At 37.5% G+C, this 72,089-nt stretch overlaps 2 protein-coding genes across 2 annotated transcripts; one reads left to right on the top strand and one right to left on the bottom strand.

The window, feature by feature from the left end:
• The first annotated feature begins 48,607 nt into the window (after positions 1-48,607).
• On the top strand, positions 48,608-51,642 carry LOC145130420 (uncharacterized). The gene is made up of 3 exons (XM_079065227.1): positions 48,608-48,660; positions 50,240-50,313; positions 50,399-51,642. The coding sequence occupies exons 1-3, from the start codon at positions 48,608-48,610 to the stop codon at positions 51,640-51,642; spliced, it is 1,371 nt and encodes a 456-aa protein (XP_078921353.1).
• A 7,955-nt stretch (positions 51,643-59,597) lies between these two features.
• On the bottom strand, positions 59,598-61,274 carry LOC145133558 (Eukaryotic aspartyl protease family protein). The gene has a single exon (XM_079068489.1). The coding sequence runs from the start codon at positions 61,191-61,193 to the stop codon at positions 59,862-59,864; it is 1,332 nt and encodes a 443-aa protein (XP_078924615.1). The 5' UTR covers positions 61,194-61,274; the 3' UTR covers positions 59,598-59,861.
• Between the last annotated feature and the right edge of the window lie 10,815 nt (positions 61,275-72,089).

Below are 72,089 nucleotides of genomic sequence, written 5' to 3'. Positions count from 1 at the left end.
ATGGAACTGTTCTGCGATAATGAAGGAGCGGTTGCCTTGACAAAGGAACCGAGAGATCATGGTAAAACCAGACATATCGACAGAAAGTACCATTTCATCATACATAGAGTAGAAGAAGGCCATCTTGTAGTAAAGAGGGTGTCATCTGAAGATAACCCAACAGATCCCCTTACAAAGGTTCTGAGTAGGGCTAAGCATATTCAGCATGCTCGGAGCATAGGACTGAAAGATGATATTAGTTTTAGTAGTTAGATTAGTTTTGTTCTGAAACTTGTAACAAAGTAAATGTAATTGACTTTTGGTGATTAAATAATAAAGTATTGTTTATAAGTTTGGTTACTGCCTTCTGTCAATTGTTTATTATTGTGTTTCATATTTTGCATGTTTTACTTCCTGAATAATAAGATTATTCAAACTCCACAGTCGCTCGTACTTTTGGAAGTAAGTAGTGAACTAAGACTGTCATGAACTGGATTGTAGATTGTCTAAGGATAGACATGGCAATAGAATTGCTGCAACGTTCATGAGTACTCAGAAATTGAGATTTGAGTATTGGATAAACCCTCGCTCAGAGTATCACTTCATGGAATTCATCACGAGTAATACTGAGACGATAATATCTTATAATCTTGAAACGAAGATATATGAGTTGCAATTTACAAGTCGGTCATGCATTGGTGATACGAAAACGCATCAGTAACTTGGTGTTATAAAACGTATTGTCATGTATAATTTGATGAGTAAAAGACACAAGCATATGAGTCAAAGTTTATTCGTTCCTTTTGCCCTAACAGGAAAAGCGATATCTGTGGGCCCCTCGATGATTTGGTGTTGACTTATGTGCTGGGCCCAGCCAGGACTAGATTGATGTGTTCGATTAGAAGTCCTACATCATCATAAATCAGGAATCGGGAAACATAGATTCTGGACAAAGAGATTGATTATATTCCATGTCTTTTGTCTGGGGATATCCAGGAGAACGAAGGATTATATGATCACTTATCTTAGGACACGTAACTGACCGGGTCAGAGTTCGGCGGCAGCTTTTTGGAAGCTACAATTTGCTTGTCAAATTTAGAAGGCATACTAGCAATTATAGTTACAGACTTATCCAAGTGGGAGACTGTTGGATTAGGTGTCTAAGCCCATAACTATAATTGGTATGTACTTGAATTGATAGCAGCACAATCCTTTTGGGTTGCCCTCAACCTAGCAACTAGACAAGGAAATTATGAAAGGAGAGATACTAATTTATAAGATTAATAAATTAATATATAAATGATTTATTAATATGTTAGTGGATTAATATATTAATTAGAAATCATTATGTTTAATTAATAGTTAGCCAGAAATTAATCAGAATTAATTTTGGGGTTAAAAGAATTAATTATAAAGTGCAGGGACTAGTTTGCAATTAACTAATAGTTGAGTGGAAGGATCCAGAACCTCCTTGGAAGGAGGTGGACGAAATCCATAGGGGAAACCCTAGAGATTTCGTCCAAGGGGTTCTAGATAAGGCCCTTGGGCTTTGCTTAGGCCTTAAGCAAGGAGCATTAGGGTTTTCCCAAAACCCTAGATCCCTCAGCTATTTAAGGAGCCTCCTGGCTCACATTTTTGGCCACTCTGTTCTTTGGAAGAAACCCTAGGCCGAATTGCATACTCCCTCCCTCTCTCTCTTCTTCTACTTTCCTTCTTGCTAGTTCTTGGGTGTGATTCCATTAGAGGCATTACACTTGTGGTGCTAAGCTTCCAAGAAGATCAAGATCAAGATCAAGGGAATTATCAATTGTTTGCTATAACAATTGAAAGGTATGTAACTCCTAAACCCTAGTTTACTATTTTCGAAAATAGCCTCCTCCTCTAGGGTTCTTGTTTTGCAATTCAAAGTTGTATGTTCAATAGTTAAAACATAGATCCAAAGTAGGTTGCATGTGAACTTAGGAATTGTTTTCTGGTTTATTTGTTTTACCTAAAACCCATCAGTGGTATCAGAGCCATTGTTTGTTTTAAATTGAATTGCTATAATTGTTGAATTGCAAATTAGGGTTTATAGCTATTAAACCCTAAAGGCCAAATTTTCGAAATTAGGGTTTTGGATAAAAGGGTTTTCGAAAACCCTAGCCTCCAAAGAACCCTAATCGAAATTAGGGTTAGGGTTTTGAAAAACCCTAGCCTCCTCCCTTAAGAATTTCAAAATATGCCTAGTTGTTTTAGGGTCTGTCAGATCTATCTCTGAGAAGTATTGAAATCTCAACTGCTCTATGAATGCTTCCCAAGACATCCGCATGGCTTCTCCCCGTGGCATTGTATCTGCCAACAACTTCCACTAACTTAAAACTTTGGGCTTTAGTTGTCTTACTGCAAAGACGGTCTTTTGCTTATCGCTACAGTTGCAGCTTTTAAATACCATTTCCATCTCGGAGATCCAGTCCGTAATTTCCACTAGCTTTGGGCTTCTAAAAAGACTTGATGGTTTGGCACCAAAGAAGTTCTTATACATACGCTCATCCCTGTCAATCCCTCTATCCAGGTTGTTCCTCCTGACCACTAGGGGTCCAATTTGAATCACAGTACGATTGTAATTTCCCTCCTTTGACAGTTCTTCATTCAGTTCGGGCTGCACAATAGGCACAATAGGTTCATCCCTATTAAGCAACATTTGCCTCATCACCTACCTTTGTTCGGCCATCATAGCCTGAATCGTTGCTTGGACTCCTGCCATCGTGATTGGCTCGGGTGCAGCTGCTACCTCTGGTGCACACTCAATCACTCGTGGCTATTGGTTTCCATTAGCATTTCCTAGTCCGCTGCAAGTTCTCACCATTTCGATCTATATACCACATCAGACGTTCGGTGTGCAGTGACGAGAATTTGGATAGGGTAATCAGACGTATAAATCTCCTTATCACTCTGAAAAGTTACATGCCAGTTCTAATACCATAATTAAACATTTAGAAATCTGAACACATAAAGTTTCCAGATCCGGTCGACAACAGACCATAGATCCGATCAAATAATGGCATCATAAAGCATCACAAATCATTTAACACATAAATCAATTTAGGCATCTTCCCTAAATTAGCTAGTGCTCGTGTCTATTCAGGTGTACTTCCTAGAATATATTAGACACGCTCCTCACGATCATCGTTTAGGATTCTAAGTTTAAGTCTAGAAATAAATCATTATTCCTAGTTCTCTTAAACTAATGCTCTGATACCAACTGTGACATCCCCAAATTCATAGTCATTTTAAAAAATTTATTTATGCTTATTTGAAAATCAGAGTATTCATTTTAAAGAATAATATTGCGGAATTTGTTCGTAGAAAACATGATAAATATATTATCAAATCATTTCCGAAGAAATGTATTTTGTTTATATTAAAACTTTGGTATGTCATCATCAATACAGAAACATAAGCATAAACAGACCTTACATTCATTTACACTAGTGATGTACATCTCCTTTAATCTCTCAGTGTAATGTAGCTTTGTATCGATACCTGTGATACAAATAAATAGAGTGGATCAGGTTGGGAAACCTAGTGAGTACATAGGGTTTTCAACCCACAATAATATAGTTAATTTGTTTCTTCACCTAATTTATGTCAAACAATTAACCCGATTACCCATCCCCATTTTCTTCATTTAAACTTCCCTAAAGACTCATCCTAAGGGTCATCTCCTACATCGTATTTACTTGTCATCTCCTTACATCGCATTTTCTTATATATTTGTTCCTAAAGACTTTTCCTAAGGATCGTCGCCTACATCGCAAAGACAGTATTGATTTGGGGGTTACTCCCTCAATTCGTGTCTAGTGAGGGTTAGAGTATCATCACATTAATACGTAGTTACAACATCGCCTGAACTCGTAATTCATAGTAAGGGTTAGAGTATCATCGCATGAATACGTAGTTACAACATCACCTGAACTCGTAATTCATCACCTACAGGTTATGAGCCTGCTGGTGTTTCCACATGAGTGTCTAGAATAGTCTGTGGTCGCCACCTATACTCTGGTAGATAACTACATCTCCACATCGCCAGTCAAGGTTATGGTATCTCCTCTCATCTCACACCACCTATTTATCATCACCTATCTATCATCACCTAATTATCATCACCTATCTCTCATCACCCGTCACTACCCAATATATATTTATAAGTATAAAAATACGTATATAGTTTAAATCACATAAACATGTATAAATCGTTCATCTAGCATAGATATCGGGAATACAGATAATATGCACACATAGCACATAATTTATATTAAATACTTCATATCTATGTGTAAGATGAAAGTAACTATGCACTCACTTGTTAAAGTGGTGATTCAAAACTCGGGCAGTGCTTCGCTTCTAACAATTCTATTTTCCTTCGGCGAAACCTAGTATCATTACCGCTAGATTTTAGTCTAATATTTCTAGCGACTATTTATTAGCGATATTGTTTTATAAGTGTTAAAAAATACTGTTCAACCACTATGTACAGACAGGGGCCATACATGAAACATCGGAGGGCAATACCATTTTGGCATTATAGCACTTCTGAAATCCAACAACCCTATACGACCTTTCAAACCTTTCAGACAGGGGTCATACACTTTGTGTATTATATTTTATAATATATTTATTGTTTATAAGTTTATAATAACGATAATAAACTTAAACATCAGCTATACTTATAGTAGGGTAAGCATATCTCACTTACCAGGGGTTTGGCTAGGAACCGGGTTCTGCGGGGGCAGAACTTCCAAGCCAAAAAGAACTTTTTCTCAGAGCCTTCTGGTGCTCCGGGGGATTTTCTCTAGCACTTAGAAGTTACTAGAGGTTGGGGGAGGTTTAGAGAGAAGTTAGAGAGAGAGAGAGAAGGGTTGAGGTGTGAGGAAAATGAGTGAGCCTTGCATGGTATTTATAGGCTGATAAATGGCTCAACTCAACGAGTTTTGAGCCTCCAACTTGTCGCGTTGGGTGTCAGGTGTCACCATCAGGTGGCAAGGCGTGGGGAGGAAGAAATGGCTCAGATCGCTCCACATCACCCACTTTGCATCAACCCATCCCAACTTCTAAATTTTGTAAGCTTTGCATAAGAACTCCATTTTCAACTTTCTTTATATCCACGCGTAAGTATAGACAAGATCTATAACTCTCCTTTTGACTCTACCGGCTAATTCTCGACCGATTTTAAATTTAATAGTATGAGAAGATTACACTATTTACTGACCGTGTAAAATTCATAACTTCTACATACGGACTCCGTTTTCAACTGTCTTTTTATCGTTGAGCTCATATTAATGAGATCTTTAATTCTCATTTAGGTTGTGTCGGCTAAAAATCAATCGATCTAAAATTCGAATTGCAGGTTGCATACTATTGTGCCAAATCTTATAAAAATCATAACTTCCTCATACGAAGTTAGTTTTGGACGTTCGTTTTATGCACGCTCTCGGTTTAACATACACTATGACTTTCATTTAGATCCCTAAGGCTAAAAAGTAATGTATCAAAAATTCACTTTTTACGTTACGCGGTGTCGTGCCGGTTTAGCCGTAAAACTTCGACGAGCCATAACTTCTTCATTATAACTCAGATTTTGGCATTCTTTATATGTACGGAACCCTTGTGACATATACTATAACTTGGTTAAGATTATTCATTCTAAATAATCTTCCATAAAAAGTCATTTTGACGCTTATTGTCTCTAAATTGACTAGCCCGAATCTACGGGCGTTACATGGGACCCATGATCTGATTGCTACTATGAGATGGATCTCTGATGTTGATGGATGTTTCTATACATGCTCTTGTCCAGAGAATTTGAGGGTTCGGTTCGCATTGAACCTTCTTCGCTTGGGAGCGAAGGACTGATGGAAGTTTGTGACCGTTGACTACACGCTTGCAGAGCATGTTGCGATGACTTGTGAGAGATTTGCTATGATGTTTAGGGATGAGTTTGTACCCGCATTTGAGCGGGAAATGTTAGCCCATGAGTTCCTGTCTCTTAAGAAGAAAAGAGAGATGGTGACTGAGATCACCAAGATGTTTCATGAGAGGGCTTTGTTTTGCCCTGAGCATGTATCTACGGAGCAGGCTCATGTGGCCCGATATTTGAGTGTTCTGAGGAGGGGTATCATGGAGTTTGTGGCGAACACCATGTATAGGACATTGGCTGAGGTGCAGACCAATGCCAGGGGGAGAGAGATCGAGCTGGAGACTCAGGCCAGGGAGGAGAGGGAGACCCAGGGTAGGGATATGAGTTTAGTGCAGTCGCAACCGGCGACGAAGCAGGCTAAGCCCGCTGATCAAAGATCTGGAGGCTGGAAGGGCTGCACTTGCAGGAAGTGTGGCAAGGCTCATGAGGGACCATGTCGTTCCTGGTCGGCTTGCTACCTGTGTGGCAAGGAGGGGCATATGGCTTGGGAATACCCCAACGGATTTCGAGTTAGTTTCAGCTGCAATCAGACGGGCCACGTGAAGGTTGATTGTCCACAACTTGCATCCAGGTCGGCTCAGACACCCACCCCAACGACACTGCATATTACCGATGGCCGGCAGAGGAAGGCCGAGGCACCGAGGGCTCAGGGCAGAGGTTTTCATTTGACAACAGAGGAGTCCCGTGTAGCTCCAGATGTCTTGGCTGCTATGTATTCCTTATATTTCTGTTGATTTATTTATGTTGCTTATATTGTCAATTAGATAGGTATGTTCCTTGTGAATTATGTGTATGTACTTGTGCTATTTGACTCGGGTGTGAGTCAGTATTTTGTGTCATCATCCTTTAGTCGCACTTTTAGTATTCTGCGAGAGGCCTTGAGCAGGACCTTGAGGTTCTCGATACCCGATGAGCGTCCTGTCTCAGCTACGGATATCTACCGGGGTTGTGTGTTAGATATTTTCGGTGTTGGATATCCGATTGATCTCATCCCTATCTCAATGGGGGATGTTTGTGTGATCGTGGGTATGGATTGCTTGAGCCGGTTTGGGGCTCTGATCGACTTCGAGCTCCAGATAGTGATAGCCTGGGATCCTAGTGAGGGAGTGTTGACTATCTATGGCGAGGGTACTAGACCAGAATCAGCCTTCTGTTCTGCCGCCAGGGCAAGGCAGAGTTTACAACATGGGTGTATGGATTTTCTGGCATTTATGGTGGATACTCGGGTTGAGAAGAAGGGATCGACTTATGTTTCTAATGTTCCGGTGGTATGTGATTTTGCTGATGTTTTTCCCGAGGAGTTACCGAGTGTACCTCCTAAGATGTAGGAATTCTGGATCGATCTGATTCTGGGTGCGGCGCCGATCGCCATGGCACCGTACCGTCTTGCACCTCCTGAGATGTAGGAATTATCCTCTCAACTGCAGGAGTTGTTGGGGAAAGGTTCATTAGACCGAGTAGTTCTCCGTGGGGAGCTCCGATCCTTTTCTTCAATAAGAAGGACGGTTCGCACCGGATGTTCATTGATTATCAAGAACCGAACAAGATGACGGTGAAAAACCGCTACCCTTTGTCGAGGATAGATGATCTTTTTGACCAGCTTCAGGGGGCGTCGTGGTTTTCTAAGAATGATTTGAGCTCCGGCTATCATCGGATGAGGGTACGGGAGGTGGATATTCAGAAGACGGCCTTTCGAACTCGTTATGGGCATTACGAGTTTGTGGTGATGCCTTTTGGGCTCACCAACGCACCGACAATGTTCATGGACCTCATGAACCGGGTGTGTTGGCCCATGTTGGATCGATCAGTGATCGTTTTTATCGATGACATTCTGGTATATTTGAAGACTAGGGAACAACATGAGGAGCATCTGCGAGATATTCTTGGGGTCTTGAGGATGAAGAGGCTTTATGCCAAATTCTACAAGTGTGATTTATGGTTGAGAGAGGTTTAGTTTTTGGAGCACCTCATCAATCAGAGCGGTATTTTGGTCGATCAAGCCAAAATTGAGGCGGTGATGCAGTGGTAGGTGTCGAGATCTCCATCTGAGATTCATAGCTTCCTTGGTTTGGCAGGATATTATCGGAGGTTCATCAGAGATTTCTCCAAGATTGTTGTTCCTTTCACCAGGTTGACCATAAAGGATGTTGCCTTTAGTTGGGGGCCTAAGCAGCAGGCATCATTCGAGATTCTTCGTCAGAGGTTGTGCAAGGCCCCAGTACTTGACCTCTCGAAGGGAGTTGAGGATTTCGTAGTCTATTGAGATGCATCCATTACGGGATTAGGAGTTGTGTTGATGCAGAGAGGGCATGTGATAGCTTACGCTTCGAGGCAGCTAAAGCCTCACGAGGTGAGGTACCCCACTCATGATTTGGAGTTAGGGGCAGTGGTTTTTTCCCTCAAGATTTAGCGTCACTATCTCTATGGTGTTCGGTATACCATCTACAAGGACCATAAGCGCCTGAGATACCTTATGCATCAGCCTAATTTAAATATGAGGCAGCGGAGATAGCTGGACGTAGTGAAGGACTATGATTGTGAGTTTTTGTATCATCCAGGAAAGGCTAATGTGGTGGCGGATGCCTTGAGCCGAAGGGCAACGAGTACCCCGATTCCAGATGTATGTATGAGGATAACAGTGATGACTCCGATTTTAGAGATTATCAAGGAAGCACAGTCGGAGGCCATAAAAAAGAAAACCGTAAGAGTGAGCGGGTGATCGGTCAGATTTCAGCATTTGATATGGACAATAGAGGGATTTTGACTCTCCATGGGCGGGTATGGGTGCCATATGCGGGTGGGGCCTGGTGGATTTTGATGGAGGAGGCCCACAAATCGAGATTCTCTATCCACCTTAGAGCCACAAAGATGTATCTTGACCTGAAGCTTAATTATTGGTGGCCATGTATGAAAAGAGATGTGGGACGGTTTGTGGGGAGATGTTTGACCTGTCGGAAGGTCAAGGCGGAGCACCAGTGCCCTCATGGCAAGTGTCAGCCTCTAGTGGTTCCCTTACGGAAGTGGGAACATATTACTATGCATTTCATTACTAAGCTACTGAGGATTGCGAGGGGTGTTAACACTATCTGGGTGATAATGGATCGTTTGACGAAGAGTGCTCACTTATCAACCATTAATGATAACTCTTATGCGGAGAAGTTGGCCGAGATTTATGTTCGTGAGGATGTGGATCGGCATGGGGTTCCGACATCTATCATGTCTGACCAGGATGTGCGCTTTACTTCCAGATTCTGGAAAAGATTTCATGAGGAGTTGGGTACCCGACTACATTTTATCACCGCGTACCATCCGCAGACGGACGGGCAGAGCGAGCGGACGATTCCGACGCTCGAGGATATGATGCGCGCATGCATTATTGATTTTGGTGGGAGTTGGGACTCCTATCTTCCTTTGGTTAATTTCTCTTATAATAACAACCATCATTCCAGTATCGGTATGCCACGTTCGAGCTCCTTTATGGTCGGAGGTGTAGAACTCCTATTTGTTGGGGCGAAGTGGGGCAGAGGGTCATGGGGAGAACGTAAGTCGTGCTCAAGACGACTGAGCTTATACAACAGGTTCGCCAGAGACTTTTGACCGTGTAGAGCCGTTAAAAGAGTTATGCGGATCGGAGACGCTCTGAGTTAGAGTTTCAGGTGGGGGATTTTGTGCTCCTGAAGGTGTCACCCTGGAAGGGTGTTATCCGCTTCAGGAAGGGGGGCAAGTTGGGCCCCAGTTTTATTGGTCCTTTTCGACTGTTGTCCCGTGTGGTCAAGGTGGCTTACCGATTGGAGCTACCGGAGGAGTTGAGTCAGATCCATGATACCTTCCATGTATCCAAGCTGAGGAAGTGTATAACTGATGAGGCAGCTGTGGTTCCCTTGGAGGACATTCAGGTCGATGATCACCTGAATTATGTGGAGAAGCTTATAGCCATCTTGGATTGTAAAGTGAAAACCTTGGGGAATAAGGTGATGAACTTGGTCAAAGTTAAGTGGAAAAACCATAGAGGTTCGGAGTGGTCATGGGAACCGGAGTCCGAGATACGTGAGCAGTATCCTGAGCTGTTTTCTGGAGGACAACTTCGAGGGCGAAGTCTGATTTTAGCGGGGGAGAATTGTAACATCCCGAAATGAGGTACAATTCTTGAATTTTTCCTTAAAATGTCAGATTTAGTCCCTAAAATAGAAAAGTTGGCTTATGAAGTATGTAGGGCGTACGCATGAGTACGTGCAGCGTACTCATGCACCATGCAAAATCGTTGATGACACCACGTACGTTGGGTGTACCCAGGGGTACGTTGTGCGTACTAGGCTCAGATGCAAAACCTTAATTTTTTAGTGGTCCCTATATAAAGAACATTATGGTCTCATTTCTAGCCACCCTTATCAGCCTCCAATCCTCTCTAAAACCCTAATCTCGTGTGTGTGGCTTGTATGTGTGTTTTTTCAAGTTTTCAGTGATTCTTCACTCTTGTAGTTGAAGAAGAAGGTTATGGAAGAAGAGGAAGGTGCCATCAAGCTTAGAGATCCAGAAACTTCCCACCTTTGTGCATCATTTTCAGGTATAAGGCTTATACCTTGGCTAGTGTTCTTCAAGATCTCTTTAATGTAAGATTCATGAGCTTAAGTCCCCACGTTTGGACCGTTTTGAGTTTGAGACTCTTCAGAGAGTTTAAACTGTCCTTTCAAGTATCTTAAGGCATCTAGGTTGATAAAAATATTTGCTTAATCTTTCCTTTGACCTCATGCATGAGTATAGTACTTTGGAATGGATGAAATTATGTTTTAGCCTCTCCTAGCCATGAAAATGCTTAAAGCCCACGACCTTATGGATTAAGAGGTCTTAAATTAGTCAGATCTATGGATGGAATGGTTGTCTTAACGGTTTAAGACCACAAAAGTAAGGAAATGGAAGTTTGTGGAGTACACCGTGCACACTCCCAATTACGCGCAACGTAGTACAATGAATCCCCGTCGCGTACTTAACCAGATTGTACGCCCAATGTTAGGGGTAGTACGCCCAGTGTACTCGATGGGTGTTGACTTTCTGTTGACTTTTGCCGATTTTGACTTTTGCTCAAAGTTTAGGGTTTTGGACCTAGGGAGGGGAATAATGGTCCTTTTTCCCTTAGAAGGATTAACCGTGGACTTTGGACTCGTGATTGGTGTGGACCTTAATTTTAATTAAGGATAATTATTTTGTTAACTAGGTGGAGTCTGGATCCGGCAGCTCGAGTACTAGGTTTTCGTGTCATCAGTATGAGGTGAGTGTCCTCACTTACTCTTACTTGTATGGTAGGCTAGCTGTAATATCATGACCAGTTGGGTCTAGCTGTTATGTTATGTTATGTGCTGATATGGTATTTGTTATGACTGGGGCTGCTAATAGCCATCTGGTGGTTGTGGATAACCTTACGAGCGTGCTATTAGCTCACCGGGATTGTTGATAGTCCCAGGGTTGTAGATAACCCAAATTTGTTAACTTATGTTTTGTTATACATGGTATTTTGGGGAACTCATTAAGCTTCATGCTTACAGTTGTTGATTTGTATGTGGCAGGTACTTTGCAGGACCGCGGGAAGGCGAAGGTCTGATTGTACACACACACTGGGAATTTACTACTGGGACATGATCTTTTATATACTCTGTTAACTATGAAATTTGTGGTTTTGAGATAACTTGTAATTGATCTGGTTGTAAAACTATGTTTTTGAAAGTTTTAAAAATGAAAATTTTGGTCTAAAATTTGAGGTGTTACAAACCCTCAATTAACAACCCAAATCCTCCAAGTTTGACCCCAAGTCAAACTGGTAAAAAGTCAACGGTCAAGGGTCCACAAAGTCAACACCATGTTGTGGACCATCCTTGGCCACGTTGTGGGAATGAAATTTCAAAAAGTCGCCATGTAGGACATTGATATGTCGTGGGCCCTCCTTGGCTACATCGTGGCAATGCCTGGACAAAACAGTTGCGATACTGAGCATCTTCACATCGTGCCAAACCCTAAGCCACGTCGTGGCTTCTGGAAGAATGCCAAAATCTCCCTTAAGTGCTTAATTCCTTCAGACCAAAGCCCAAAACTTTTGATCTAGTTCTTTTTATCGACTTAGTGGATAAAGTTTTCAACTTTATCCATTAGGACTCCATCACAAGCTAGATCTACAACTTTAAGTCCTTAATAGCATAAAAACCTTCGCAAAACATGCATGACTTCAAGAAAAAGATCAAGATGTAAACTTTCCCAACCTAACAAAATTATGAGAAGATAAAATAAGCTCAAGAGGTGCTGGAGTTCACTCAACTCCAATCACAAGCTCACAAGGACCAAAAAAGGGACATAAATGATCAAACTACAAGATCTAGCACACTAAAGATCAATATGAAATCTTTTTACTCACAATGATCCAGAAATGAAGTACTATTGCTAGATCTACACTAGAGCCCTTCATCAAAACAATTTGCAAGAAACTTGGTCTTCAAGATGCACACCAAAATATGAGAAATGAGTCTTCAAATGTCCAAGAAAACCAACACCACTCAAAGAGACTAGGGTTTTCGAAATAGAGAGGTTGGAGGTTGAAAAGGATGTTGTGACAATTGAAAAAATTATCACTAGTGACCAGTTGTAAAAGACTCAGAATATGATAATTATCTAAAAGACAAGGCTGCGTTAACTGGTATAAAGGGTAACACATATGGCAAGTACATTTCCATGTGATTCTAGGGATACAAACTTTATAAAAGCCTGATTTCGATCGGAGGAGTTATGATTTTTGTAAAAAGTAATAATCAAACACGTAAATAAAGTTATTAACATCAAAATAGTATTAAGAGATTTGTCGAGTTTTGGCTAGTGTCAACAAAAGGAGAGTCTTAGTACTCCTCGAGATAAGAACTTTAAGAAAATGAATGATGAAAACATGGTCCATATGTAGAAGATATGATTTTTATAAAATCATTCAATTATACCCCCGTTAAGCCAAAAGATGAAAGTCAAAACTAGCCAAAACAACGTAAAGATAAGTTGTAGTACTCGACGAGATCATCTCTCCATGCACGACGTGATTTTTGACACTTGATTCGAGTAAATTGCGGGTAACATGGCCGAGCGAGAGAGTGGCATGTGGAAACTCGCAGATGGAGCCACGATGATCATGCGCGACACGCACAGATATTTGCATGACGTGCACTTCAAAAACTTGCTATAAATTGAAGTGTCCGCAGAACCATTTTTGCACACCTATTAAGCATCTCCCTACCATTCTCTCTCTCTATCTCTATCTCTATCTCTATCTCTCTCTCTCTCTCTCTCTCTCTCTCTCTCTCTCTCTCTTTCTCTCCGATCGAGCTAGTCCATCCTATAGCAGTCTCCGAAGTCCCGAGTCCTGAATCTACCCTTCTTCAATGAATCATGCTACTAGGGTGAGTTCCTTGACCCACTTTTACCGTTTTAAAATGTTTTATGGGGGGATACATGTTATAAAACTATATCAATTATTTTTACAAAAACATTATTATTTACAATATATCAGTAGTTTATACAAACGCATGAAATTTTAGGATAATATTATGCATGCTAGTTTCCCTACCAAATTTTTAGGAATAATATTATGCCTAGTCGTTAAACTGCCCAAAATAATAAATATTATACCTAGTTGTTATGATGGCCTATACCCTAGAATAACATAGTACATAGTCGTTATGTTGGCCAAATTTAAGGAGAAGAATTGTATTTAGTTGTTAATCTGCCATAATATCCTATTAGAGAAAACAATTGTTAAATAAGTATCAATATTCATTCTTTAGTTGATTACATTCAGTTAACCCCATGCCTATAATCGTCAATCATAAGTGAGGGTGAAAGATATTTATAGATCTACACGAGGTTGACACCCCCACCCATGGTTGCTAGCTAAAACCCCTGTCGATAAAGTCACAACATGTATAACTTTCTAGTCTATTATCATTTCGACGTCCAATGAAGCATCTGATGGGTTTTATAAGTTACAAAAACAATTTAGGTGGAAAGACATAAACCCTAAGTTCACATGCACCCTAAGGATCTATTTTCTCACTATGATTTGCAAACAACTATTGAACATCAAGAACCCTAGAACTACATTACAATTTTTGAAATTCATAAAGGGTTATAGGAAAATACATACCTTAGTTTATTATTATAAATAAACTAGTCAAATCATTTCTTCAATAATCTTGGAAGCAAGCACCACAAGTATCGTGCCTCTAATGGCTCACACCCAAACCCTAGCAAATTGGAGGCTAAAGAGGAGAGAGGAGGAGAAGGAAGAATTTCGAATCTAAGACTATTAGAATGATTGATTTCGAAATTCTAAACCCTTAGAGGTTTATATAGGTGTTAGGAAAGTATTGGATAAGGCAGATATTCCGAAGATAACCCTAATCTCTTAACTTTCTCCCTAAGGCATCCAAGACTCCTTAAAGCCCAAGGAAACCCTATAACCCCTTCTATATTTCTTCCACCCCTACTAAGAGGTTTTAGAATTGGTCAATGTTCAAGTTTTGAACATTGTCACTTTTAGTCCTTCTACTTTTAATTAATCACAAAATTAATTCCAATTAACTTCCGATTAATTCTTAATTTAATAATACTATTTCTAATTAATACATTATTCTCATAACATATTAATAAAATCATCTATTTTGAATTCTAATTAATTTATTAATAATAAATTAATAAGTCAGTCTCTCTCTCCAAATAGCGTTCCAGTCTTTTACTAGGTTTGAGGGCAACCCAAAAGGAATGTGCTACCATCAATTCAAGTACATATCAATTATAGTTATGGGCTTAGACACCTAACTATAACTGCCGGTATAACTTCTAAATTAATCAGCAAATTGTAGCTTCCAAAAAACCGTTTCCGGACTCTGACCCAGTCAGATACGTATCTTAAGATAAGTGATCAAATATTCCTCCGTTCTACAAGATATCGTACAGACATGAGACATGGATTATAATCAATCTCATTGTCCAAGATATGGTTTCCCGATTTTTGATTTATTCCGACGACATAAGACTACTAATTGAATACATCAATTTAGTCTTGGCTAGGCCTAGCACTATAAGTCAACACCAAATCACCGAGCGTCCCAAAGATATCTCTTTTCCCATTAGGGAAAAGGAACGAATAAACTTTGACTTGTATGCTTTCATCTTTTACTCATCAAATCATACATGACAATATATTTTATAATATCATGTTACTGATGTGTTTACGCATTACTAATCTACAATCGACTTGAAAATTATAGATCATATATATCCGTTTTAAGAATATAAGATATTATCGTCTCACAATTACTCGTGACAGAATCCATGAAGTAATTCTCTGAACGTGGGTTTATCCAATACTTAAATCTTCATTTCTAAGTACTCGTGAATGTTGAAGCAATACTATTACTATGTCTAACTCCCTTAGACAATCTACAATCCAATTCATGACAGACTTAATTCACTACTTACTTCCTAAAGTATGAGAGACTGTGGAACTTTTAATAGTTAAATTATTCAGGAAGTAAAACATGCAAAGTGAAACACAATAATAAACTAATTAATTATGGTCTCAACCCTATTGAGTATAAATAATATCTATTATTTAATCACCTTAATAATTACGACTTTATTCATAGTACAATGTTTCGAGTAATCAACTAATCACTTGGATTAAATAACATCAGTCATGCCATGTTATGAACATGCATACTATGCCTCTCTATGCTCCTTCCTTTCTGAACAGATCAACTGGACATTATTCCAATGATGCTCATTTCACAATTCCAAATTCTTGTTACAATCTAAAATGTATTGGAATTCCAACTTTACGTGCATTGACCTTCTGTGATGTCGAGGCTTCAAAGTTACAGAGACTGAGCCAACGATATTACAGAATGTTCCATTGGAACTTTGTTACTAGAAACAATTCCATAGTAATGAAGTTTCAAATTCAAGGTACACTCCTTGAACACTTCTTCTGCATTAATGTTTCCAACTTACATATAGATTCAACAATCAACTCTCATTATGGAAACATTTCCATATATCCATACGACCATCAATTTTGACCAAGAATCATCTCAATTTAAAACATGTCACTATGGTCCTTCCAAACAATACCATACTTCCAACTGTCTACAAGCAACCAATTGTTTGGTATAACCTTAGTATGTTCTTGACAGTTGTTTAACAACTTAAGTCACACAAAGTTCTAGTCCTTTTTCCTCTCAATGCCCAAGGCATTTGGAAAAATCAGAACAAGTGAATATTATAACATATGTAATCGATCCTATATTCGAAGCATATGGGACTCGATTCATTATGTCTTACATAAGCATTTCATGTTTGTTCAATCTCTCGCTATAATATTTCTATACATTGAATCTTCTATGTGAACCATTTCAACATGATATTCATATACATCTATGACTAAGTTCTATTAAACTATACGATCTAATCCTTTAGATTTGAAACAAAGTATGAGTTTCGTCTCCGTTAAACCTATTGTAGCGAAACAATTCTCATACTTTTGCAATTTGCAAATTGAAAACTTTTGTTTCCTACGAACAATATTGTCAACATGCAACACTGACAAAACGATTATGCTCCCACTAGCTTTGACATGTACCCAGAAACCAACTTGACTTACGTGATTCTTTGATAAGTCTCCAACTAGACTTCTTAAGCTTATACTCCTTTATTGGATAGCATATGTGTGTGTTTAAACCCTTTCATAACTTATAACTATAAGTCACCGAAAGTTCAAAAAATTCCTTGCCATTTCTCACACTTCAAAATATGTAAAGGAATGTCGGTTAAACACGATTGGTTATCAACTATTGGTCGCATGCTAGTGATAACTAAAAGTTTTAATGTCGGTTGACTCTTTTAAACTCTCAAGATCAATAAGACTCGCACTGACTTCTTGACATATGATTTTTCTCTCAAGGAACAATCCTTGATGAGCTAAATCAAATATTCGAAAGTTTGTGTGAATTCTCGACAAGAAAACACTTCATAGAATAGGTCTCAGTTTATCACAACTCTAATTTTATATGTGCCAGAGTAAGAAAACATTTAACTCTGTATATTTCATGAGGTGTTATAAACCATTTTAGTTTTAAATGAGTTTCAAGTTACGATTTGTAATAACTAGGGCATGGCTCTAAAACTCCATTGGAAACAAAGTATGAATTATCTCTTGATTGAACCATTCCAACAATATCTGATTCCTCTTCTTATTCATACAGTTGTAATAAGATGTTCATCGAGGATCAATTGTGATATAGTTCCACAATCATTAAGATCATCATAAAACATGATGCTAAAGTACTCTTTTTTCCTTTCAGTTTGGAGAAACTTTAATCTTTTTGCCTAATAGATTCTTTTATTCGTTCTGCTACTCTTTGAAAACATTTCCAAAATATTAGAATTATGCTTAATCTTACGACCATATTTACTGAATCATCAGTAAATCATGACGAATTGAGTTATCGTCCTTTGTGGTGGATATGAATAGTCCATATCAATATGTACTAGTTCCATTAGTCCTTCAGTTTGACTCACATAAACATGTGATCAATGAATTAGTCATAAGTTTATAGTGGCTATATAAGATTCTCATGCATCACACAATTCGAATTGCATGACTCCAAGTTTATGTCCAATTGAAAATTGGTGATAAGAATTCTTTTTCACTTAGTTAATTATGACAATACCACAAGCGATATAATACGAATCAAATCCATAATTAATATTGCTAATATTAGAAACATAACCAACACTTTCATAAATGTCATTGCAAGGAAATATGAAATGAGGCAACCATAAAACCAAAACTTCCCTATTATTGAAAATAAACGAAAAATTGGAACTTGTCCTTACAACGCATAGAATGAAAAACTATGTTTCTAGACATCTTCTAAGAGTAATAGAATTCTATTAAATTATCCCAACTCCTTTGAAGTAGGTCCAAATTCTGATCTTCAAACCATGTGACCAAAGTCTATTTCTCACGATCAGATTTAACTTACCTTGTTTAAGCTTCCTTCTTTCATTTAGTTCCTTTAATACCTTCAAAATCTGATCATCACATAATGTATTAAGAGTCTATGAATAGGAACTTATAGAACCATGGAGTTAGATAAGGTATGTACCTTAAGTAGAGTCATTCAAATTGACTTTACCATCTATGGGATCTATCAAGTACTTTGGGCAGCATCGCAATCAATGTCCTTTCAATTGGGAGTAGAAACAAATGGACTCTTTGGGGTTAACACATGGAATGATCCTATAACTAGCTTTTCTCTTTATCATATGATCAAAATGGTTTTTGATCTTGGATAAACCCTTTCTATTGGGAAGAGAAATATTTTAGGACCACCATTGTCAATGTCCATGGAAACCTTGAAATTTAGAACCAATCAACATCTCCGCTTTAGATGTGCTCTTAAGCATTTCTGTTGGGTTTTGAGCATTCTAACACTCTTAAGTGTACATGCAACCCTAAATACCTTGGATCTATGTTTTCTCTATTATACATGCAAATATGAACTTTCCAAGGTATTCATCCTAACTAGCATAATAACACTGATTCAAATGAATATCTCAAGTTAGAATTACATACCTCTTTGATGTAGAATGTCTTCATGAAGCTTGAGTGCCTAGTGCCCCAAGTGTGACACCTCAAATGGTTCACACAACATCAAATGCACATGGAATGACTTGAGAGAAATTGGAACACTTCATAAAATCGGCTAGCCCTTTTTCCTCACACATAGTCACCGATTTCTTGAGCCATGGGATTCTTTTATATGGTGGCTAGTAGGGTTACACCATGTAACTCATAACTTTACCCATTCCTTATGCTCCATGGATTTTAGCCTCCATGCAGTATCCATGGGTCACCCCATGGACTTAGTCCAACATAAGGAATCTTGGATCACAAGCCCACATATAAAAGGATGAATGATTTACACAATCAACCCATATATTTAATTACTCTCCTTTTGATCACTTAATTAATTCCAAATTAATTCTTGATCAATACTAATTAAATAACCTTATTAATATATTAGAACTTATAATATATTAATAAACCTTAAGTGTTATTTCTCTCATTTTAGTCTATCCAAATGCATGATGCCATGCAACCCAAATGGACCATGTCGGGTCGGGTCATGTCTTACCAATTATAGTTATGGACTTAGACATTAATGCAACAGTGTCCCACTTGGATAAGTCTAAAACTATTATTGCGTACGACTTCAAGAACCAACTGGCAATCGTAGCTCTCAAAAGCTTCTGTCGAACTCTGACCTTGCCGATGATCTCTGACCTTTGTCAATGACTTGTCCATTAGATAAGGGATCATATATTCCTCCATTCTAGATATCATATGGATTGAGATATGGATTATAATCATTCTCTCTGTCCATTTGTTGTTGCCCGATTTCCGATTTATGACGACTGACTAATTGAACAAATCAAATCAGTCCAGGCCCGGCCGAGCACTTACATTTGTCGTCACCAAATCATCGAGGGGCACACAGATATCGCTTTTATCCCGAAGGTAAAAGGAATGGATAAACTTCGACTCATATGGCTTGTTCTACTACTTGTTGAATCATACACAAAGGCACGTTTTATAACATCGAGTTACCAATGCGTTTTCGTGCAATCAATGTATAACCAACTCATAGTAACAACTCATATCTCTAGGTTTGAATAATATAAGATATTATCGTCTCATGATCACTCGTGATAAAATCCATGAAGTGATTCCAATGAGCGCGGGTTGAATCCAATACTCAGAACTTATGAGCACTTATGAGTGTTGTAGCACCACCTTGTCCCACATCTTAGACCTCTACAAACCCAACCCATGACAGTCTTGATTCATATCTACTTCCAATATATGACCGACTGTGGATGGTTTGAATAACTTAATCATTCAGGAAGAATGACCTAGTTATTCTGGAAGTCAAAACATGCAAAGTGAAACACAATAATAATCGAATCCAATATGGTCTCAGAACTTATGAATATAAATAAAACACCTTTTATTTATCACCATATGATTACACATTATTCATTGTATACTGTTTCAAACTATCAACTTTATACTTGAATTAAAACAATAGTTGTCCCATGCTCCAAGCATGTACACTATGTTTTCTAAACACTAGTCATGCCATACACCAAGTATGCATACTATGTTTGTCTATGATCTTTACTTTGTGAAATAGATCAATTGAACATAACTTCAATGATTCTCTTTTCACAGTCCCAAATCCTTACTGCAAATGCAAGAATTCCAAATTCATGCCATTTACTGAAATCTGTTAGATTCTAAACTTATATGCATTGATCCTCTTGTAATGATTATGCACAAAGTCACAAGGACTTGACAACAAACATTACAGAGCATTCCAAGGAGATCAACTCCTTGGAAACATTCTTCTTGCATTAAGTTTCCTAATCTTACACAGATTGAATAATTTCTAACTTTGAAACATTTCCATATTCCATTTTGACTATCACTTCTGAACAAGAGTTGCCTCCTTACAGATTATGTCAATATGGTCCTTCCAGAATTAACACTATACTTCCAACTGTCCTTGAGCAACCAATCTTTGGTAAACCTTAGATTGTCCTCGACAATTGCTTAATCCTTTTAGTCATATCCAGTTCTAGACCTTTTCCCTTCTTAATGCCCCATACATTTGGAAAATTTTAGAAAGGATGAATATAGCACATGTAATCGATCCTATATCCGAAGCATATGGGAGACGATTTATGATGTCTCACATAAAGACTAAACCAGTCTTTTGCTATAATATTTCCATTTCAATTTGCCAAGTTCTCATAATTCAGATTATGAAAAGGGATGCCGTAATCATAATCGAATTTTAGAACGCAAATAATGGACCCATATATAGAATTTCCTTATGTTGAGCCATTCCAACATGAAATTCATATATATATCCTTGACTAAATACGATTTAAAACCTCAATCTAAACTATTAGATTTGAGATGAAGTATAATTTCCTCTCTCTTAATTATAGCAAAACAACTTTTTCCCAATTGAAACCTTTTGTTTTCTATAATTAACATTGCTAACTTGTAACCTTTATCATAATTATCATGCTCCCACTAACACGATGATTACTAGCATAACACTTATGCTCCCACTAGCTTTGACATGTACTCAGAAATCAGCTGAACTTCTAGAAAAACAATACTTTATTGGCTTTCCTACCAAAGTTCAGATTTCTGATACTAGATTGCTTTGATAAAACTTTATCAAAATTATGCACCTTGCCTTAGATAGCACACTTGTGTGTCTAAACAATTTTAAGAACTATGAAAAGGGATGCCGTAATCATAGTCTCAATTGTTTAGTCCTTTTGCCATCTGCTTCAAATCTACTTGGTGGAAGTGTTTCCTCACCATCATTTTCATGAATTGGAGAGAAATCTTATGACCCTTAGATTTTACGGTGTATGTGTTCTTGTCCATGAGAATTTGTCAAGACCGCAATCACAAGACTAGGTTAGTGACAAATCCAAACTGATATGGATTGAACTTGTGCAATCTTCACTTCTTGCCACCTGGCAGTACTGGGCCTGCCATTGCTTCCAAGTTGTTATGTAACCAATTGAGAACTTCCAGAACTCCTATACAAAGACAACTTTAACTGGAATGGGCACAGAATATGTCAACACGATAGGTTATAAACCTCAAGTCGTGTGCTAGTGAAGAACCTCAGGTTTTGATTCTTGATTAGTTCTTGAGACTTTCAAGACCTTTTAAGACTCCCACTGTCCTCTTGACATATAAGACTCTCTTGTCAAATATTCAAGAGATAGTGTGGATTCTAATCAAGACAAACACTTCACGCAATTGGCCTTAGTTGGTCTTTGTTTTATCCAAAACATCACAACTTACCAATTTCAAATGTACAAGAGTAGAAACCTTTTACTCTTACATTTGACAAGTGTTTTTAAACCTTCTTTAAGACATGTCACTCAAGTTACAATCTTGGAGTATGACTCTAAAAATTGTTTTGGAATGAAATATGACTCATCTTCTTGATTTAACCACTTCAACAATTCATAACTCCTCTTCTTAGCTACCAGAATGCACTTAGAGGATGAATTGTGATAAGGTCTCTTAATCATTAAGATGATTATATAACATGATACTAAAGTACTCTCCCATCTTTTCAGATTTGAGAAACTTTTATCCTTCTGCCTAATTTGATTCTTCTCATTCGTTCCGCCATACACTGAAATTTTTTCCAATGCTTCAGAATTATACTTAAGCCTGTAAGTATAACCATATTTACTAAACTTTAGTAAATCATGACGAATAGTCTTATCAATCTTTTGTGGTGGACTTAATCAGTGCACAAGAATGTGTACTCGATCCCTTAGTCCGTTACTTGACTCACACATCCATGTGAACAAGTTGTTAGTCTTAATTTTTCCAATGCTTGAAGGTTCTCATTCATCATGCTCTACAAATTGCATGATTCCAAGTTTCGGTCCAATTGAAACTTGGGTGATGAGAATCTTTCCTTATTTGGTAAATTTAGACACTACCACAAATGAAAGAATCAAATTCATATTTCCACTCTTGCTCTTAATGGAATCTTATAAGCAACACAGTTTTTCACAAATGCCATTGTAAGGATATTTTAAAATAAATAAAATCAAAAGATTTACCTTTTATTTTAAAACTTTGCGGAAAAACTCATCCTTACAATCCATATGAAAACTTGTTGTTATCTATTCCTAAGCAAAATATCATAACTCCTAAGAAGTAGCTCAAGAATCCGATCTTCAAACTATGTGATAGAAATCCATCTACGCGATCAGATTCAGCATATTCTTTCTTTAAGTTTCTTCACTTTTTCTTTGATTCTTAAAACATCACCATGTGACCCAGTCACATCATGTATCAAGAATCTCAGAATAGAAACTTAGCAGAGTTAGATAGTGGACTTTACCTGAAGTAGAGTCAAACTTATTGACTTTAACATCCTTAGGTAAATTTGGCAGCTTCGCAACCAATGCCCCTTTCTTTGGCAATGGACCCTTGATAATGAGACTATCTCAGACTTAGCCTTTCTCTTTACCATTTGGTCAACCGAGTTGACTATGGCCGATCCCTTTCCATTGGGAAGAGAGAGCTTTACTGGATATCCAATGTCATCATTGTCAATGTCCATAAAGTTTTAGGAAGTTGATCTTAGCAAATAGATAAGATCATTAAGGGTCTTGTCATAGTCTGTTTCATAGGAGTCCCAAAGGAACTCACTATGTGACTTAGAAAGTGATTGATCATCAGCTTCCTCTAGACTTTGACACCCAACTCTCCCGGCTTGTCAATATGTGACTACATCTCCAAGATGTGATCACACATAGACCTTTGCTTGCCAATAGGGCTTGAGTGACCTTAAACTTTCCAGGAACTTGTGGGTTAGGGAGAATAATTGGAGGAGGTGAAAGAAGTATGATTTCCATGGGACATCATCTTCATTTTAGGAAAACTTGTTTCAAGAGATTTGGGAAGATCATCTTTTGGGAGATATTCAAGATAGTTGATTTAAAGTCCTTAATATAACACCCAATATGAAATATTAAGGCTAGGACCCAACACAATACTTTTATAACTTGGAAGAGGGATGCCGTAATCCAAGCTATAAAATATTTGAAGGTAGGTGAATGACGATTCACCAATTTCCACCAAGATAAACGAAATGTATTATTAGGTTTTAATTGGTTTTGAAACTCCTAGATTCTTTTGAGATTCATTGAACTGTTCAATGGCATGTTTCAATCTCGAGTGTGCCCTTCAGGTTTTGTGACTGGGATGCCGAGGATCACAAAACAAGGTGTGAATAACCATGCAAATATACTTGGTACCCTTAAGTGTTTACCCCTCAATCGATGTGTCGGTTAACCACATACGCTCCATCGATACTATGATAAACATTAAGTTACCCTTTGCCTACCTTGTTAAATACGAGTTAGTGTGCCGGTTAACCACACACGCTCCACTAACCGACTTAAACATGGTGCAAAGTGTAATTTCATGGGTTAGCACCAAATTCACATTTTCCTAAGTAACTAATATTGGGAATTTATAAATGTTTAGTTACTTAGTATTTATCATTAATACTTTTAATGAAGGGAGAATTATAGTCCTTGTCCTACCCGTTCAGCTAACGACCCTCCACCGGTCAAGGAAGCGGTGGGTGAGAGTGGACACCCATTAAACTGCCATTTTATAGGCAGTAACCTTATACCCCCTTATAGACCGGCTTCGTGAATGAGGCCTACTAACGGTAAGACTGACTTTCTCTTATACATATATATATATATATATATATATATATATATATATATATATATATATATATATTATTAACTTATAATATTATAAAGTATAAGGGTTGAATTTTAACTTTTAAAATTCTAAGGGCTTAACTTGGAATTAAAGTATTCATAAGAGAAAACTTTTCAAATTCCAAAACTTGAGGGCAAGTTTTGAAACTATTCAAAACTAATTAATTCCATAACTTATGTGTTTAAAGTAGTTTTAATTAAAAAACTCTTCAAGTTCCATAACTTGAGGACAAGTTATGGAGGACTTTAAACTAATGAAAGAATGTAACTTTTCTTTATTTTTGTAACTTATGGAACTAATTAAGGTTACACATTTTATTACTTAATGAAGTGACTCTTGAACCTCCATAACTTGAGGACAAGTTATGGAGTCATAAAACCATTCAATGAAGACAAGACTCTTCATTTTGTAACCTTTGCCAACTTTTATGAGTTTTAAGAAACTTTAATGTGACTTTTCATGTAACTTGAGGACAAGTTACACAAACACATTTTACAATCATCTCTTAGATTAAAATGGATTGAAAACAACAATTTCTAATAATTTTTCTATTAATCTAAGCAACTCTTAAGAACAAGACAATTTAATCAAACTTTTTCATGTAATTAGACTAACCATTAAACTAATACAAAACATGAATCGATTGACAATTATCTTTGAAATTGGATTAGAATGAACATTACCACATCAAAAACAGGTTTATAGGTTCAAAAACAGCTTATGGTAATGTTCCTAGTCCATTTCTAGCCAAAAAACTCGAAGATATGCTGACAGGGGCTCCTACTCGTCGAGTGTAGGAACCTACTCGACGAGTAGGATGATTTTCTTCATGGACTCGGCGAGGTCATCTGTGGACTCGGCGAGTCCAGTGCCCAGAATGCCCGAAATTCGACTTTTTCAGCATTTTTCAGCAATTTGCATCAAGTATAATTGAAAACAAGCCTAGGCTCGGATACCACTGTTGGGTTTTGAGCATTCTAACACTCCTAAGTGTACATGCAACCCTAAATACCTTGGATCTATGTTTTCTCTATTATACATGCAAATATGAAATTTCCAAGGTATTCATCCTAACTAGCATAATAACACTGATTTAAATGAATATCTCAAGTTAGAATTACATACCTCTTTGATGTAGAATGTCTTCATGAAGCTTGAGTGCCTAGTGCCCCAAGTGTGACACCTCAAATGGTTCACACAACATCAAATGCACATGGAATGACTTGAGAGAAATTGGAACACTTCATAAAACCGGCTAGCCCTTTTTCCTCACACATAGTCACCGATTTCTTGAGCCATGGGATTCTTTTATATGGTGGCTATTAGGGTTACACCATGTAACTCATAACTTTACCCATTCCTTATGCTCCATGGATTTTAGCCTCCATGGAGTATCCATGGGTCACCCCATGGACTTAGTCCAACATAAGGAATCTTGGATCACAAGCCCACATATAAAAGAATGAATGATTTACACAATCAATCCATATATTTAATTAGTCTCCTTTTGATCACTTAATTAATTCCAAATTAATTCTTGATCAATACTAATTAAATAACCTTATTAATATATTAGAACTTATAATATATTAATAAACCTTAAGTGTTATTTCTCTCATTTTAGTCTATCCAAATGCATGATGCCATGCAACTCAAATGGACCATGCCGGGTCGGGTCAAGTCTTACAAATTATAGTTATGGACTTAGACATTAATCCAACAATTTCTGCTTTAGAAACAATCAACATTTGGGTAAGATCAACAAGGGTTATGTCGATATTCCTCACATAAAAGTTCTCATTGAACTGATCATAATATAACAATTCTTAATGATGCAACTCAATCAATAAAAGAGAATTAAACCAAAAATGACACTTACCCAAACCGATACAAAAATTCAAAATAACATAAATACAGATAACAACCGAAGAGAAAGCAAAAGATACATACCCGCAATATCACCTGATGGAGTCCTGGCATCCCCTGTCTGACACTACAATACCCGAATCCTCTCTGCTGGGGCTCCTTCCCTACCCTCACGACCATTAGTGATCCTCAAAGTAGCTGGAGCAGGTGCACTCACTGCTCCTCCCCTCAACATCGGACAGTCGACCTTCTTGTGACCCATTTGGTTGTAGTGAAAACATAACGAGCTTGCCCCCTGAGGACAATCCCTGTTGACATGACCAACCCTGCCACACTTGTAGCAGCCCAAACCCCTAGAACGACAAACCCCATCATGCAGTTTCCCGCACGTACTGCACTGACCCCGGCCCTACTGGCCCTCAATCATTGATCTGAAGTCTTGGGTCTCTTCCCAGAACCCTCCACCAACTGCAACTGATATGGCCCCCCTCTTCCCCAGGTGCTCCAAATCAATCTCCTGCTCTCGGGCTCTAGAATTCATATCATTCAAGGTCTTGCACCCACAAACTACCTGATATCATCCCGCAGCATATCATGATACCTTACCTTCTTCATTTTCTCATCTGCTGCATACTGCGGAACCAATAAAGCCTTCTCCCAAACTTTGCAGTAATCTCTACCACAGTCTGAGTAGTCTGGCGGAGATCTTGAAACTCTCGCGCCAAATTCTGCACCTCAATCACCGGTGCAAACTCAGCTCGAAACCTGGTCGAAAAATCATCCCATGACATAGCATCAACAAAATCATCACCAACCTCACGTCGTTCCTCCTCCCACCAATCTTGTGCCATGTCCTTCAAAAGACAGGAACCAAATCTGACCTTAGCCTCCTCGGGGCAGAAACTCATTCTGAACGTGATAGCCATATCCGCTAACCATCTCCTACTGGGAATAGGGTCCTTCTCCCCAGAGAACGTGGGAGCTCCAAAAGCATGAAACTCACGGAAAGAAAGAGTGCGAGCTCCAACGACAGCCAAAACCTCAGCACGGAACGCACCCAAGCTCTCATCCAAAATCTCGAGAATTCCCTCCTTGACCGAACCAAAGATCACAGGAGGCTGATCCAATATACTGCGGGTAATCTCTGATGATATGAACTCCCACATTTTCTCGCTAATCGGCTCAGTACCTGGACCCGATCCGGAACCAGAAACAGATCCTCATTCCTGAGTGCTCATCACCAAACTGAAATATAACATGCAAATGATCAGAACATACCCGAGAATCCTCCTCCCACAAGCTTCTTAGATTCTCCAAGACTCACCCCGATTCGAGTATGGATCCAGTGCTTTAAGCCGTACGGGCCCAATACTACCTTCCACACCTATCCATACTTTCCTAAAGAATCATCCCAAATCCTCTAAGTTGCCTTCTCAAATTGGTCCACCAAATACTCAATAAACCGCACAACTAAACCCACTGAAGCACTTCCTAGGCTCTCCTAGGTTCCCGAACTCACCCTGCCCTCAGCTGCTGAAAGGCTCCTACCAATGTCAACTAACTACCTCATGAATACATTCATATGCGACAAAGATCAGATAATCCTTCGAGTGAAAGACTTAACCCTAGAACGGTTAGAATCAGACAAGAGATGCACAATATGTTCAGATCTATCACTTTGATATTATTTAACCCGTGCCACATGTGACTTAGCATATTCACTTAGTAGTCAATTCACATCACTAAGAGTCCCACAAAGCACAAATCAAGCATCATTCAGGAAACGAAAAATCTAACCAACATACACTAATCAAGCCATTCTATCCACTAATCTGAAAACCATAATAGCATGCAATTCAAAAAGCTCATACAATCGGGCATATAAAGGCATCTCTCCTATCATAAAATCCTGAGCAGATCCTTACCCCTAATCTAGCATGTAATTCTCATAATCATACAATATATCATAATAAACATGTATTGGTATTTTAGGAACCACCTACTTGAGCTTGACAGATTGCATGCATCACACCCCTTTCTTTGATTAGAAACCCTTTTTAATAAAACATTTGTTTTATGTAACATTTCACCAAACCCTCAGCTTGAGTCCAGGCATACCCGAGAGTATGCCCAAATCCCTCAAACTAAGGCTCTGATACCAACTTGTAACGTCCCGAAAATCACAGGATAAAAATTTCATTTTTAATATGATTAAAACACTCATTTATCCTTTATTCAAACATTTAGAAGTATTTCAAATAAAAACAATTATCAGAGTACATTCCCAAAATCACAAGTTACGGAAAACACGGGTGTATGCGCTGCGATCATTCGAACCCTTCCCCTTCGAACCGGGAGTACCTGAGACCATAAGCCACAAACTGTAAGCGAAAAGCTTAGTGAGTTCCCAAAAAATACCACATACCATACATAACATACGATTCAAACATATCAACATGCAATAGGAGGTGCTATATGGCCAAACATAGTCTTGCCATTATGCCATAAGCTGTATCATGGTCTTTCCTTGCCAAGTCGGGGACCAAAACCCTGGGTCTTATAGACAAGTGATAGGAGCCACCTCCTGGTCTTCCATTCAAGCATCACAAAGACAACTAGCATATAATCTACAATTACTTATCTACTTAACTGCCAGAGTCCAAACTCAGGTTTTGCATACAAATCTGCCAGGAGCAACCTCCTAGTATTTCAAACAAATTCCAGGGGCCATCCCCTGGTCTTCGTATAATACATAAACCAAATAGGCCAACATTAGTGCCTTCGACACATAGTATAGTGAGGAGACTCACCTCGACAGTTGAACCCACAAAGAAATCTCTCACTGCAGATCCACTAGAATCCCCACGCTATCAATCAAATTACACCCAATTAACAATTGGGATCCAATCCAAATCCAACAATTCATATATTGGGTAAAAAGACCATTTTAACCCTCACCTAGTTTGATCCAAGACTAAGGCTCAAAATCGCAATAATAAAGGCCAACAAACCAATAATCATCCAAAGCCCCCTTAGAAAATTGGGCCCAAACCCTTACATGGGCCTTACCCTAAAGCCCAATTACTTTTCCCTAATCCAAAACACATATTCTCATATGGCCCAGCAAAGCTCCAAGCAACCAAGGCCAAATGATAGCCCCAACCGAAGCCCAAACATGCAAGGCCTAACAGACCGAGTATGCGGGGCGTACTCAGCACATACGCGCAGCGTACTCGCTTGGAGTCTTGTACGCTAAGCGTACCTGCTTGTACGCCCAACGTACTCACCCTATTCAGCTCAAAACTTGATTTTCCACTTAATACATTAAGACAAAGCTCCAAAACATAGATCTAACTTCCTTGAGCTACATTATCATGTAATGTTGCCAACTTTACGTTCATGCATGGCTAAATGAAGCTCTTAAAGTTAAAGGGGACTTAATAGTTGACTTAATGCATGCATGACACCAAAATTCACATAAATCTTGCACCTTTATGCCCAAGGATACCAAAACAAACTCAGATCTGAAAGAACAAGCCCTTAAACGACCTAACTCGTCCATAGACCCAAAAAGGAGACCAAAATCTTGACAAACTAACCATGAAGAGATATATACATATACAATCCAAGATGCAAACTTGATACCTCAGAAATCTGCCCCACAGGATGATGATTCTAGATCCAAAGCCTTTCCACCAAGCAAAACAACTTCAAGTTTCTCTTCATTCCTTCCTAAGGGAAAATATGCACCTTTAGCTTACCTTGTTTAAGGTTCCTTCTTTCATTTATCTCTTTTAATACCTTCAAAATGTGATCATCACATAATATATTAAGAGTCTATGAATAGGAACTTATAAAACAATGTAGTTAGATAAGGGATGTACCTGAAGTAGAGTCATTAAAATTAACTTTACCATCTATGGGATCTATCAGGTACTTTGGGCAACATCACAATCAATGTCCTTTCAGTTGGGAGTAGAAACAAATGGACTCTTTGGGGTTAACACATGGAATGATCCTATAACTAGCTTTTCTCTTTATCATATGATCAAAATGGTTTTTGATCTTGGATGAACCCTTTCTATTGGGAAGAGAAATCTTTCAGGACCACCATTGTTAATGTACATGGAAACCTTGAAATTTAGACCCAAATAGCATCTCCGCTTTAGATGTGCTCTTAAGCATTTCTGCTTTAGCAACAATCAACATTTGGGTAAGATCAATAAGGGTCATGTCGATATTCCTCATATAAAAGTTCTCACTGAATTGATCATAATATAACAATTCTTAATAATACATCTCAATCAATAACAGAGAATTAAACCAAAAATGACACTTACCCAAACATGTACAAAAATTCCAAACAACATAAATTCAGATCACAACCGAAGAGAAAGAAAAAGATACATACCCGCAATATCACCTACTGGAGTCCTGGCCTCCCTTGTCCGACACTGCAATGCTCGGATCCTGTCTACTGGGGCTCCTGGCCTACCCTCACGACCATCAGAGATCCTCAAAGTAGCCGAAGCAGGTGCACTCACTGCTCCTCCCCTCAACATCGGAAAATCAGCCTTCTTGTGGCCCATTTGGTTGTAGTGAAAACATAACGAGCTTGCTCCCTGAGGACAATCCATGTTGACATGACCAACCCTGTCACACTTGTAGCAGCCCAAACCCCTGGAACGACAAACCCCATCGTGCAGTTTCCCGCATGTGCTACACTGACCCCGGACACGTTGGCTCCTCAATCGCTGATCTAAAGTCTTGGGTCTCTTCCCGGGACCCTCCACTAACTACACCTGATCTGGCCCCCTCTTCCCCAGGTGCTCCAAATCAATCTCCTGCTCTCGGGCTCTAGTAATCATATCATTCAGGATCTTGCACCCTGAAATACTCACAAACTCCCTTATATCATCCCACAACATATCATGATACCTTACCTTCCTCGTTTCCTCATCTGATGCATCCTGCGGATCCAATAAATCCCTCTCCCGGAACTTAGCAGTGATCTCTCCCACAGTCTCAATAGTCTGGCGGAGATCTTGAAACTCTCGCGCCAACTGCTGCACCTCAATCACCGGTGCAAACTCAGCTCGAAACCTGGTCGAAAAATCATCCCATCACGAAGCATCAACAACATCATCACTGACCTCACGTCCTACCTCCTCCCACAAATCATGTGCCTTGTCCTTCAAAAGGCAGGAAGCAAATCTGACCTTCGCCTTCTCGGGGCAGAAACTCATCATATACGTGTTAGTCATATCTACTAACCATCTCCTACTCGGAATAGGCTCCTTCTCCCCAGAGAACGTGGGAGCTCCACAAGCACGAAACTCACGGAAAGAAAGAGTGCAAGCTCCAATGATAGCCAAAACCTCAGCACGGAACGCGCCCAAGCGCTCATCCAAAATCTCTAGAATACCCTCCTTGACCGAACCAAAGATCACAGGAGTCTGATCCAAAATACAGCAGGTAATCTTCGATAAGATGAACTCCTGCATCTGATCGCTAATCGGCTCAGTACCTGGACCTGATTCGGAACCAGAACCAGAGCCTCCTTCCTGAGTGCTCATCACCAAACTTAAATACATCATGAAAATGATCAGAACATACCCAAGAATTCTCCTCCCACAAGCTTCTTAGATTCTCCAAGACTCACCCCGATTCGAGTATGGATCCGGTGCTTTAAGTAGTACGGGGACAATACTACCTTCCACACCTATACATACTTTCCTCAAGAATCATCCCGAATCCTCTAAGTCACCTTCTCAAACTGATGCACAAAAGACTCAATAAACCGCACAACTAAAACCACTGAATCACTTCCTAGGCTCTCCTAGGTTCCCGACCTCACCCTGCTCTCTGTTGGATTAATGTCTAAGTCCATAACTATATTTGGTATGTACTTGACCCGACCCGGCATGGTCCATTTGGGTTGCACTTCACCGGCACAATTTATATGGATAGTCTTTTGAGAATAGTATATTTATGATTTATATTAATATATTATAAGTTCTAATATATTAATATGGAATCATATTATTTAATTAGTATTGATCAAGAATTAATTTAGAATTAATTAAGTGATCAAAAAGAACTAATTAAATATGGACTCTTATATATATGGAATGGGCCAAGTTCATTTAGGTTGGGCTAAGCTTTCATGGATGGTCCATGGAGCTTTTAACCCATGGATCCTATGTAAATGAAAGGTTATGGGTATTAGGGTTTACATGGATGTAACCCTAATCCTCCATAATATATAAAGGAGTCCTTGGCTCACAAAATTGGCACAAGTGTGTGAAAATAAGAGTGGGCCGATTTTAGTGTGCATACATATTCTCTCAAGTTCTTCCAAGGTGTTTTGGTGATTTGTGATTCCATTTGAGGCTTCCACACTATTGGGGCTAAGCTCTTAAAGCTTGAAGACATCAAGCTACATCAAAAGGTATGTCATCTAACTAGAACTTTGTAGTATAGGTGCTTCATAATATGCTAGTTAGGATGAAACCTTGGAATAGTTAATATTTGCATGTATAATAGAGAAAACATAGATCCAAGGTTTATAGGGTTGCATGTACACCATAGGAGTGTTAGAATGCTCAAAACCCAACAGTGGTGTCAGAGCCAGGTTGTTTTCTGTTATATTGATGCAAATGTTTTATTTTCAAGTTGAAAAAAAAGGAAAAAAAAACATGACGTTTGTCAAATTTTAAGATAATTACTTGTTTTTGTGAAAAACTAATTATTTGTAAAATTTAAATCATTTTCTATATAAGTTGAATTAGGTCAAATTTAGTAAAAGATAAAATGATATGATTATTTTATTAGTTTTAAAAGTTTGATCTAAAGAGTTTTTTGAAACCTCCATAAGTTATGGATATGAAAAGGTTTTTAAAAAAATTGATTCAAAGTTTTTTATGGAGTTACAAAACTTGGTCTTAATGTTTTAAAGAATTCCATAACTTGTTCTTAAGTTATGGAACATAAAAAGTTTCATCATAAAACAAGTATTTAACTCCATAAGTTATGAAATCCAAAAGTTTTCAAGAGTTACAAAACTTGCCCTCAAGTTTTGGAATTTGGAAAAAGTTTTTTATGATAAAAAAAAAGAATTGAATTTTAAAACTCTTGGGTTCATAACTTAAACAATTAATTAAATGGTTTTAATTTTGAATTTAATAATTGGAATTATGATGTTTTTATTGAATAATTCAATTAACTCTTATGGACTTTATTAATAGATAATTAAAGTGTTTAATTAAAAGAGAATTAATAATTCCATAATGACATGGTTTAAATTTAATTAAATTAAGAGTATAGTTTAATTAATAGATTAAACCACCAAGTATTTTAAATGTCTAAAATACACCCTTATACTATTATAATATAAAAAGTTTAATATATTATATGTATAAGAGCAAGTCGTCTTACCATTAGTAGGCCTCATTCACGAAGCCGGTCTATAAGGGGGGTATAAGGTTACCGCCTATAAAATGGCAGTTTAATGGGTGTCCACTCTCACCCACCGCTTCCTTGACTGGTGGAGGGTCGTTAGCCGAACAGGTAGGACAAGGACTATAATTCTCCCTTCATTATAAGTATAATGATAAATACTAAGTAACTAAACACTTATAAATTCCCAATCTTAGTTACTTAGGAAAATGTGAATAAGGTGTTAATCCATGAAATTACACTTTGCACTTTGTTTAAGCTGTTAGTGGAGCGTGTGTGGTTAACCGGCACACTAACCTGGACTTAACAAGGTAGGAAAAGGGTAACTTAATGTTTATCATAGTATCGTTGGAGCGTATGTGGTTAACCGGCACATCGATTGAGGGGTAAATATTAAGGGTACCAAGTATATTTGCATGGTTACTTCACACCTTGTTTTGTGATCCTCGGCATCCCAGTCACAAAACCTGAAGGGCACACTCGAGATTGAAACATGTCATTGAAAAGTTCAATGAATCTCAAAAGAATCTAGGAGTTTCAAAACCAATTAAAACCTAATAATACATTTCGTTTATCTTGGTGGAAATTGGTGAATCGTCATTCACCTACCTTCAAATATTTTATAGCTTGGATTACGGCATCCCTCTTCCAAGTTATAAAATAGTTTGTTGGGTCCTAGCCTTAATATATCATATTGGGTGTTATATTAAGGACTTAAATCAACTTTACGTGAATTTCTCCCATTGTTGATGTCTGGTTTAGACAACAATGATCTTCCCAAACCAAGCTTTCCTAATGAATATGACTTCCCGAGTTTGGCTCATGGAAGTCATACTTCTCTTCCTCCACCTCCTCCAATTATTCTCCCTAACCCACAAGTTCAAGGTCACTCAAGCCCTAATGGCAAGCAAGGTCTATGTGTGATCACATCTTAGAGATGAAGTCACATATTGACAAGTCGGGAGAGTTGGGTGTCAAAGTCTTGAGAAAGTTGGATGTTCAATCACTTTCTAAGTCACATAGTGAGTTCCTTTGGGACTACTATGAAACAGACTATGACATGAACCTTAATGATCATATCTATTTGCTTGGTGCTGCTGAATCAGCAATGATTTGGAACGATAGTAAAGCAAATTTGATTAGAAGATCAACTTCCCAAAAACTTTATGGACAGTGACAATGGTGACACTGGCAATCCAGAAAAAGCATTCTCTTCCCAATGGAAAGGGATTGGCCATAGTCAACCCGGTTGACCAAATGGTAAAGAGAAAGGCTAAGTCTGAGATAGTCCCATTACCAACGGGTCCATATGTTAATTTTGCCAAAGGAAAGAGCGTTGATTGCAAAGCTGCCAAATTTACCTAAGGATGTTAAAGTCAATAAGTTTGACTCTACATCAGGTAGAGCCCATTATCTAACTCTATTAAGTTCTATTCTGAGATCCTCATTACATCATGTGACTGGGTTACATGTTGATGTTTTAAGAATCAAAGAATAGAGAGAAATCTTAAAGGAAGTATATGCTGATTCTGATCGCGAAGGTGGATTTCGATCGCATCAGAATTTTGAGCAGTTGCTTAAGAAGTTATGATATATTGCTAAGGAATAAATAACAACAATTTTCCATGTGGATTGTAAGGATAAGTTTTTCCGCAAAGTTTTAAAATAAAAGAAAATTGTTTAATTTTATTTATTTGAAGTATCCTTACAATGGCATTTGTGGAAAATTGTTGCTTATATGATTCCACTGACAGCAATATTGGAAAATGGATTTGATTCTTTCATTTGTGGTAGTGTCTAAATTTACCAAATCAGGAAAGTTCCTCATCGCCCAAGTTTCAATTGGACCGAAACTTGGAATCATGCAAGTTGAATAGTATGATGAATGAAAACTTTCAAGCATTGGAAAATCAAGACTAATTACTTGTTCACATGGAAGTGTGAGTCAAGTGAAGGACTAAAGGGATCGAGTACACATTCTTGTGCACTGGTCATGTCCACCACAAAGCTCGTTAAGACTATTTGATTTACTAAAGTTTAGTAAATATGGTTATACTTACAAGTTTAAGTATAATTCTGAAACATTGGAAAAGTCTCAATGTATGGCAGAACGAATGGGAAGAATCAAATTAGGCAGAAAGATAAAAGTTTCTCAAATCTGAAAAGATGGGAGAGTACTTTAGTATCATGTTTGTGATCATCTTAATGATTTAGAAATCATATCACAATTAGTCCTCTAAAGGTCATCTTAGTGCATTCTTATGAGTAAGAAGAGGAGTCATGAATTGTTGAAATGGTTAGATCAGGAAGATGAGTCATACTTCGTTCCAAAACAATTCTTAGAGTCATACTCCAAGATTGTAACTTGAGTGACATATCTTAAAGAAAGGTTTAAAACACTTGTCAAATGTAAGAGTAAAAGTGTCCTACTCTTGTACATTTGAAATTGGTAAGTTGTGATGTTTTGGATAAAACAAAGACCAACTAAGGCCAATTGTGTGAAGTGTTTGTCTTGATAAAGAATCTTCACTATCTCTTGAATATTTGGCAAGATAGTCTTATATGACAAGAGGATAGTGGGAGTCTTAAAGATCCTAAAAAGAATTTCAAGAACTAATCAAGAATAAAACCTGAGGTTCTTCACTAGCACACGACTTGAGGTTTATAACCTATCGTGTTGACATATTCTGTGCCCATTCCAGTTAAAGTTGGCTTTGCATAGGAGTTCTGAAAGTTCTCAATTGGTTGCATAACAACTTGGAAGCAATGGCAGGCCCTGTACTGCCAGGTGGCAAGAAGTTAAGATTGCATAAGTTCAGTCCATATGAGTTTGGATTTATCATTATCCTTGTCTTGTGACTATGGTTTTGACTATTCACATGGATAAGAACACATACACCATAAAATCTAAGGGTCATAAGGTTTCTCTCCGATTCATGAAAATGATGGTGAGGAAACACTTCACCAAGTAGATTTGAAGCAGATGGCAAAAGGTCTAAACAATTGAGACTATGATTACGACATCCCTTTTCATAGTTCTGAAATTGTTTAGACACACATGCATGCTATCTAAGGAAAGGTGTATGATTTTGATAAAGTTTTATCAAAGCATCTCGTATCAGAAATCTGAACTTTGGTAAGAAAGTCAATAAAGTATTGATTTCTAGAAGTCCAGCTGATTTCTGAGTACATGTCAAAGCTAGTGGGAGCATAAGTGTTATGCTAATAATCATCATGTTAGTGGGAGCATGATAATTATTGTTAGTGTTGCAAGTTAGCAATGTTAATTATAGAAAACAAAAGTTTCAATTCGTGAGGCTGCAGGGATTGAAAAAGTTGTTTTGTTATAATTAAGGGAGAGGATATACTTCATTTCAGTTCTAAAGGCTTAGATTGAGACCTTAATCATCTTTAGTCAAGAATATATATATAAATATATATATATATATATATATATATATATATATATATATATATATATATATATATATATATATATATATATATATATATATATGAATTTCATGTTGGATTGGTTCAACTTAAGGAAATTCTATATATTGCGTTCTCAAAATTCGATTATGATTACGGCATCCCTCTTCATAGTCAAATTTTGAAAACATGGCAAATAAAAATATTGTAGCAAAAGACTGGTCTAGAATCATGTCTTTATGTGATGAATCCTGTACCATTTGCTTTGGGTACAGGATCGATTGCATGTGCTATAATATTTGTCATTTCTAAATTTTTCCAAATGCCCAGAGGCATTAAGAAGGGAAAAGGTCTAGAATTGGATATGACTAAAATGATTAAGCAATTGTCGAGGACAATCTGAGGTTTACCAAAGATTGGTTGCTCAGGGACAGTTGGAAGTATAATGCTAATTTTGGAAGGACCATATTGACATATTCTGAAAAGAGGCATCTCTTATTCAGAAGTGATAGTCAAAATGAGAATATGGAGTTGTCTCCATAGGTGGAAGTTATCTGTGTAAGATTAGAAAACTAAATGCAATAAGCATGTCCAAAGCAATGTACTTTGAATATGAGACTTAGTTTCCATGGAGTTGATCTCCATTGGAATACCTTATAATGATTGTTGACAAGTCTTTGTGACTTCGTACATATTCATTACAGGAGGGCCAGTGCATATAAGTTTAAAATCTAAACAAATTTCGATAAATGATAGGAATTTGAAATTCTCACATTTTTCGATAAGGATTTGGGAGTGTGAAATTAGAATCATTGAAATTATGTTCAATTGGTTTATTTCACAAAGTAAGGATCATAGACAAACATAGAGTGCATACTTGGTGTATGGCAAAGCTATTGTTTAAGAAAAACATAGTGTACATGCTTGGAGCATGGGACAACTAGTGTTTTTAATTCAAGTATAAAGTTGACAAAACCAAAACAATGAATAATAAGTAATCAGTATGGTGATAAATAAAAGTGTTTATTTATATTCATAGGGTTTGATACCATATTTGATTCATTTATTCTTGTGTTTCACTTTGCATGTTTTGACTTCCAGAATAACTAAGTCGCTCTTCCTGAATGATTAAGTTATTCAAACCATCCACAGTCGGTCATATGTTGGAAGTAAATATGAATCAAGACTGTCATGGGTTGGTTTGTAGAGGTCCAAGTTGGTGGACAAAGTGGTGCTACAACACTCATGAGTGCTCATAAGTTCTGAGTATTGGATTCAACCCGCGCTCATTTGAATCACTTCATGGATTTTATCACGAGTGATCATGAGACGATAATATCTTATATTCTTCAAACCTAGAGATATGAGTTGTTACTATGAGTTGGTTATACATTGATTGCACGAAAACGCATTTGGTAACTCGATGTTATAAAACGTGCCTTTGTGTATGATTCAACAAGTAGTAGAACAAGCCATATGAGTCGAAGTTTATCCATTCCTTTTACCTTCGGGATAAAAGCGATATCTGTGGGCCCCTCGATGATTTAGCGATGACACATGTGAGTGCTTGGCCAAGCCAGGACTGATTTGATTTGTTCAATCAGTCAGTCATCATAAATCGAAAATCGGGAAACAACAAATGGACAGAGAGAATGATTATAATCCATGTCTCAGTCCATATGATATCTAGAATGGAGGAATATATGATCCCTTATCTAATGGACAAGTCATTGACAAGGTCAGAGTTCGACAGCGGCTTTAAGAGCTACGATTTCCAGTTAGGTTTTGAAGTCATACTCAATAATAGTTTTAGACTTATCCAAGTGGGAGACTGTTGGATTAATGTCTAAGTCCATAACTATATTTGGTACGTACTTGACCCGACACGGCATGGTCCATTTGGGTTGCACTTCACCGGTACAATTTATATGGATAGTCTTTTGAGAATAATATATTTATGATTTATATTAATATATTATAAGTTCTAATATATTAATATGGAATCATATTATTTAATTAGTATTGATCAAGAATTAATTTAGAATTAATTAAGTGATCAAAAAGAACTAATTAAATATGGACTCTTATATATATGGAATGGGCCAAGTTCATTTAGGTTGGGCTAAGATTTCATGGATGGTCCATGGAGCTTTTAACCCATGGATCCTATGTAAATGAAAGGTCATGGGTATTAGGGTTTACATGGATGTAACCCTAATCCTCCATAATATATAAAGGGGTCCTTTGCTCACAAAATTGGCACAAGTGTGTGAAAATAAGAGTGGGCCAATTTTAGTGTGCATACATATTCTCTCAAGTTCTTCCAAGGTGTTTTGGTGATTTGTGATTCCATTTGAGGCTTCCACACTATTGGGGCTAAACTCTTAAAGCTTGAAGACATCAAGCTACATCAAAAGGTATGTCATCTAACTAGAACTTTGTAGTATAGGTGCTTCATAATATGCTAGTTAGGATGAAACCTTGGAATAGTTAATATTTGCATGCATAATAGAGAAAACATAGATCCAAGGTTTATAGGGTTGCATGTACACCATAGGAGTGTTAGAATGCTCAAAACCCAATACTCTCATCTTCTGAAAGGCTCCTGCCAATGTCAAATAACTACCTCATGAATACAGTCACATACGACAGATATAATGATAATCCTTCGAGTGACAGACTTAACCCTAGAACGGTTAGACTCAGACAAGAGTTGCACAATAGGTTCAGATCCATCACTCTGAGATTATTTAACCCGTGCCACATGTGACTTAGCATATTCATTTAGTAGTCAATTCACATCACTAAGAGTCCCACAAAGAACAAAGCAAGCATCATTCAGGAAACGGAAAATCTAACCAACATTCACTAATCAAGCCATTTTATCCATTTATCTAAAAACCATACTAGCATGCAATTCTAAAAACTCATACAATCAGGGATATAAAGTCATCTCTCCTATCATAAAATCCTGAGCAGATCCTTATCCCTAATCTAGCATGAAATTCTCATAATCATATCATATATCCTAATAAACATGTATTGGTATTCTGGGAACCACTTACTTGAGCTTGGAAGATTGCATGCATCACACCCATTTCTTTGATTAGAAACCGTTTTTTATAAAACATTTGTTTTATGAAAATTTTCTCCAAAGCCTCAGCTTGAGTCCAGGCATACCCGAGAGTATGCCCAAAATCCCTCAAACTAAGGCTCTGATACCAACTTGTAACGTCCCAAAAATCACAGGATAAAATTTCATTTTTAATACGATCAAAACACTCATTTATCCTTTATTCAAACATTTAGAAGTATTTCAAATAAAAACAATTATCAGAGTACATTCCCAAAATCAGGAGTTACGGAAAACACAGGTGTATGCGCTACGATTAATTTGGGCCCTTCCCTTTCGAACCGGAAGTACCTAAAACCATAAACCATAAACTTTAAGTGCAAAGCTTAGTGAGTTCTCAAAAATACCACATACCATACATAACATACGAGTCAAACATATCAACATGCAATAGGAAGTGCTATGTGCCAAACATAGTTTTGCCATTATGCCACGAGCCATATCATGGTCTTTCCTTGCCAAGTCGGGGACCAAAACCCTGGGTCTTTCAGACAAGTTCTAGGAGCCACCTCCTGGTCTTCCATGCAAGCATCATAAAGACAACTAGCATATAATCTACAATTACTTATCTACTTAACTGCCAGAGTTTAAACTCTGGTTTTGCATAAAGATCTGGCAGGAGCCACCTCCTGGTCTTTCAAACAATTGCCAAGGGCCACCCCCTGGTCTTCCTATAATATATAAACCAATTAGACCAGCATTAGTGCCTTCGACCCATAGTACAGTGAGGAGACTCACCTCGACAACTGAACCCACAAATAAATCTCTAACTGCTGATCCGCTAGAATCCCCACACTATCAAACAAATAACACCCAATTAACAAATGGGTTCCAATCCAAATCCAACAATACATATATGGGGTAAAAGGACCATTTTAACTCTCACCTAGTTTGGTCCAATACAAAGGCCCAAACTCTAATCATAAAGGCCCACAAACCAATAATCATCCAAAGCCCACTTATGGCCCAATTTTCTAAATTGGGCCTAAACCCTTACATGGGCCTTACCCTAAAGTCCAATACTTTTCCCTAATCCAAAACACATATTCTCAGATGGCCCAACAAATCCCCAAGCAACCAATCCCAAATGATAGCCCCAACCGAATCCCAAACATACAAGGACCAACAGACCGAGTACGCGGGGCATACTCAGCACGTACATGCAACGTACTCGCTTGGAGTCTTGTACGCTAAGCGTACCTGCTTTTACGCCCAGCGTACTTACCCTATTCAACCCAAAACTTGATTTTCCACTTTATTCGTTAAGACAAAGCTTGAAAACATAGATCTGACTTCCTTAAGCTGGATCATCACGTAAAGTTGCCAACTTTACGTTCATGCATGGCTAAATGAAGCTCTTGAAGTTAAAAGGGAGTTAATAGTTGACTTAATGCATGCATGACACCAAAATTCACATAAAGCTTGCACCTTTATGCCCAAAGATACCAAAACAAACTCATATCTGAAAGAACAAGCCCTTAAACGACCTAACTCATCCATAGACCCAAAAACGAGACCAAAATCATGACAAACTAACCATGAAGAGTTCTATAAATATATAAGCCATGATGAAAACTTGATACCTTAGACAGCTGCCCCCACAAGATTATTATTCTGGATCCAAAGCCTTTCTACCAAGCAAAACAACTTCAAGCTTCTCTTATTTCCTTCCCAAGGGCAAAATGTGCACCAAAGCCTTCTAATAGCTCAAGAACGCTACCAAAAAGGCTAAAAGGGTCTATTTAGGGTTTTTAGGGTATGGAGGTTGGCTTAGAAATGAACAAAAGAGGCTAACATAAAGCTTATATAGGGTACATCACGAAAAATTAGGATTTCTTACTCACCCTCGTACGCCCAGCATACGAGGTCTCGCACCCCGATCCAATCCTCGCTGTACACTAAGCGTACACCCCATTACGTACAACATAATACCCTTCACATCAGTACGACCCGCGTACTCCCTTGGTATGTCCCGCATACTAGTTTTTCCCCTCAAACCCTAATTTATTCCGAATGTCATAACTTCTTTGATACAACTCCAATTCTGACCATCCTTATATCCATGAAAAGGTAACAAGAAGATCTACACTTTAATCAACTCATACTTGCGATAAAATTTCCCGAACACAAAATCCAATATCCAATAAAGTCCGCTACCATTTTACCAAAATACCCCTTGGCTCCAAAACCAAGTCCGAACGCCCGAATCATCTACATTACATCACCCATACCCAAATGGGTAATGAATCGGAACAGGGTGTTACATAGGCCTGGTCCAGACTAAATTAATGTGTTCGATTTTGTAGTCTGAATTTGATCATAAAATCGGACACCGAGAAACAGACAAATTAACTTGATGTTGATCATTTCATACATGACTATGTTCATACGATATCTTGTAGAATGAAGGAATAGCTGATTACTTATCTAAAGGCCAACATTTGATTTGAATCAGAGTCCGACATTGGCTTTGGAAAGCACACTTTGTTGTTTGGTTCAAGGTTAGACTTGCAATTATAGTTATAGACTTAGCCAAGTGGGAGACTGTTGGATTAAGGTGTCTAAGATCGTAACTATATTGGTATACACTTGTAATTAATATTAAAGTGCTTTTTGGGTTGCCCTCATAACTAGAATTTGATTAGAATGACATTTGTAGAGAGGGAGGATAATTTATTAGTTTATTATGTGATTAATAATGTAACATCCAAAATCTAGAAGGTCAATTATGGAAATGAATTCCCTTTTTAGGGGCCACCTCGTCGAGTTTATGGCATAAACTCGACGTGTTGGAAGCTTTTGGGGCACGTGTTTTTAAGGACCAACTCGTCGTGTTGGTATAGGGAAACTCGACGAGTTGGATGCTGTTCGAGAAAACCCTAATTTTAAGGTTTTACACCCTATTTAAAGACCTTAACTCCCTTTTGTTGGCCTCCTTACTAGCCTCCTTGTCCAGAAAACCCTAATTTCGTGTATTATCCTTCAAGGTTGAGTGTGTGAGCTTGTGGTGAACTTGGAGAGTTGGTTTTTGGTGTTCTTTGGAAGGAGTTTGAAGAATGAAGGTGCTTAGTTTGGAAGGAAGGCTTTGGATCCAGAAACTCTCCATTTGTTGCAGTCCTTTTGAGGTATAAAGTCGAAACCTTGTGTTGTTATCTTCTAGATCTCTTTGTGGGATATTTTAGTTTAATTTTTGGGTGTTTGATTGGGTTGTCTAAAGGTTTACAGTTTCAGGGTTTATTATGATAGATCTGACCCTTTTATGACCTCTCTTGGAATAAAGTTGTAAGCTTTGTTAAGTCCTAAGTCCCATCCATGCATTAAGTCCTTTATTAAACCATTTTGGGCTCTAGAGTTCCTTTCTTGCATGCATGAATGTAAATTTGGAAACTTTACGTGATAATCTTGCCTTGGGATGCTAGATCTGTGTTTTGGGACTATGTTTTGAGAGTTTAGGGGCTTAATGGGTTAAGCCCCACTCTATTAAGTCAAGGATTCGGGTTTAGGTTCATTGTAGTGGTTTTTAAGGGTAAAGTTGGAAACTTTACCCTTCTAGTCATCATTTGGGAGGAGATCTGAGAATGGAAGCCTCTAGATCCGATGGAAACGGCTTAATGCATTAAGCTGTTTGATTCCTAGCCAACTCGACGAGTTCATGAGGAGAACTCGGCGAGTTGTTGCGAATTTTCCCGATCTGTGCATTTAATGGGAGAACTCGACGAGTTGAAGGACAACTCGGCGAGTTGGGTTAACTCGGACCGTTGACTTTGACTTTTGACTTATAATTAAGGGAACTATGGGTTTAGTATAAGGCCCGTATGGGGTTGGGCCCAATTTGGAAAATTGGGCCATTAGTAGGCGTTGATAGATCTAGTAGTTTTTGGTATTTTGGGCTTGAGTTGTTAATGGGCCATCAGGATACAAAGTGTTTCGACTAGAAAGAATGGTTGCGCCTTAAGGCAGGGCCATATAAGGAGTTTGGGTCCAATTTGGAAAAGTGGGCCATTGGTTGATTAGTGGGCCTTTGGGCCTTTCAGATTGTAGTTTGGGTCATGGGTTTGGTCAAGGCTAGGTTGGGGGTAAAATGCTCCTTTTACCCCAGGTATTGAGTTGTGGTTATGGATTGGAGCCCAATTGTTAATTAGATGTATTATTGATATTGTTAATTGAGGAAGTCGTTAGGGCAACAGCTAGGGATTTTTTGAGTGAGCTTCTGCAGTGCAAGGTGAGTCTCCTCACTATATCCATGGGTGGAAGGCACCAATGTCGGCCCATTACGTGTTATGTGGTATGATAGTTGTTCTGTGATATATGGTATGCTAGTTGTCTCTGTGATACTTGCATGGAAGACCTCGGGGGTAGCCCAAGGCAGTTGGATATTAGACCATGGGGGGTGCCCATGACATTCTAGGCAAAGATCATGGGGGGAGCCCATGGCATTCTAGATAAAGACCATGTGGGGGAGCCCATGGCAATTATATGTATGTTGTATGATATTCTGCGGTTGTATGTTTATGGTATTTTGGGGAACTCACTAAGCTTTATGCTTATGATTTTCAGTTTATGTTTCAGGTACTCCAGTTTTCAAATGAAAGAGCTCGGGATGATTGCAGGGCACACACCACATGTTTTCCGCATTCTGTGAATTACTCTAATTTGATAATGTTTTTGCTAACTCTTGGTTACCTTGGTTTCATGAGAAAGAAATGCATTAACGATTTACTAATAAAAAAAATATATGTCATGATTTTTGGGGCGTTACAAATAAATTAACTAAAAATTGTAATAAATGATTTATTAATATAATATATGACTAATATATTAATTACAAATTGTGATAATTAACTTAGAGTTAATCAGAATTAATTTGAATTAGTTATAAGTTAATTATAATTAATTAAAGGTGCAAGGTTTGAGCTGTAATTGTTTAATAGTTGAACAAATGAGAGAATCCAGAACTTTCCATCATATAGACGGTTTTAGTGCCCTATTTTAGGGTTTTTGGAAGCCTCCATTTGATATTAGGAAATTAGATAATTACTAGATTTGAAATAATATTATTTTATGTTCAAATTTAGGGTTTCTAGGGTTTTCTAGCAGCTATATAAAGGGTTGTAACCCTTTGATTTTCGGCTTGCATTATTCCCAAGAGAAACCCGATTTTCTCCTTGTTCCTCATCTCTCCTCTCTTGTCTTCTAGTTCTAGGGTTTAGGTGTGAGCCATTAGAGACATCATACTTTTGGTGCTTTCTTTCCATGATCTACAAAGGAATGGATTCTAGGAATTGTTTACTTAGACAATTCAAATATATGTAACCCTAGATCTACTTATTTTGATTATAGTAGGTTTCTTGAAGGGTTCTTTGTTGTTCTTTGTATGTTACCTTCAAAGTGTTATGACATAGATCCTTATACGTTGCATGTGCCCTTAAATGTTGAGTGATTTTTCTGCATGTACATGTATTTTATAACCTATAAAACCCATCAGACCTAAGGTTCGTAAGGATGCGGAAAAGGCCTACCAGCTTATTGAAGAGGATTCGGGAGCGGCAGTCGTGATGACTGTTGGTATGTTTTCAACTACATCATTTCTATGATATTCTTTTTTTATGAATTGTTGTTTTTGTGACCCTCTTCGCGATAGTTGTTGTCTTGTGGACAATTTTTTGTTTAAACCACCTTAGATCGGTGGTGAATTGCATGAATGGGACTTTATAGACTTAGAACTTTTGACTTGGCCCTTCCACCTATTCTTGTTTGATAAAGGTTTTGGGGTAGAGTTGAACTATTCGAAGGACTATTTAAATCCATTGTTGTTTTACTTATTAGGATTTTAGATTGTGAGATGTTTTTCCATGTATAAGGATTCTACGATGTTACGGAACTCAGGTTGAGAATGGTGATGAAGATTTCCTTGCATGTTCTTGTTTGATGGGGCTTTGGGGTTCGAGTCACAGTCTAAAAACCTAATAGGGATAGTTGAGCCGAGATTCATAGAGGTTGATGGATCAGGTTGAGCTCGGGAGTCATTAGAGGTTAATGGATCAGGTTGAGGTCGAGAGTCATTAGTGGTTAATGGATCAATTTTGTTTCCCTTGGTTGGCAAGTTGCAAACGCAACTATTTTTTCTCTAGCCCAATTCTATTTTCTTCTTTAAGTTTCAATGTTTCATATTTCGATTCCAATTTCACTTACTAAATAGAAATACTCAAGTATTCAAGTGTTGTGCAATTATGTTGTTCCGATTCCATATTCGAGTCTTACAAGAATATTAAGAAAGACTTATAATTTATGTAATTATGTATGATTATATATCATATTATCGTTCTTTTTGTTTTAGTTATTTTTATAGCGTTTATGGATTTATCATAGTATTAACGAAATTTGTTTATATATATATATATATATATATATATATATATATATATATATATATATATATATATAAACTCTATATTTAAGTAATATTTATTTTTCTTATAGGACCTCAAATCAACGGAACGCCCATGCCTCTACTATATAAGCATGAACCATCATCATTCTTTATTGAAGTTATAACTTTGAGTTCCACGTCATTTGGGGATCAAAACATGAGCCATCTTCAATTTTACATAGTATAAGGAGTTGAGATGGTTTAAAAAATAGTTTGAGGTTTGGTTTACATCATAAAACCGAAACCGAACCGGAAACCCAAGTGAAAAACCAATAAATCGAACCCATTGGTTTGGGGTTCGGAAAAAAAATTATTGATGCACGTATCGCTCCATATTTATGTGTCCGCCCCTGAATTCAAATAAGCAAGTATGAATTAGAACCTATAAACTTTTTTTAGATAAAAATTTTCTATCAAAGCACCACAATGTGAACATATGCAAGAATCTATAACATTCGTGAAAAAAAAAAACTGCAAAAAAGATTTATTATTTTTGGAATGTAAATATTTACACATTTTTTTGTCAACATACATGCATGCGTGCACATATACACATTCCAAAAAAAATACATTCTCTTTTTTAAACGAATCTTTAAAACCTTTGCATGTGCTCATATGTGTGGTATTTTGATTAAAATTTTCATTAAATTTTTTTCTCCATATTCTTACCATTTTAAGTTTTTATTTCATCATATAACCATATTAGGGATCTATACTTCTAGTATTTTGGCAGTTATCTAATTTCCTATTCTTTGGTACTAGATAGGGTATCAAGTAACCAGTTGTATATATACGCATGCATACGAATGAAATGAGAAGATCAAGGAGATTGAACCTACTTTTATATTACATGTGAAAGAATATGTGTATCTTCCTGTAAAACGAATAAAAAAACAAAAAACAATAAGGCGGGAATTAAATTTAACGATTTGCGGAGATTCATTTTATGCAATTAATTTGTTCGTTCTTGACTTGGTATTTGGTTTTGTGAGTGAGGTTGATTCGAAAACATATGATGACAGTGTTTGAAAATTAAACAAACCTATACTGTCAATATAAACTGTATAAGTTTAATATTTAATATTGTCATGTGGGGCTAGATAATGAGTTATTTAGTAAAAGACATTTGGTCTATCGGTAAGGAGTCATCCTTTCAATTAAGAGGTCATGAGTTCAAGTCTTGTTAAAGACATAGTAGTAATTTAAGAGGTCATGAGTTCATTGCAAAAAACTTTCTGCTTTCAAATACAGACACAATATGGTTAGAGTTATTTTGGTCGACATATTTAAGCGTGACGGGGTTTCTGTCAAGAAAAAGACTCCTGTGAATTTCTTGACTGACCCGACAGAAGAAATGTCAACCCTTAGACCAACTGACGTTTTGATTTTTAGATGAGTTGGAGGGAAACACGCATGTGTAGACCTTACAGGGGTATCCCCTCTCGTAGGCTTGAGGGTCGGGGGTTTTACAGCGAGACAAACTGCATTAAAAACTGCTACATGCAAGGTCACCAAACATGAAAAATCGTGCATGGAAAATCAACACGTATTTATACCATTTGCATATGACATGTTTGGTTTCCTTGCGCCGGATGTGGTGGGGCTTCTTAATAGAGTACAACGAATCATGCATATCAATGTTATATCCCCCAGATCTATAGATATAGTCTTCAAAAAATTTGGTTTTACCATACAAAAAGACTTAACGACGCAACTTATTGCTCGTTTTCTTTCTCATTCGTTGTACGTTGATAACTAAGTTTTATTAATCAAAATTTGATTCCATACCAAAAAAAAATAGTTTGCTTTTTCGAAAAAAAAATAAGATAACGAGTTATATATTTTATGAATTACTACTGAACTAATATTATATTTACATTGCATCCCTTGTTCAAAGTAATTATGGCACGCATTACAGTGCGTTCAACATTTACTGTGACACATATTGTAGTAAGGTAAAAAATACTTCTAAGAAAACCACATCAAACCTAACATATTTTCATTTAAGTTTTAAAAAACTATAATATTATTTTTTTAGGGTATTGAAACCCTTATATTTTCTAAAAGTCTTATTTAAGTCTTTTTGAGCTTAGAAAAACTCAATCTATTTTCATTTAAACATTAAAAAAACAATTATATTATTTTTTTAGTACATCAAAACCCTTATATTTTTTAAAAAATTTTAATCTAATCGATTGTAACCATCAAATCGTTAAGAATCGATTGCCTAACATTTTTTGCTATTTAGGGTTTATTGAACTCAAAGTCTTAAATTAGACATTTAAAAAAATATAAGTGTTTTAACGTAAAAAAAAACAATATAGTGGTTTTTTAAAGGATTTGATGAAAATATGTTGGGTTTTTCTAAGGTTTTTTTCCTAGTTCTATAAAATTTTCTTATATGGTTGGTGAGTTCTTCATCCCCTTTAATTGCATTCGAAATAAAAAGAAATTCGGAGTCGGTTGATATGATCATTTGAACCAATAATTAAAAAGATTTAATTAAAAGTTTGGATCAAATACCATGCATTATGATTGTTTGTAATAGCCAAATTATGTTGGCAAGTCTTGAGCAAGAATCCCACTCATGCTTTACAAAAAATTCATGTCTCATGGCAACCAACAATGATAAAAAGAAATGTGATGTTGCTTTGCTTGAAAGAACAAAATTTCCCATGTTTTATCTAGTTTGTTTTCCAAGTTTGACGTGTAACGATAACAAATATGGAAAGTTGTGTTCTTTTGATCGACTTGTGGCGTGAAATTTATCAGGTTTGTTTTTTCTGGTTTCACATGCGGATAATATATATTAGAGAGGTGTCTTTTTTAACAGCTAAATATTTCATATTTCCATTAAAACCGAACTACCAAGATGTTATAAAACAAAATATCACAAACAATTGAAAGGGCTTTTAGCCACTCAGTCCAACTTATATCAATTTTACGATTCTTACTCATAAACCATCTAAACCAAAAATACCATTTTTTATGGAGTCATCATTAAACACCAATACATTTCGATATCACCATAAGAGCCACCATATCGTTCCGATGATCACATCAATCGCCATCTTTTTATTCTCGACCAATCTCACATTTTCCACCCACATGTAAAACAGCTTGCACACACAAGATATATCTAACCAACGAATTATCATTCCAAGTCATGGCCACAATTTCAAACTTCACAAACAAATCCATATCTTCGATAAAATACTTACACAAGGGACAAAGAGTGGAAGGAACATCAATTCGTTTTTTTATCCAAATTAGTAGTACTTACCAACTAGTTTAATGACATCCTTCAAATAAAAATATTAACTTTTCTAGGAAGAAACAGATTCCATCTCATCGCAATACCACCAAATTGTTGGCTTAATTCAGATTCTGGGACAAAAAAGAGTCCCAAGGGTATTTTTGGAATATTTAGTTTTTAAACGTTTTTGAGTTGTTTTAGGAGTCTAACTCTTTTAGTATATATAGGGGGTTAAGTAGAAGTAATTGTTTTTTAGTTTTTACGCTTTTGTTTCTCAGGCTTGGTGAACAAGTGTTTTTTTTTCCAAAAACCGTTCTTTCCCCTGTTCTCGTTTCATTCTTCCCTGTTCACTGTTTTTGTTTCTGCTCTTTCTCTGTTCCGTTCTTACCAGAGTGCAATTCTGAATTAAACCTTGGTATACAAGGTTGTATTCACAGGTTACAACTTATACTTGGTATCAGAGCTTAACCAGGTCTCGATCAAAGGTTGCAATCCCACCATGGAAGGTCCCAAAGTTCTTTACCCCATGCTGTCCAGGAGCAACTATGTAGCCTGGGCAATAAAGATGAAAGTCTTTATGCAGGCTCAAGAAGAATGGGATGCTATTGAGCCCAAGAATCCCCAAAATGCAGTCGGTGTCAAGAATGATAAGTTGGCTCTTACTGTTATTTATCAAGGGATTCCGGAAGATGTGTTGTTAACAATTGCGGAGAAGCAAACAACAAAAGAGGCATGGGAAACTCTAAAAGTCATGTACATGGGTGCAGAAAGAGTCAGAACCGAGAAGGTCCAGACATTAAAAGCAGAGTTTGAAGTTTTGAAGATGAAGGAATCAGAAACTGTGGATGATTTTTCTGCAAAAATCTCAAACATAGTTAGCAGCATCCGAACTTTGGGAGATAACATGGAAGAATCGTATGTGGTAAAGAAAATATTACGAGTCGTACCATCCAAGTTTGTTCAAATTGCTTCGGCTATAGAGCAGTTTGGAGAATTAGACACCATGACCGTTGAAGAGGTTGTTGGGAGGTTGAAGGTGCACGAGGAGAGAATCCGAGGGCAAGGTGAAGTTGAAGAAAAGAAGCTACTTCTTACACATGAAGAATGGTCTGAAAGATGTAAGAAGAAAATTCAAGAGCAATCTCGTTCTTCCACCAAAAACAACCGTGGGAACACCAACAACTCTCGAGGAAGGGGAAGAGGTCGTGGTAGAGGTGGTGGTTCGGGATACCGTGGAGGCCAAGGTAGAGGCGGCAGCCACCAACATCGAGAGAACACACGAGGGAGATCTGAAAATCAAGACAAAAGCAAGGTGCAATGTTATAATTGCCAAGAACATGGCCATTATACAGCTGAGTGTAAAAATCCTCGACGTGAAAGAAACACTAAAGCAAACCTAACTCAATATCAACATGACAATGAACCTGCTTTGTTATTATCTGCATTACATAATGATCAAGCAACAGGGGAAATTCTGTTAAATGAAGAAAATATAAATCCTAAACTAAAACCATCAGGTGAAGATTGTGACATCTCAAATATGTGGTATCATGATAATGGGGCTAGTAACCACATGACAGGTGACAAAACAAGGTTTTGTGACATAAATAAGTCTATACAAGGTTTTGTGAAGTTTGGAGATGGTTCAAAGCAAGGTTGTCAAGATCGGGATCCTACCTAGGATCGTTTTTTGGTTTGCAAGATCGGAATCGTAAGATCGGGATCGGGATCCTAAGATCCCACAAAATAAAATATAATTTTAATTTTTAATTTTTAATCATGAAAAATATTTTAAACATTCAATTTTTCGTTCAAAAGTTATAAAAACTTCAAAATATTAGTCATAAGTCACAATACAAAATGATAAATGGTAAACTGGTAAATTGGTAAAGGGTAAAAGACATAAAAAGGTAAAAAAATTCATTTGCAAAAAAAAAAATCAAGGAAAGGTAGGATCGGACCGGATCTCGATCCTACGATCGTACGATCCTATCTGCGATCCTACATCAAATATGATCCTTTTACTATCCGAATCGTTTTTCATATCTAGGATCGTAGGATCGTAAGATCCTACGATCAGGATCGCGATTTTGACAACCATGGTTCAAAGGTACGCATCGAAGGAATAGGTTCCATCAAGTTTCAATGCAAAAATGGTGAACAACGAGTACTCCCCGAAGTATATTACATCCCAAGATTGTGCAATAATATTATAAGTCTTGGCCAACTAGCAGAGAAAGGTGATCAAATCAGAATGCAAGGTTTGTTTCTATGGATTCATGATGAAAAGGGAAGATTACTTATGAAGGTAAAGCAATCTCAAAATTGTTTGTACAAAATTATGCTAAATCATGTTGATGCTAAGTGTTTACTTGCAAAAACCCTTGATCAAACTTGGAGGTGGCATGAACGAATGGGCCATGTCAACTTTACAACCCTTAAAAATATGTCTGATAAGAACCTAGTTCAAGGGCTGCCGAAAATTGAAAATCCCACACGACCTTGTGAAGGTTGCTTAATAGGTAAGCAAACTCACAATCCATATCCGAGTCAAGCAAGCTTCAGGGCAACAAAAAGACTTGAGCTAGTACATGGTGACCTTTGTGGTCCAATATCGCCATCCACACCAGCAGATAACAAGTATTTTATGCTCCTAGTAGATGATTGCACTAGAGTGATGTGGTGTTACCTATTGAAAACCAAAGATGAGGCTTTTCGTGTTTTTAAAGAGTTTCGGATTAAAGTAGAAACCGAAACAGGTGAAAAACGAAAGACTTTCCGAACCGATCCCGGGGGGGAATTCCTTTCATCGGATTTCTCAAATCATTGCAAAGAAACCGGGTTAAGTCGACAATACACGACACCATACTCTCCACAACAGAATGGGATTTTGGAGAGACGCAATCGCACGGTAATGGAAATGGTAAGGAGTAACCTCAAGAGCATGAATGTACCAGAAGTTTTATGGGGAGAAGCATTGTCTCATGTTGTCTATGTTCTAAACTGTGTAACAACTAAAGCCCTTGGAGATTCAACACCTTACAAATCTTGGACAGGAAGAAAACCAAACATTGAACACTTAAGTTTTTTTGGGTGCTTAGCTCATATGAGAACAACGGGTCCTTACCTTAAGAAGTTGGAAGATCGTAGTAAGAAAATGGTGCATTTAGGCATTGAAAAGGATACAAAAGCATATAGACTTCTTGATCCAAATACAGGGAAATTTTGCATTAGTAGGGATGTAACTTTTGAAGAAAGCATACAATGGGAATGGGACAAGGCAGCAAAAATCAAGTTTATTCCAGGTGTAACCCTCACAATCAATGGAGAGTTAACACCTGATGTATTTGTAGATGACGAAACAGCCCCTACTTCGGAACAGCTTGACACAACATCTACTTTCGAGGCTTCATCAAATTCCCAACCACAGGACCTATCAAGCGACACCCATAGCTCAATTGAAAGTGATACTCCAGTTAGATATCGATCGCTAGCTGATCTGTATGAAGATACTGAGCAGTTATACTTTATGGATGATGATGAGGAGCCTACATGTAACGACGTAAATTTTCAAACCAAAATTTTCATTTTTCAAACACAATAAAACACATGTCACATTTTCTCCCAAAACCTCAAGTATCAAATATCGTTACATATTTCAGAAATTGTTTATCACAAATCCAGGATCCAAAATAAATGTAACTCCAGCTCAGATGTGTGTGTACAGTCAAGCCGGTTCCTTCTCGTGATCCTCGGAAGTACCTGAAATACATAACACATAATTAGCCACTCGAGGCTATAGCTCTGTAAGACCCTCCGGTCAATGTGTCTCAGTGGGACCCTCCAGTCCCACGGCTCGTTGGACCCTCTAGTCCGGTCTCTGTGAGGACCCTCTGGTCTCACTGCTCGTTGGACCCTCCGGTCCGGTCTCAGTGAGGACCTTCCGGTCTCATGGATCGTTCGACCCTCCGGTCCGGTCTCAACAATAATATAGCATATATATCACACAGACAGGATGCATAATATCACATAACTCAAATAAACACATAAGACCCTCCGGTCGCACAAAAATTACCACTCTAGGTAAAGTATAGTGAGAAGACTCACCTCGTAGCTAGCAAGTAATAGACACGTACTCGGGAATCCCGAATTAGCCTCCGCCTAACACATTAATAAGCATCTCTAATCAATACCCCACTCTTACTCAAATACACCAAAAGTTCTCTTATTCTCTTTCTAACCCTTGGAATGAGAAAAAGACCATTTTACCCCTCCATGGTGTCAAATGCTCATATTTGACCCATTCCTAAAGTCAACAGTTTTCGATACGAGTCAACAGTCAAAATTGACATGACTCGCCGAGTGCACTCATGGGACTCGCCGAGTCCACTCGTATCCTCAGAGGTACTCCTAAGGTTTAACTCAACTCGTCGAGTTGACCCCCAACTCGACGAGTTATCACTGGGTCAAGAACGCTGGGACAAACCCGGTCCGACTCGTCGAGTCATCCCATAGACTCGGCGAGTCGACTCAATCGTATTTCTTGTTTGGACACCTGAGGGCAGATCTGCAACTCCAACCTCTAGATCTAGTCTCCCAATGTCCAAAAGTCACGTAAAGGTTTGATCTTGATGACCATGCATGGCATATTTTGCTCTATATGCCATCACCACTCCATTAATGCTTCCAAAACACAAAACTCTTTGGTTGATCGACTATGGATCTGAACTTTTGGACTCTCTGGACCTCACAAGGTCCAGATCTGAAGTCCATACTCAAAAAGGGGCTTGATGCATCCATAGCCCCATCAAGAAGGTGTTACAAGCCCTAAATCTCAAGAACATCAGATCTAATCATCCCACAAGAAAGGTAAAAGTTTTTTACCTTGATTTGAAGCTTGAGATGAATAAGAAGCAGATCTACTAGCCCTCCCTTCTTGATCTTTAAAGAACCTTCCTTCTTCTTTAAGGAAATGAGCCAAAATGATCACAAGATTAGCTATCCTCACCACTCAAGCTCACTATGGACGTTAGGGTTTCTCTCAAAGGTGCAAGGGTGTTGGTGAGACGAAATGGAGGCTATAAGTGTCCTTAAATAGGCCTCAGGCCCGAGAATTTAGGGTTTCCTTCAGCAGCGCTGACTCGGCGAGTCGACTCACAGACTCGTCGAGTCAACTCATTAATCCACGTCACCAGGCGCGACTCTACTCAACGAGTTGAAACACCAACTCATCGAGTCACTCAGCAAACCTCAAAATAAATAAATAAATAATATACCTAGGAATTCCGGATGTTACACTACATCATACACCGAAGCATGTGTAAAAGAAGAGTGGGTCAAGGCGATGAAGGATGAATTGGGTGCAATTGAAAAAGATAAAACTTGGAAGCTAGTAAACTTACCACTAGGAAGAAAATCCATTGGTCTTAAATGAGTCTTTAAGCTGAAAAGAGATCCAAAGAAAGATATTGAAGCATAAAGCAAGGTTAGTTGCAAAAGGCTATGTGCAAAAACCCGGAATTGACTTTGATGAAGTGTTCGCACCTGTCACACGTTTAGAAACAATACGTGTCTTGCTTGCTTTATCAACTAAAAATGGATGGATTGTACACCATTTAGATGTGAAATTAGCATTCTTGTATGGTGACTTAGAAGAAGAAGTCTATGTAACTCAACCGGAAGGTTTTGTGAACCGTGATCAACCGGGTAAAGTGTATAAGTCGATGAAGGCGTTATATGGTTTGCGCCAAGCTCCTAGAGCTTGGAATTCTCGATTAGACAAGTACCTGAAGCAAATTGGTTTCAAAAGATGTCCACAAGAATATGTTGTTTACACAAGAAACAAGGCCGGGAAATTACTAATAGTGGGTGTTTATGTTGATGATTTAATTGTTACAGGTAGTCACGGTGAAGATATCAAGTATTTCAAGAAACAAATGAGCATGGAGTTTGACATGAGTGACCTTGGCTTGTTATCATATTACCTTGGTATTGAAGTAAGTCAAACTAAGGATGGAGTTACTTTAAAACAATCGGGTTATGTAAATAAGGTGCTTGAAAAGGCTGGAATGCAAGAGTGCAATCCTTGTAAATTTCCAGTGGAACCAAAGTTGGAACTCGCAAAAGAAGAGGAAGGAGAACCAATTAATCCCAAGGAATACAGGAGCATTGTTGGAGGATTGAGGTATTTGACTCATACTCGGCCCGATATATCATATGTTGTTGGGTTGGTTAGCAGATTCATGGAAAGACCCACAAAACAACATTTGCAAGCTGTTAAACACATCCTAAGTTACATAAAAGGTATTGTAGACTTTGGCTTGAAGTACTCTAGGAGTGTTGGTGAAGACATAATAACAGGTTACACAGATAGCGATCTAGCAAGGGTTGTGAATGATCGGCGGAGTACAACGGGTATGGCATTTTACCTTAATGGAATTCTGGTTACCTGGACTTCACAGAAGCAAAAGTGTGTAGCTCTTTCATAATGTGAAGAAGAGTTTATGGCTGCTACGAGTGCAACTTGTCAAGGAATTTGGCTAAGGCGTTTGGTGATGGAGCTAACCGGAAGAAACATCGCACCTGGGATGTTACGTGTGGATAACAAGTCAACCCTAGACTTGATGAAGAATCCTGTATTTCATGGTCGGAGTAAGCACATTGATACAAGATATCATTTCATACGTGAGCTTGTAGAAAATGGAGATGTTGTGGTCAAGCACATAGGCACCAAGGAGCAACGAGCTGATATACTCACAAAGTCACTTGCAAGAAACAAGTTTGAAGAGATGAGAAGTATACTGGGAGTAAAGAAATTAACGAATTCTGAATTAGGGGGAAATTGTTGGCTTAATTCTGATTCTGGGACAAAAAAGAGTCCCAAGGGTATTTTTGGAATATTTAGTTTTTAAACGTTTTTGAGTTGTTTTAGGAGTCTAACTCTTTTAGTATATATAGGGGGTTAAGTAGAAGTAATTGTTTTTTAGTTTTTACGCTTTTGTTTCTAATGAGGCTTGGTGAACAATTGTTTTTTTTTCCAAAAACCGTTCCTTCCCCTGTTCTCGTTTCATTCTTCCATGTTCATTGTTTTTGTTTTTGCTCTGCTCTTTCTCTGCTCCGTTCTTACCAGAGTGCAATTCTGAATTAAACCTTGGTATACAAGGTTGTATTCACAGGTTACAACTTACACATGGGACAAAGAGTGGAAGGAACATCAATTCGTTTTTTATCCAAATTAGTAGTACTTAGCAACTAGTTTAATGACATCCTTCAAATAAAAATATTAACTTTTCTAGGAAGAAACAGATTCCATCTCGTCGCAGTACCACCAAATTGTGTTAGAAAAATCATCAATATGTTTTCTAGTTGTATTAACTATAAACATACATGTATATATTTGTCACTTTGATCACCCTCTTGAAAATGTAACAAAAAGTCTTGTAAACTTTGTAATTGATCCTCCTCGACACCACCTCTAATATCCCTTCACCAAGACCAACTCCAAGTGTCATTATGACAACAATCAACAATCACTCCTTGTGAGCTTTCAAGTTGAAAAGTCTCGAAAAATACCTACATAAAGGAATATTCCTAGCCACACTTCACTCCAAAAATTTGTTTTGCAACCATCTCCCACCTGTTTTTTAAGGGTATTATTAGGAATGACACATTTTTCATTCATACGGTTTATAGCTTTCAACATCCGATACCACACACCTTCCCTTCGGCTTTTTACATGTTGAAAATGAAAACCACATTATAATCCATGCATAGATAATGATCTTTATCCATAAAGCGTTATCTATTATAACAAGCCTCAATCTCTATTTCTACAAGAAAGCTTGGTTTGAGAATATAAACCGCCAATACCCAACCAACCTATATCTTTAGCCGTAAGCACAATATTTCACTTAAGCTAATGCATTTTCCTATCACTGGCATCACCACCCCAAAAAAAAAACTTCACACATAACCCTTCCAAAGTTTTCTTGGTCGTGACTAGCATAGGAAAAATGGAAATAAAATTAAGTTCAAAGAGAGCCTAAAACCGAAGTTGGCAATATCGACATGCCATCAATCGAGAGCATATTAGCCTTCCATTTAGATAGTCATTTCAAATATCGTATTCCAACCCTTTACCTTTTCCATATTATCGCAAACATGAATTCCCAAGTAATCGAAAGGGAATTTCATTCTATAATGGTAGCCATGTTTTCAATCTCCTCAAAAGAAACTCCAACCGCATGAAGATTAGACTTATGATAGTTAATCTTTAGCCTAGAAGCCATATAAAAACACTCTAACACTTGCATAATATTTGAAATGTTTTCTGTAGATCATTCTCATAATAACAACAATGTCGGCTCATTACTTGTTATGTGGAATGCTAGTTGTCTCTGTGATGCTTGCATGAAAGACCAGGATCTGGCCCCTGACAATTGTACGAAAGACCAGGATCTGACCCATGACAATGGTATGAAAGACCAGGATTTGGCTCCTGACAGTTGTATGAAAGACCAGGATCTGGCCCCTTGCGTCTATACGTAAGACCGTGATTTGGACCTCAGCACTGCAAGGAAAGTCCATGAGGGTAGCCAATGACACTTGTATGTTTTGGTATGTGGTATTTTGGGAAACTCACTAAACTTTGTGCTTAAGGTTTATTGTTTATGGTTTCAAGTACTTTCGGTGCGAAAGAGAAGGGCCCGGCGTGAATGCACTGCATCCACACATGTTTCCATAGTGTGATGAATTTGGCATTGTACTCTGATGACTATTTTATTATAAACTACTTTTGAATGTTTCAATAAAAGATAATTGGTGTTTTGGTTGAATTAAAAGATAATGAACCCTAGTTTAATCATGAGAGAGAGAGAGGGTCCTCTTATTTTTTTAATTGTTTAAATAAATAAATAAATATTAGATTTTAAAAAATAAAAGAAAAATAACAAAACGAATAGCCGAAAGGTATTATAGTCTTTTCAATAGTTTACTGAGGAACCAAATCCACAACAAAACTAGCTAAAAATTACCACAAAACCAAAAAGATTGAGGTTTGGACTAAACCTCATAAAAAATACATACCATATAAACCATTTTTGCAGTTTTATCTTTAGCCGAAAAGCAACCATTATTGACAAAAAAACCAGCTAATGGAAATCGTTTTCTCCCTTTCTTTAATTCATGAACTAAAAATATCAAAAGTGTTAACACCCTAACCACAAACGAGAAGGGTTGTGAGGTAGTTGTTAGACATTATCACTTTAGGAAGATATAACATCATCACTTTAGGAAGATATATTAGGAATTCACGTCCGAGAATCCCGACACTCACATTAATTTTGGCACTAATATATTATTTTTGGGTATGAAGGTTCGTTTATAGTGACTATAGGTCATGAGTCATAGTCCTATACTCGCACATGAGATTGGTCGATATGCGTATAAGCAAACACCCTCCTTAGGGGAGATCGTCATTTCTTAAAAAAAAAAAAAAAAAAAAAAACTTGCCAACCCAAGTAGGCAAGTACCATTCTTAAGGTTTGCCTAAACCATATATGCAAGTATAATCTGCAAAACATATAACAAAAAAAAAATGTAAACTTACCTAACTAATAATGATGGGGTCACGTGAAAGGTCCAATGAGAAAGCAGACAACAGCGAAAAAGCAGCTTAAAATTTTTCGTATTTTCCTGCTTTGTTTTGTGTTGAATTTATAAGGACAAAAATACATCACATGCTGAAGATCCTCTTTGGCCCCCTCCTCCTCACCCACAAATTTAATCATTAATAACTCACCATTCACTATAAAATAAATTTAAAAATTCAACAATAAAAAATAATATCATATTACTACACAAAATCCCAGGTGGTTTGACGTAGATCATGACTCGGCTGACTCAACCAATAGAGCACCCGCTCCGAGAAAACCCCAGTCGTGACCTTCCGATATCGAAGTCAAACAAAAACCCTTGTTGCATTAGGTTTCCGATCACCGAAAATCCACCGGCTGAGGTCACTGGCTGCAACGCTAAACATTTTACGTCCTCCGCCGTGTCAATGAAGTAGTTCCCTACCGGCGGAGTAAAAACAGAGTTGCCAACGAGTTTGAAACTCAGTTTGGGCAGACTCAGTCTTGAAATGCCTGATACGTTGATACAAAGATCGAAGTTTGGAGGAGAACCCGCCGGGGTTGGAAGTTTCACGCGCCGCCTGAAAGCTGCCACAACATGGCGGTACGCGGTGTCAGGTAGGAAAGTGAGGGTGGTGCCAGAGTCAACGATGGTGCCGCCGTTTCCCATTTTGTCAATGTTCCACACCGAAGGGCTTACACGTAATTTCATATTATCTACGTAAACGTTTTCAATCCCAATGTAGTAAAATGGAGAGGACAAAGGGTTAGTTTGCAATGGGGTGTACCGCATTCTTGAATTCCCGGCGGCAGTGCCGATCAAGAGGTAACTCGTCGGCGGCGGAGCGATGGTGTAGTCTCTGAGGCAGTAAGAGAATTTGTTACCGAACCGGTGGCCGAGTTGAGTAACAAACGATATAGTCCCACGGCCCAACCCCATTACTCCTTGAGCACCATTAAAGCTTGGACCGGAAACACTCGGACCGGAAATCGTAAACCCACACCCGAAAGCTAAACTGTCGTGCTGTAACAGTTCGCCGGTGCTGGAGTTGAACGATGTCGTCTCTTTGGCAAAGAAGCCATTAGTGATAGACCCATCCGCGTATGAATACTCATAACGGCATGGAGAGTGGAGGCGCGTGTGGTTGCACGCGACTCTGGGGCGAGGATGAGGTACGAGTTTACACGCCGGCTCGTAACAGTGGTGGAGGCAGTAGGAGGAGGAGTGGCGGGCGAGGAAGGCGGAATGTGGAGGGCGGGTGCGGTTGCAATCATCTCGGCAGGCGGAGCAGGTTACCCAGATGAGATCGGAGCCGGTGTCAGCAATGAGAAGGAGTTTTTGAGGAGGGGTACCAAGGTGGAGGGTGACGAAGTATTGTCCGGCGCCGGCATAGGCTCCGGAGGTGACAGGGAGATTGGGCTTGCGGTGGAGGGTTGAGAGGAGGGCGGAGAGACGGGCGGAGTCGGAGGAGAAGGCTTGGGAAGGGGATTGAAGAGGGTTAATGTGGAGGAGTGGGAGCTTCAGGAAGTGGTGGTTGTCGGAGTTAATGGTGGCGGAGTGGCAGATGTGAGTAAATGTAAGGAGTATAATAAGGAGCATGGTGGCTTGAGCCTTGAGGGGTGAAGAGAGATAGGGGGTGGGTGGCAAGTGTAAAGATGGCTCTGCAATTGGCTGAAATTATGGAGCGAACTATTTAATGTGGACGTGTTTTTATTTATTTATTTATTTAATTTTTGATGTATGTGCGTTCTCGTAGTTTGTAAATACACAAACACTATTAAACACTATTAAATTAAGATGGCTGCAGGCTGCTTCATGTACAACTTTGTTTAATAAAATTATTAGTTTGCACTTAAGTTATTTTAATATTAAAGAAAGAGAGATGAATTTTATCTTTAATAAAAGGGTAAATGTCACTATAGCCAAACCAACTATCGTCATTTATCCGATTTGGTCACTAAAGTATTTTTTTTGCTCAATAGGTTATTAAATTACAACTTACATGTCTATTAAGTCACTTTCGTTAGTTTTTAACAGATCATCCGTTAACCAATTATTATAATTACAAGAATGGTCCCTATGATTTCAATTTCTTTTGTGATTGGTCCTTTACTAACATCGTTCATCACCTGCACCACTACCGTTCACTTCCGACACCCACCAACGTTCACCTCGAGCAACCCCCATGATTTATGATTTAGAGTTTAGTTTACCGGTCGATTTTAAGTAAAAATATGATACATTTTGTAGAAACTCCAACCACTTAAATCCTTTAAATCGACCAAAAATATGGTAGATCACTAAAAAGGGTTATCGTAGAAGTTTGAGAACTGCATTTAATATTATTTGGTGAAAGAGTTGCATTAAAAATGATCAATTTTAATATGGGGTTTTGTCGCAAATAAAAATGTATATGTTCGTAGTTAGTTAACTGTATTTAGTGTTGTATGGTGTAACAATTTCATTAAGATAATCAAATTCAAATAAGCATGGCATGTATATACTTTGTGAAGGTAAGGAATATTGATACATTCTTTTTAAGAAAAAGTAAACTCACAAATATCTTATTGGTAATTAATTTCTTATTTAGCAAATAGACATTGTTACACTTTCATTCAATGTTGATTCTAAACATATTTTTTTAAATGCATTCTTTAAAACTGAAACTCGTTGAAATTTTTTTTTAATAAAAATTAAAATTGATTGAGATTTTTTTGTGAGTGACTGTATGTTAGAATAATGGTTAACGGGGTTGCCTGAGGTGAAGGGTGGTGGTTGCTGGAATTGAACGGTGGTGATGTCGGTGATGAACTATGTTGGTGTGGGACCAACCACGAAATAAATTGAAATCATAGGGACCATTTGTGTAATTTATAATAACTACTTAACAGAGGATATGTTACAAACTAACGAAAGTAACTTAATAGACAGGTAAGTTGTAAATTTAATGACCTATTGTGCAAAAAAAAATATTTTAATGATCAAATCGGATAAATGACGATAGTTGATTGGGCTATAGTGACATTTACCCTTAATAAAATTATTAGTTTGCACTTAACTTGTATTAATAAAATTATTAGTTTGCACTTAAATTGTATTCATATTAAAGAAAGAGAGATGAATTCTATCTTCATTGTCATATACTAACTTTACATTACTACAAAGAAAAACTCGCAATATTGGTCGTGAATAGTTCTAAAGAAAAATCACTTAGATAACATACACCTATTTCTTGAGTTGCCCTAATAGCGAGTGCCGGCGATTCAAGGTGATTTTCGGCGGGATCAAACGCCGGCCAATTTTGCTTATTTGGTTTGGGGTGGTTTTATGCTAGTTCTTTTGTATGACGATTCATAGACTATGAGTGGCTGATCGGGAATAAAAGATCTAACAGGAATGGAAGTGATTCAAATCAGGAAAAGGTAGAAAAGCTATATGTGACATACTTTGTTACTAATTTCCCGAATGATTTGGTTGAGAAGGATTTGTAGCATCTTTTTGAAGAGTTTGGTAAGATTGCAGACATCTATATTGCTAGAAAGTTGTCTAAGAATGGGAGAAAGTTTGCGTTCGTCGGATATTTGAATGTTTTTTATGGTGATCGACTAGAAAAAAGATTGGCATATATTTGGGTGGGTAATTTCCACCTGTTTGTATCAGTAGCTAAATTTAAAAGAGGTTTGTATGATTCATCAAGGAATAAAGGAACGAGAGAAAGGGAGGATCAGAATCAACAGAAGGGTAATTCTACTTTGCATGGATTGAAAGTTGTGCATGAGAATTCTTATGCTAATGTTCTCAAGAGGAATGAAGGGGAGAAGACGAAATTAATTGATAAGGTCATGAAAAAGATTATTATTCCTGTAATTGATCTGCATGTGGTTGATGATTCTAGAAAAGTCACTTTGGGAAGGATAAAAGATGCTTCTATCATCCCTAGACTTTATCATCTTTGTCTTGCTGAAGGTTTTGATGATGTTCAGATTAAGTATGCAGGAGGGACTTGGATTTGGTTTGAATTTCATTCAGAGAAGACTTGCATTCAGTTTAAACAAACCTCTGGAATTAGTTCCTATTTTGTGGAATTTAGTAATGTCACTAAGAACTTTGTAGTTAAGGAATGTGCAAAATGGATTGAGATTAATGGTCTTCCTCTCTCTGCTTGGTCAGTTGTTGCTTTCAAGAAGGTGGCTAATGTCTTTGGCAGGGTTTTGTTTGCAGATGAAGCCTTGGAGGAGCATATGCTGTGTGGGAAAGTGTGTATTGTTGTCCCTGTTTCTGGACTCATTAATGAACATCTCTTGGTAGAAGTGGAAGGTCTAGAATATAATATTCATGTCAAAGAGATTGACGTGTGGCGTCCTAACATTGATAAAGTTCCATGTGTGGGGCAAGGAGAATCTCAAAGGAAAGATGATAAGTTCTTACATGAAGAAGAAGAAGAAGAAGAAGAAGAAGAAGAAGAAGATCAAGAAGAAGAAGATCAAGAAGAAGAAGAAGGCTTTGATAAGGATAACATTAATGGGGATTATGAGGGTGATTGCAATGATTTTCTTGATGATAGCGGTTTAAAAGAAAATGGTTCGGGTAATGATAAGTATAAGGGGTTTAGAGAAAGGGATGTGGAAGATAGTTTCATTGACATGGAGGATAATAACAGGGAGGAAGTTAAAGAAGGAGTGTTTTATACAAAACAATCGATCTCTCTTTTACCTGCATCTGTTTTCACATCCTCAGAACATGTGAATTAAATTGAAAAATCAGGGGAAGATGTCAATAAAAGTGATGATTCGGAAAATTTTGCTCAAATTCAGAAGAAGAATGGTTTTAATTCCATTAAAGGCAAGGGTAATCATGTTGGAAATAATATAAAGGCTACTGATGGTTGTCAAAATTCGAGTTCAGCCTCTGCTCCACCTGGATTCAATCACCAAAGATTCCATTCTCCAATTCGGTCAGGAGATTCCTCTGTAGAAAAGAAACAATCATTTAATGCTTCGGTAAGAAAACGAAAAGAAGATAACATTAAGTCTAAATATGTTCCAATTGGATCTTTAATTGAGGTAATATAGAAATATGTGGAGTTTGGGAAGGTTTTAGGGTATGATTTCATTGGATGCAAAGAAGACACTGGAAGAATAATTGAAAGTCAATGTGTGCAACAAGGTTTTAAATGAATACCTTGTCCATAAACTTATGTGGTTTAAAGTGCCACAAGAAAAGGAGATGGATAAAAAAGTTATGCATAGAACATTCCATTAGTGTGTTGGGGATTCAAGAGACTAAAATTCCCAGTCTTGATCTGTTCTTGGTTAAATCGCTTTGGGGAAACTATCAGTTCGATGTTGCTAGTAGTGCTTCACAAGGAAGGTCGGGAGGGCTGTTAGTAGTGTGGGATCCGACTGTCTTTATGAAACGTAAAGTGTGGTCGATGGAAAGTTTTTTGGTGGTAGAAGGAGAGATTATTGCTTCAGTTATGAAATGTTTCCTCATTAATGTTTATGCTCCTCAAGATAGATACTCGAAAAAGCGGTTTAGGACTTTATTACTAATTTCATGGGTGCTAATGTTGGGGAGTACTTGGTGTTTGGAGATTTTAATGTGGTGCGTAATCAAGCTGAGAGGAGTGGGCCTAATTTTTGTCAGAAGGAAGCCGAATATTTTAATAATTTCATTATTAATTCTGATTTGGTAGATGTTCCTTTGGGAGGGAGAAGATTTACGAGAGTTGATAAACTTTGTTTGAAAATGGCAAAGTTGGATCACTTTTTGGTATCTAATGGTATTCTTAATAGTTATCCTAATCTTATAGGTGTGGTTCTTGCTCTTTTGTGGTCTGATCATGCCCCTATTGTTCTAAAAGAAAAACATAGAGAGTATGGTCCCACCCATTTTAAACTATTCCATTCATGGTTTTTTTATGGACGAGTTTGACCAATTGGTGTTGGATGCTTGGAAATGGAATGATGAACCTTTAAACACTAACAAATCCGTTGTGTTTAAAAATAAGTTGAAAACTTTGAAAGAGAGATTAAAGGAATGGCACAAAGTGATGGTCGCTCAAAAATTTGGAAATATGAGACAATTGATTAAAATATTAGTCGATTTTGATGTTATTCTTGATGCAGGGAATCGAGATGAGGAATTGGCTTTAGCTAGAATTGATATTCTGAAATCTCTCTCGGACCTGGAGAAATTGGAAGATATGGATGCTGCTCAGAAAGGAAAATCTAAGTGGGTTGTAGATGGTGATGAAAATTCTAAAATTTTCCATTCTATACTTAAAAGAAAAATGAGAAAAATGATGATTAATGGTATTATGAGTGATGGAGAGTGGGTGACAGAACCGGTCCAAGTTAAAGATTGCTTTAATTATTTCTTCAAAGAAAAGTTTAGTGCTTTTTCGGGTGCTTCTATTTCCAAGCCAAGCTCTCGGTTACGCAAGCTGTCTTTTGGGCATAAAAATGCTCTAATTTCTCGACTTTCTCATGATGAAATTAAAGCCGTAGTTTGGTCTTGTGGAAGTGATCGGGCTCCAGGGCCAAATGGATTATCTTTTTGGTTTATTAAGAAGTTTTGGGAGGTTGTTAAGGTCGATGTATTTAATTTTATGGAGGAGTTCTATTCGAATGGAGTTATTCCTAAAAGGTGTAACTCCTCATTTATTTCGCTAATCCCTAAGGTTGATAGTCCTTCTTCTATTAAGGAGTATAGACCGATCAGTTTAATTGGGGTGCAATATAAAATTTTATCTAAACTCCTAGCCAATAGACTGGCAAATGTGATTGATTCTATTGTTAGCCCGACACAGTCTGCTTTTGTTAAAGGTAGACAAATTTTAGATGGTCCGTTCATGGTAAATGAAATTATTGAGTGGTGTAAGAAGAAGAAAAAAAGCTATGATTTTCAAAGTGCACTTTGATAAGGTGTATGATTCGGTTTCTTGGGAGTATTTGTTGAAAATTATGGAGTTTATGGATTTTGATCATAAATGGATAAGATGGATACAAGCTTGTTTGGAGTCTTCTCGTGCTTCGATCCTTGTTAATGGTAGCCCTACTAAGGAATTCTCTCTTAATCGAGGTCTTTGGCAGGGTGATCCGTTATCCCATTTCTTATTTATTATGGTGATGGAAGGGTTAAATATTGCTATGGAGGATGCTACTAGTCAAGGGTTGTTTAAAGGTCTGGAAGTGGGTGACCCGGGATACAACATCTCTCATCTTTTTTACGCAGATGATGGCATTTTCTTGGGAGTTTGGAATAAAGATAACATTGAGAATTTAATTACTATTCTTAATTGTTTTTATTTGATTTCGGGTCTTCGCATTAACTTACAAAAACCAAATTTATATGGGATTGGTATTGATTTTCATCAAGTGGAAGACAGGGCTACCGTTACTAGTTATTTGGTTGCGTCTACACCGTTATCGTTCTTAGGAATCCCTGTTGGGCGAAACATGGGTCGTGTGGATAGTTGGAATTTGGTGGTTCAAAAGTTTAAAAAACGATTGGCCAACTGGAAAGTTAACTTACTCTCCTCGGGGGGTAGGTTAACTTTAATCTATTCAGTGTGTGGGAGTTTGACAATTTACTATTTTTCGCTCTTCAAGGTACCTTCAGCTGTGATTAAAGTCCTTGAGAATTTAAGGGCTCGTTTCTTTTGGGGAACTATGGATAAAGACAGGAAAATAGCTTGGGTAAAGCGGGAAAAAGTTATTAATTCTAAGGAGAAAAGAGGGCTAGGTATTGGAAGCTTGAAGGCTTTTAATTATGCGAGTGGAGATGGAGATTACATAATGACTCAAATTCGATTTGGGCAAAAGTTATTATAGGTATTCATGGGTTGAATGACGTCTATTTGAAGAAAAAACCAAATGGATCGAGTGTTTGGATTTCTATAAGCAAGTTGTTTCGGTATTTGCATGAAATAAATATTGTTTCTTTTTTATGTCTTAGGAAGTGCATTGGAAATGGTGAAGGTACCCGTTTCTTGGTTGAAAATTGGTTGGGTGATTGTATTCTTATGGAGAGATTTCCTCGTCTTTTTGTCATGGAATCAAATAAGGAGTGCTTGGTTAGTGACAAACTCGTTAATGGACAATGGGTGTGGAATTGGAATAGACCGGTTCGTGAGGGGGGTACTACATCAACTCAATTTTTGGTTCTTAAGTCTTGTCTTTCGCAGGTGATTCTCTCATATCAGTAAGATAAATGGGAGTGGACCTTATGCAAGGATGGCTCTTTTCTGGTAAATGTAACCAAACCACACATTGATGTTATTTTGTTGCAGGAGGGTGGAGGTGCTACTCGTTGGTGTCGTCTAGTTCCTATAAAAGTTAATATTATGATATGGCGAGTGTTGTTAGATAGACTGTCTACTCGGGTAAACTTAGTAGAGAGAAATGTTGACATTTCTTCATTGTTATGCCCTTCTTGTCACTCTCAAGTAGAAGATTCCAATCATGTGTTTGCGCACTGTGAAGTGGCGAAAGAAGTTTGGAGGAGAGTGTTTAAGTGGCTTGATCTTCCTTTCCCTTTGTTCAATAGTGTTGCAGATTTATTTTTCTGGGTTGATTCCTTTACTTCCTCCCATGCAAAGAAGAAGACTCTTGTGGTCATTATGCTTACGTCAATTTGGATGATATGGATGTTTAGAAACAGTGTTGTGTTTCAAAACACCAAGATGAAGAGGAGCTCAATTTTTGATAGTATTGTTTTACATTCTTACGATTGGTTTTTTGATAGAAGTAGCCATAGTAGTATAACTTGGACTTTGTGGTTACAAAACCCAATGCTCCAAAAACTCTTTGTAGTTGTTTTCCTAGCTCCTTGCTAGTTGGTTTTCGTTAATTTATTCATCCGTTCAAAAAAATCACTTAATTAGACGAATTACGCTGCATCACAACTTGCAAGATTTAAAACCACCCCAAATAATCATGTGTGTTTGTACAAATACTATGTTTGGTTTCTATATGTATAAAAAATTTGAAACATTTGGATTTCATGACTCACAAATGGGTTTGATGAAAGCACGAGTTCCTAAGCGGGTCAAAACTCAAAATGGATGTACATGTTAGTAATTTCTATGTTGGGAAAATGACTTACGAGCCCAATGAATTTTCCAAAACGTTCAAAAAACCTCAATCATGTTTTTTATGTTCAAGAAAACTGAACGAACTTAATCTTTTGTCTAAAAAAGCCCAACTAAGTTACAATTTTGTTCAATTCTATGGAAGTCAAAGAAGAGAAACAGATGACGTGGCTTATTATCATATCAGAAAAATGACCTGTAACAACAAACCAATCAAGGCCACTGTGCTTATTCCTCTCTTGTTTTTAAAACTCGCCCTTTTGATATGTTGTTGGGTGTAAAAATGATTAAGGACCAACATATAATGAAGTGGTGTCTATTCTTACTTCTATAAGAGTAGAGTAGATCAATGGCGAATATGGTTACTCCATGTTGATGTTGATGGCATTGAGGTGTCTATTAACAACATTTTGATCAACCAACCCACCCCCAGTAAGACAGGGATGTACCTTAAGTTTCTCGAGTTTGGCTTCAGTTTACTAACAAGTTAGCTTATTATAGAAGTTTTGGGTTACTATCGTCTTCACAAACATATAAATAAAATCGAACGTCATCGAAAGAATAGTGGCATTTGAACTACTTTGTTGATGTTTAAAGACTATCCCTAATGTATATTTGTTCCAATATTTTCTCTTCTAGCCTCTAGTTGTGATTGGTTTATGTTCTTTCATCATGGATGTCATCCTTGATTCTATAAACTGACAAAATTATCGTTTTTCCTTGTTAAGCATAAAACTATTCCCTCATAAGCCCATAATAGGCCATGGGTCATGCTTGAGTCTGAGTTCCAGCGTGATGCCCTTGTTCTATATAGATGACCAATGTAAACGATTCTTTGTTTCTTTTGTAAAATTGTTGCATTTATATTCTCAATGCTTAATATATTTAGGGAAAATGACACAAATGCCCTACGAAGTTGTAGGGTTGGTCCATTTAGTCCATAAAGTATTTTCATTGCTTTATGAGGGAACAAAGCTGTGAGAAACCTGTTTTTATGGTCCTTGTTACCTAAAGTAGCAAGTTTAGTTGCCACACGACATAGATAAAAAAAATTTTACTACTTTTTATCCAGGAGTGGTTCCACAATTAGTATCCTGTTTCTTGCCAAAATTTAGCGGACATAACTACCCTTCCGGTTCCATTTTGTTTGGTTTCTTGGATTCCAGATGTGCTATCACATGAGACGGTATCGATATCAGATGATTCCTATTTGGATTTTGTTGAATTAGGTAAAAAAATATGAAGTAACCTAAATCTAGAGATAATCTCCCACCATGAACACCATCGATTGATGCTCTTCTGAAATCTATGTTGAACTTTTTGATAAAACCGTTTGATTTAATCGACGAATTCTCACCGGCCACCGGTGTTGATCTCCAGGTTTTGTATTCTCAATGTGATCTCTGACTCTTAAAGGGGTACCGGTTCTTTTTCTTTCCGAAGTAATGATCAAGAATTCGAAGAAGTTGAAGGGGAAGCGGATAAGTATCTTGAAGAAACTTGTTTCGATTTAGGTCTTGTTAGTTTATTAGGGCAATGATTCCATTATCTTTCTAGGAAGGTAACAACAGTGGCCTTGATTGGTTTGTTGTTTTTAGAAATCACAGCCACCATCATCACAAAATGAAAAATCCAAATGGAAAATCCTCAAAACATACCTCACGTTTTCGATTTACACCAAACAGAAGATCACCAAACTCCCATTTATCCTTAAGAAATCCAAACTCCTACAAAGACAAAGATCAACAACTACCATAAACTAATGAAATCTATGAATAGTTCTTTGACATTTCCAACATTGTCAATGGTCCTGCAACCTAGACACACAGTAGTATCAATAGTACAATAATGGAATTGAAGATTCAGAGGAAAAGCAGAAGCTTTTTGGGCGTGTTATAGTGAGGGGGAGAGAGGACGAAGTAGTGGTGAGAAGAGAGAATCCTTTATCGACAAAAAATAGGTTACAAAATAGACGAAAGGAGCATTAAATAATGTACATGTGGCACACAAAACCCTTAAAGTTTGAATATTTGTTTGACTATGTACATGTGGCACACTAAACCTGCTACTTCAGGTAACAGGGACTAAAAAAGCATGTTGCTCGCGACTTTGTTCCATCATAAAACAATGAAAATATTTTAAGGACTAAATGGACCAATTCTAGAAACTTCGTAGGACATTTGTGTCATTTTCCCATATATTTATCGCTTTATTTATTTTTTTGTTTAAGACCGAATGAGCCCAACTATTCTTTATATCAATAATAAGAAGATTTCAAGAAAATTCTTGTTGAAGCATGATACACCATCATTTGTGTTTTGAACGTGTATGTACGATCATTAAATACCTTAGGTGTTCAAGTTGATATTGTCAACAGTGAGTATGGAGGACCATATTGAAGATTTGACCAACATTAATGAAAAAGAGTGTAAATTAAAGGCAAAGATGGATAGTTAGATTTTAATCTGATGGTAGAAAGAAACTCATAGGATTTTTTATAGATAAAAATATGAGAAAATTATGTATAGAAACATGAAATTTAAAAAAAATAAAAATAAAAAAGTAGCCATTCAAGATCATTCATCATATAAAATGAGTATAGCTCTGATACAAACTGTATGATCCCATATACGATTCGCATGTGTAACACCATGTTTCGGGAAATTTCCTAATTTAGGGTTTGTGGTCGTAATTCGATCAAGTAAAGACTTTGGGCCTTGAGGAATTAAAGTTTAGACCTTATTGAAGGTTGATAATATTGGTTATGAGATCTAAGCCATTGATTTGTGTACTGGAACCAAAGGGTAAAATAAAAAAAGTTATATGTCGGGCTTCTTGCATGGGTTTTGGTTTTAGTTCTACATGTATTAAGCCAAAAATAACTAGATAGAGTTACGGGGCTATTCAATAACTTTCCGTGCATATAAAGAACGCCAAAAATGGAATTGAAATGAAGAAGTCATGATTGTATGAAGCTAAATTGGAATTTGGGGGTTTTGCCCTACGTAGGCTGAAGGAATGCTACGCATGGCGTAGATGTTGAATGATGAACACGAGTTTAATGACCTACGTAGGGCGTAGGTTATGCTACACATGCCGTAACCGTTGCTGACTAAAACCCTAACCCTAAGATTTTGAGCCGTATTTAAGGTCTATAACTTCTTGTTTCCCATTTCCAGCCTCCATCACCTCATACCTATAAAACCCGGAATCTTGAGGAACAATTGTTGGGAATAAATCCCCATTTTAGGATTGGACATGGCGTGTTGGAGTGAGTTATATCATAAATTCGGGACCATGACCCGAATATCTGGCTTCGGTCTTAAGGGATAAAGGTTTAGACTCTTTTTGGATATGGGTAAGGTATGTTATGTGATAAAAGAGTTCGGGTTGTACTTTAG

This window comes from Lactuca virosa, chromosome 8 (genome assembly GCF_052849685.1).
Source record: "Lactuca virosa cultivar CGN04683 chromosome 8, Lactuca_virosa_CGN04683_v6, whole genome shotgun sequence".
Taxonomy (NCBI): Eukaryota; Viridiplantae; Streptophyta; class Magnoliopsida; order Asterales; family Asteraceae; genus Lactuca; species Lactuca virosa.
Note: the sequence above shows the minus strand (reverse complement) of the source record. Positions and strands in the feature narration are given on the sequence as shown.

What these genes read in the sequence shown, in the direction of transcription:
- LOC145130420 (XM_079065227.1), top strand. Translation starts at nt 48,608, where the DNA reads ATGGCACGCATTACAGTGCGTTCAACATTTACTGTGACACATATTGTA. An exon ending in GTGACACATATTGTAGTAAG is followed by an intron (nt 48,661 to 50,239) that starts GTAAAAAATACT and finishes TTTGTTTCTCAG; the next exon opens with GCTTGGTGAACAAGTGTTTT. An exon ending in TTCATTCTTCCCTGTTCACT is followed by an intron (nt 50,314 to 50,398) that starts GTTTTTGTTTCT and finishes TTGTATTCACAG; the next exon opens with GTTACAACTTATACTTGGTA.
- LOC145133558 (XM_079068489.1), bottom strand. Translation starts at nt 61,193, where the DNA reads ATGCTCCTTATTATACTCCTTACATTTACTCACATCTGCCACTCCGCC.